Source organism: Cydia strobilella, chromosome 4, assembly GCF_947568885.1.
Source record: "Cydia strobilella chromosome 4, ilCydStro3.1, whole genome shotgun sequence".
Classification (NCBI taxonomy): domain Eukaryota; kingdom Metazoa; phylum Arthropoda; class Insecta; order Lepidoptera; family Tortricidae; genus Cydia; species Cydia strobilella.
Genome location: NC_086044.1, coordinates 17,574,554 through 17,628,668, shown reverse-complemented (window position 1 = coordinate 17,628,668; position 54,115 = coordinate 17,574,554). Strand labels below are relative to the sequence as shown.

General features: G+C 37.3%; 7 protein-coding genes across 7 annotated transcripts; 4 read left to right on the top strand and 3 right to left on the bottom strand.

The window, feature by feature from the left end:
- Positions 1-16,672: 16,672 nt before the first annotated feature.
- LOC134740737 (uncharacterized) lies at positions 16,673-20,071 on the top strand. Its single transcript, XM_063673331.1, has 2 exons — positions 16,673-17,191; positions 17,758-20,071. Exon 2 carries the CDS (start codon positions 17,764-17,766, stop codon positions 19,993-19,995), a length of 2,232 nt encoding a protein of 743 aa, XP_063529401.1. The 5' UTR covers positions 16,673-17,191; positions 17,758-17,763; the 3' UTR covers positions 19,996-20,071.
- Positions 20,072-21,006: 935 nt separating this feature from the next.
- On the bottom strand, positions 21,007-39,680 carry LOC134740739 (protein FAN-like). The gene is made up of 13 exons (XM_063673333.1): positions 39,434-39,680; positions 38,665-39,274; positions 38,056-38,127; positions 35,199-35,401; positions 34,155-34,398; positions 32,282-32,404; positions 31,470-31,731; positions 30,436-30,859; positions 29,835-29,923; positions 28,927-29,059; positions 27,637-27,844; positions 26,546-26,690; positions 21,007-23,011 (listed from the first exon to the last, which is right to left on the bottom strand). The coding sequence occupies exons 1-13, from the start codon at positions 39,445-39,447 to the stop codon at positions 22,911-22,913; spliced, it is 2,628 nt and encodes an 875-aa protein (XP_063529403.1). The 5' UTR covers positions 39,448-39,680; the 3' UTR covers positions 21,007-22,910.
- Positions 32,835-43,162, top strand: LOC134740743 (uncharacterized). Its single transcript, XM_063673340.1, has 7 exons — positions 32,835-32,841; positions 40,262-40,659; positions 40,761-40,905; positions 41,425-41,520; positions 41,755-41,824; positions 42,344-42,623; positions 43,007-43,162. The coding sequence occupies exons 2-7, from the start codon at positions 40,288-40,290 to the stop codon at positions 43,160-43,162; spliced, it is 1,119 nt and encodes a 372-aa protein (XP_063529410.1). The 5' UTR covers positions 32,835-32,841; positions 40,262-40,287.
- Positions 43,131-44,588, bottom strand: LOC134740745 (proteasome subunit alpha type-7-1). Its single transcript, XM_063673342.1, has 3 exons — positions 44,382-44,588; positions 43,752-44,222; positions 43,131-43,416 (listed from the first exon to the last, which is right to left on the bottom strand). The coding sequence occupies exons 1-3, from the start codon at positions 44,481-44,483 to the stop codon at positions 43,240-43,242; spliced, it is 750 nt and encodes a 249-aa protein (XP_063529412.1). The 5' UTR covers positions 44,484-44,588; the 3' UTR covers positions 43,131-43,239.
- Positions 44,589-44,869: 281 nt separating this feature from the next.
- Positions 44,870-46,974, top strand: LOC134740736 (coiled-coil domain-containing protein 43). The gene is made up of 4 exons (XM_063673330.1): positions 44,870-45,053; positions 45,142-45,363; positions 45,460-45,605; positions 45,834-46,974. Exons 1-4 carry the CDS (start codon positions 44,889-44,891, stop codon positions 45,904-45,906), a joined length of 606 nt encoding a protein of 201 aa, XP_063529400.1. The 5' UTR covers positions 44,870-44,888; the 3' UTR covers positions 45,907-46,974.
- Positions 46,975-47,015: 41 nt separating this feature from the next.
- On the bottom strand, positions 47,016-48,709 carry LOC134740735 (secretion-regulating guanine nucleotide exchange factor). Its single transcript, XM_063673329.1, has 3 exons — positions 48,541-48,709; positions 47,609-48,464; positions 47,016-47,530 (listed from the first exon to the last, which is right to left on the bottom strand). Exons 1-3 carry the CDS (start codon positions 48,556-48,558, stop codon positions 47,256-47,258), a joined length of 1,149 nt encoding a protein of 382 aa, XP_063529399.1. The 5' UTR covers positions 48,559-48,709; the 3' UTR covers positions 47,016-47,255.
- A 300-nt stretch (positions 48,710-49,009) lies between these two features.
- Positions 49,010-53,461, top strand: LOC134741174 (uncharacterized). Its single transcript, XM_063673947.1, has 4 exons — positions 49,010-49,458; positions 50,501-50,651; positions 51,063-51,153; positions 51,348-53,461. The coding sequence occupies exons 1-4, from the start codon at positions 49,264-49,266 to the stop codon at positions 51,385-51,387; spliced, it is 477 nt and encodes a 158-aa protein (XP_063530017.1). The 5' UTR covers positions 49,010-49,263; the 3' UTR covers positions 51,388-53,461.
- Positions 53,462-54,115: the final 654 nt, after the last annotated feature.

Below are 54,115 nucleotides of genomic sequence, written 5' to 3'. Positions count from 1 at the left end.
GAATTCTTTTTTGAAATAACCGTTTTACCTTTTCGTACAAAAAATGTTAATAACACAAAAAACTTAAATAACGTATTTATTTGTAACAATTTGGCCTTTAAACCAGTGTGCCAATTTTCACTTTATAAAAAAATTTAAAAGTTAACCCATTTATTCCTTATTCTGAAAAGTGAAAAAATTCATAGGTACATGTTTACTTAAAAAAAATAGATAGTAGCGCGTTGCGGTGACGATTTCCATAGAAATGGAATAATTTCCAAAGTCAAAGATAAAAAAACAATGAATTTGGCTATGGAACAAGCATTAAAATATTATATTTATACTTTTAAAATGCCAAATTCATTGTTTTTTTTTAATCTTTGACTTTGGCCATTATTCTATTTCCATGTTTGCCCTTTTTAGGTCCAAATTGGTTGTTTTCATTTTTCTTTCATACAAAATTTATCGTATTTAATCGTGTATTTAAGAGCCCGTTATCGACTTTAGCCGCAAAAATGTAAAATTGATAGATTTCGTCGCTGAAATTGTACACCTTTTGATACGGTATAAAAATAACAACATACCGCACATTGCCATCTCAGCGAAATTACTTAAATCACGTTCATCATTAGAACCTATCACGCGTGTCCTCATTAGCAATATCATTCATAATATCGCGCTTTAGATGATCAAGACTCGGTGAATTGATTTCACTCATGCATCTATTCTGTCATATTTATGCTAAAAGCTGGATAGTAATCGCGTTTTTCGATTTAAAGTATTTTTTGTAGCAATAAAGTGTTTATTTCCGGCAATATTGTGTTATCATTATGTCAAGCAACCAACAGAATACAATTGGTGTATGTGACACTAGCAGCCCATACAGTTTCTATTAGCACGTCTTTTCATCTTGCCGTTTTACAGATCAATTTTTTGAAAACAGAGTCACTAAATTAGTAATGTTTTTTTTTTTACTGATGGACGTTTAGGTAAACGCGCGTAAAGTTTGTCGCTCTTATTTGTGAATTTCGTAAAGTTTAGACGGCTAAAAATAGTAATTTTGTATTACACATTAACCTGTACTCGACCTTTTACAGACTACATTTTTATTATTATGACTTTGAAGTAGTGTAAATGAAAGTTAGACGAAATCAATTTTCTCCAGAAATGACTTCAAAACAAGTGACAATTTCTCTAAGAATCGACTTAATTTCAACGTAATTTTGATACTTAAACAATCTACAACATGTGCTGAAACTGCTCTTATACATCATTTTGTATAATTAACCACCATAATTTTTTGATGAATATTATTAAAAAACTGCCCCTTCTCTTCATATATTACCGGTGACGCACGCTCGCGACCTCATTATTTTAAGGCAAGATGAGTAGAAGTGCTAATAGAAACCAATTCTTGTTATTTATATATTACGTAACAAAACGTGTACAATTTCAACGACTAAATTTATCAAATTTACATTTTTGCTCCAAAATCGTTTACGGGCTCTTTTTGCTCGTGTTACAGGCAGGTTGTATTGTATGTGTTGAGATTGTCAATGGTTATTGTCTATGGTTGAAAGAACAAACGAATGAGCTGACAGACGTCACTCACTCCATTCTCGAATAAAACTAAGAAAACATGTACTATTTATATTAATACAAATATATTACTTCGGAGTCAACAATCTTTAATTCAAATAGCCCGTAAACTTCAACATGGTAGCAGATCGATAGAAAATAAATACAAAGATGTATTTCGGGTAACGATTCATGGAAATTCATGGAAATGAAATAAGAAAATATAACAAGAAAGAAAAATAAAAGAAGTAAAACAAAAGAAAAATATGACGACCGCTACAACAATTTCGTCAACAAATCATTTCAATCTACCAATTTTAAACGAAAATAGTAATTTCAGTACATGGAAATTCCGTTTAAAACTAATATTAGAAGAAAAACAACTGCCGTACGTGCTTACTACAAAAAAAGAGGCATTGGATACGACCGATAAGAAAAAAGATGACGCGAAAGCAAAATCCGTCATAGCCCAATCAGTATCTGATAAATATATAGAAATAATAAAAAGTGGGGAAACAGCAAATGAAATGATGACATTTCTACAAAATATATTTGAAAGAAAGAGCGTATGTAATAAATTTTATCTAAAAAGAAAACTCATCACATTGAAGTGTAATGAACCTCTACAGGCTCATCTAATCAAATTTAGCTCAATAATTAGCGACCTAAGCGCTATAGATGTTACAGTAGATGAAGAGGATAAAATATGCTACCTATTATCGTCATTACCAAAGGATTACGATCACGTCATTACGTCAATTGAAACAATGGCATCTGAGAAAAAGTTGAATTTTGATTTTGTCAAAGCCAGACTTCTGGATGCTGAAACAAAAATTAAAGAGGAAGGCACAAGTCAAGAGTCGGAAGCAGCATTTAGCTCAAGATTCCATCAATACAAAAACAAAGATAAATATGAAAATTCAAAGAAAGAACAAGAGACTTCAAGAGGAGAATATAGAGGAGCTCAGACTTCAAGAGGAGAATATAGAGGATCTCAGACTTCAAGAGGAGAATATAGAGGAGCTCACTCATCCCGCCCACCAGGACGATTCTTCGGGCAAAGTCGCCGTGGACGAGGACTTTACAGAGGAAATGGAAGATTCCAAAGTCAAGGAGCATTGTTGACTACAGAAGAAGATATGATAGAAGAAGATATAAGCTTCATCGCAAGTGAAATCGCATTAAGTGGTAATAGTGAAAAGGACAAAGACTATGATATAACATTTATTATAGATTCTGGATGTACTCAGCACATTGTAAGTAGCCAATTTGAATATGAAATGACAAACGTCAGAAAATTAGAAAAAACTGTGAGAATACAAGTTGCTAACGGTGAGTACATATTAACTAATAAAGTAGGAAAATTTAAAATAATATATAATGAAAAACGTAAAATAAATATAGAAGCATTGATTGTCGAAAATATTTCATACAATTTACTGTCAGTCAAAAAGATAGCTGAGGCAGGATATAGTATTATGTTTAATAAACATAGAGTAACTATTAAAGGAAATAATGCATTTATTGCAGGCATACTAGAAGGCAAACTTTACAAGTTACGTGCAAACATATGTAAAGAAAGTTGTAATATTAGTAAAGTCAATGATCTTGGTGATGTTCTTTGGCATAAGCGTCTTGGTCATCTGAATAGAAAATCTCTAGGTATTATGAATTTACCAATGTCTAAAAAAATTTGCAGCCCCTGCTTAGAAGGTAAAGCAACCAGAGCACCTTTCAAACAAACTCCAAGACCGAAGTCAACCTATGTCGCTGAGATGCTACACTCAGACATCGCAGGACCAGTCAAGGACTGTGGACTAAACGGTGAAAAATACTTCATGACTATACTTGATGATTATTCTCATTTCTGTGTGGTATACCCACTAGTTTACAAATCAGAAGCATCAGAGAAGCTCATCAACTATATATTGAGAATAGAAAATGAAACAGGTAATAAAGTAAGAAGAATTCGTACTGATAATGGTGGAGAATACACCGCAAACAAAGTAAAAGACTTTTGTAGAAGAAAAGGGATTAACCTTCAATATACTGTACCTTACACACCTCAAGAATCAGGTTGCGCAGAACGTCTAAATCGTACACTGTGTGACAAAACAAGAACTTTATTTGCAGAAACTAAGCTGCCCAAATCTCTATGGTGTGAAGCAATTCAGTGTGCAGCTTATCAACTTAACAGGTCTCCGTCATGGGCAATAAACTATGAGACACCCTGTTACATGAGATATGGTCAAACGGATCTATCAAAACTACGAATTTTTGGCTGTAAAGCATGGGCCACAATTATTCCAAGAAAGGACAAGCTAAGTAAACGAGGTCAAGAAACAAGAATGGTTGGATATAACAGTGTAGGTTATAGATTATGGAATCCAGAAGATAATTCCATCATACTTTCACGAGATGTAACATTCGATGAAACTGATACACTATATAAAGAAGAAAAAGAAGAGAATAATGTAAGAGAATATATAGAAGAACAAGTAAGACAATAAATCAGAGAAGAAGAAACAGAACCGCTCAAAGAAAATGAATCGCAACAAATAGAAGAAACAAGAAGGCATTCATGCGAAATCCAAGTAATGAATGGTGAAAGACAAGAAGAAGCTACCCGATCTGGGAGAGCAGTCAAACGTCCTACGTATTTCAATGGTTTTGAAACGAACATAGTTATCTGTCTAAGTACAAGTGCACCTGACACATATGAAGAAGCAGCAAGACAACCAGAATGGAAAGAAGCTATTAATAAAGAACTACAAGCATTAGAAAAGCTAGAAACATGGGAAGAAAAAGAATTACCAGAAGGAAAGAAAGCAATTGATACTAAATGGATTTTTAAAGAAAAAGATGAAGGAACAAAGAAAGCAAGACTAGTTGCAAGAGGATTTCAACAAAAGAAAGAAAACATATTTGAAAATAATTATTCACCAGTTGCGAGACATTCAACAGTAAGATTGTTTCTATCTAAAGCTATTCAAGAAGACTTAAAAATTGCACAACTTGACATACCAACAGCATTTTTAAATGGTAAACTAAAGTCAGACGTATACATCAAAATACCTCAAGGTTATGAAACTAAGAACAGAAATAGAGCACTTAAATTGAAACGTGCATTATATGGATTAACAGAATCACCACGATGTTGGAATGAAACGATAGACACATTTGTGAAATAAACTATAATATACAGATTCAAGATGAAATGTTAACAGATGTCCCCTACCGAGAACTAGTTGGAAGTCTTATATATTTAACAGTCACCTCAAGACCTGATTTGACATTTGTTGTATCTTATCTTAGTCGATATTTAGACAAGCCGAATGAACAACTCTGGAAAGCTGGCAAGAGAGTTATTCGCTATCTGAAAGAAACCAAGGACCGCGGATTGATCTTTAGAAAGACTGCAGATGCCGAACTATATGGATACTCCGATGCAGACTGGGCAGGAGACAAGAATGACAGAAAGAGTGTGAGCGGAGGCATCATCCTACATGGAGCAAACCCCATATCATGGTTCTCCAAGAAGCAGTCCTATGTTGCCCTGAGCACTGCCGAATCGGAATATATTTCAGCAGCAGCTACAGCACAAGAGATGGTTAACATTAAAGGTTTAAGCGAACACCTAAGACTTAGTAGTGAAGCTACTCTATTCGTTGATAACATTGGAGCAATATCTATGTCAAAAAGTTATGAAAATTCAAAACGAACCAAGCATATTGACATTACGGCTCATTTCCTCAAAGACCTTGTGGAAAAGAACATCATCAACATAGAGTATGTAAACTCAAATGAAAATTTAGCCGATTTAATGACTAAAAGTTTATGTAAAGAAAAATTTAATTACTTTGTTAACCAATTTTTTATGCTAATATAGTCCAATCAACGGATACTTAGTACAGTTGATGGATATTTTCTTTGACAATTAGATTAATTAGTAAATGGTAATATCTTATGTTATTATTACTATTGTTAGATTAATTAATGGTAATGTTTAAGTGTCAATAAACATTGTCATAATATTTTAAAATGCTTTTAGTAAGCAATATAATAAATAATTAATTTTATTTTAATTATCTTGAAGTTAAATTGTAACATTAATTAAAAGCTATTTAGCTTACTAAATAGCAAATTAAGTTTATTAATATAATCTTAAATTATAATTTTAATTTCAGAGGGAAGATTGAGATAATATAAATAATATAATAATAATATAATATATATCTCAATTTAATTTATGTCCGGAAGTCAGGGTTCGAAAAAATAATTATCAATGATAGTTATCTTGATAATTATCGTGATTTTTTGATTGATAATACCCATATCTATAGGTATATAGGTTCGAGTGACCCGTTATTAATATGTTTAATATGTTTTTTTTTTATACTACGTCGGTGGCAAACAAGCATACGGCCCGCCTGATGTTAAGCAGTCTCCGTAGCCTATGTACGCCTGCAACTCCAGAGGAGTTACATGCGCGTTGCCGACCCTAACACTCCTCTCCCTCGAGCTCTGGCAACCTTACTCACCGGCAGGAACACAACACTATTAGTAGGCTCTAGTGTTATTTGGCTGCGGTTTTCTGTAAGGTGGAGGTACCTCCCCAGTTGGGCTCTGCTCTAGATCTGGAATGACATCCGCTGTCCTGTGCCCTACCACACAAAGCGAGATGTCATTCACAGTGCCCATACCTCTGATTTGATAATAACCTAAAATTTACGAAATGTTATTAAATTGTTACATGATGATTATCTTATACTTCAATGGTTAAAAAATAAAAAACGCCCCAATCATTATTTTTTACTATCATAGAATTCAAAGAAAATAAATATAGCATCATTCATACCTGGGATAATTATCAAAAACTATAATTAACTGATAAGTGATAAGCCATTACACGTACCTAAATGGCGTCGTTAATATTATATTTCCTTAGCGGATCTATCCTACGCAATGTCGGTTATCTTATCACAACATGATGAGCAAGTAAAGGTTACGTTGCGGTCGCAACTTTTCTATCGCCGTTATATCACTAATTAACAATAACAAACAATGAAATAAAACTATGAAAACGGATTATATCGCGTATATTGAATTTATAATACATCCCGACGTTTCGAACTGACCACGGACGCTGTAAAGAGTTCGAAACGTCGGGATGTATTATAAATTCAATATACGCGATATAATCCGTTTTCATAGTTTTATTTCATGAGTAACTATCGCGGTAACCGAAGACAATATTAATAACAAACAATGTTACGATAATATCAGGACATTCAATATAGAAATTGCTATTAAAAGCCATGACACGAATTACAACATGGTAGTAAAAGGTCAGGTTGAGCATCTATTTATAGCTATATTACGATTAGAAAGGGTTTTGCGAATTTTGCGATATAATACTATTCATCACATTTGCTCATAGGGTACCGTCATATTTTATGCAGGTTTAGCGGGAGTTATAGCAAAAAAAGTGACCTAAAAAATTTTCAGTTTTGTGACGCATTTTCGTATAGGTAATACACTATGTATGGACCGTCACAAAACTGACACCCAAAATTTGTATAAAAAACTGGGCCCACTTTTTTCTTTGTTTAATTAATAGGTAGTCCTCGTGATTCTGAGCCCAAATAACCTAAGAGTTGTAAATTTTTTTGAAACCTCCATGTACCATATCAAAAGCTGGGAAAGAAGGAGTACATGTCGAGTGTGATATAAAAAGTTGAGAGTAAATGATGTCGTTTAGTAATACGAGGCATGACATTCCTGTTCCGAAAGAGTTTTGTAATTATTGCAAAAAGCAAGACGAGATAAAAATCAGATTCCTTATATAAAAATGCATTTTTCATCGTTCCGATTCACTTCGACCGAAATGGAGTGTTTTACTATGAACATAAGGACTATTTTTCGCAGCCGGGCTACAGCGTATTTTATAGGTATGATCGCAAGCAAGCACATAGAATTACCTATGTACTGAATAGTCTCGCATAGGTACGAGTAAGTAGCAAGTCTACCGGGTAATGGTAGGTGTGGCTGATGATTATTGATTGAACATTTTAGCCATTGCCTTGTTTAGTAGGTATTTAGGTGTTTTACTCGCTGTTGTAAACTTATTATAATATCTATATTTGAGGCTCTTGTGGAAAGTTTTTTTTTATACGACGTCGGTGGCAATCAAGCATACGGCCCGACTTATGGTAAGAAGTTACCGTAGCCTATGGACGCCTGCAACACCGGAGATATTACACGCGCGTTGCCGACCCTTTAAAAACCTGTACACTTGTAGCCATAATAATGAGATTTGTATGGCCGATGGTAAATTTTCAAAAGTAAAGTAAAAAATTCGCCGTAACTGACTTCAAAATTTACAAGGATACTAAATTCGTCGGAATCTTTTTAAGTGTGTTATGCTTGGCGTTTATCAAAGACGGCTCCATGTTATTGGTCAGGACGGAACAGCATAGCATAGGTCAATCCTTATACGTAGTAAGGTACCTATAGCTGTCAAACAACCGTTTGTTAGATAGCCTCATTTACGATAGTATATGGCTGCTTTCGTGCCATGAACCTATTCGTCTGAGATACATAAAGATGTCTGTACCACCTGAATTCAAGATAGAAAGGCTTCAAAGCCAATATAACGAATCAACCTTCTGTGAGAGCTCCGTCTGTGCATGCATCTGCGCTGATGTCACCTCTACACGCACATCGCGACGAGTCACGCTACTGCACGCCCTGCACGGGTCTGCACATTCCGGGTTATTAGCATTTCTTTCAAGAGAAATATGGCCAAGCCATATTTCTCTTGTACATAGCACATAGCGAGTGTCCGTCTTCAGGACGCTTTTTCGAGCGGTCTCAATACCATCATACCACCAGACAACCACGTGATCTATGTATCTATGTATGATGTCGTTAACATGACGCAGGACTGGAGTTGATTATTGAAATGTACAGCTACCTACCTGATGTGTTGTTAGTGTTGTTACAGTTTTCCCATTTTCTTGGAGAATATTCTCACTAGGGACTATATGAATGGGGAAACATTATTGTATGGTAAATTACATCCAGAGGCGATAATATACATAAAAGAGCATGAGTTATGCAAGAGTGCATGAATAAAGTCCGTTTTTAACGAATATTGAATCTTTTAGAGGCGGAACTTTTATATTAGCAATTAGCTATTTATTTTACAGTAAATAATAAACATAGTGCTTGCAGCATCACTATAGTTACGTGCTTGTACCTGTGCCAAATTACAATTAAATCGCCAAATAGATCCAAAACGATCAACCTCTATACCAACATTATTAGTCAAATGCATAGGTAGCTTGTAGAAAAACTAAATTTATAGGCAAACGAACGATTTCATCTATTACTAACTTCGTCGAATTTATACGTATGTATTGCAGGGAAAAGCAATGCGGAAAATTATGAAAGTTATAAAAAATGTACGAAAGTTAGCAGTAAATATCCATGTGTCCACACATGGTTTTATTTTGCGCGAATTGTTCCTTAATGCGAAGTATCATCGCAAATGTTAAGGTACATAATAAATCACAATCAGTGCTTTGCATGGTAGGTATACTTTTTTTTTATACTCGCTCCTCCAACATGAACGGCGACACTTTCATACCAGTTCTCGCGTTCGCTACATCTCGTACTTGCATTCTTCATACTGTTCTTTCTTTTATCCATCCCTATTCTTTCTTATATGGGTGGGACATCCATCTATTTTTATTCTACTATTACTTTCTTATGGGAAGGGGGTTGTACAACGGGTTTTACTTTATTTATTTGTAAACTTGTTTACGTTTCATTTGCTTATTTTACATTTATTTTTACATTTAGTAAGTATTAGGACAAAATAGATTTGAAAAAAATATACCAAAGCTTCAAGGTTCTATGATATCAGTCAGGTTACCTAATGGCTAGGCACAACACATTATTATGATTTTTTCTTTTTTTATATTTTTATCATCACAGCAAAATTCAATGAGGGCTAATGCGTATGAATTCGCCGCTAAGGGCGCTAGTGTAGATGGTGGTCTTTTCCATAGTTCGAAATGTCAAATGTCACTTGTCACTTCAATGACTGATAGCTGTTCTTATATAGTCTCCATGAGCTGTTCTATAGTCTTTTGGACCACCATCAACAGAGGCGCCAACTGGTGAGCAAAAAAACGATAGCCCTCATTAGGGCTGTTGTTTTTTTCTTGACTTAAATAATATCCTTATCAAAACTAACATCTGCACGTCTATCCATAAAAGGTATAATAATATATCTACCTGCTTTACTCATTCTTGTTTTTTTTTTCTAAATGATCTTTACTGGCGCCTTGGAATGGAACAGGTAGTAACTTTATAATCTGACGAAGGCGAGTTTAACGGTAATGAACTTTCGTGCCATAATAATAAGCGTTATTATATGGATCAGTGCTTTCGAGAAATGGAAGAAATTAAGTCACTCTTTTTAAGACAGTGTTCAATATATAGTATCGAATAGCATAATTATTAATTATACTATTTATGAAGCAATGCAAATCTCTACTAGGTATACAACTTAGGTACTCTAGTAATCGAACATGGACTTTATTACTTGAAAATAGAGTCGTGTTTAGAAATTTTGGAACACATCTTATTTGACGTATAGTCGCCACTGTGAGTAAAATAGTCATTCATCTGTTTCATAAGACGCAATCGCAGCGATCGCTTTATGCGATGGCAATGCAGAAAGCTTGACTGCTCGTTAAAGAGATTACTGAAGCCTACGAGGCTTCGAGTCTGACAAACACTCTCGGCGATCATTCTTGTGTTTGGGGCGTATTCAGAAACGATGATGTGAATTTGATTTTCACGTAAGTGCCTCACGCTCGCACACATGTCGGTAAATTAGGCGCTAAATGCATAAGATGCACTGATATATACGAATGGTTTGTACGTTCTTTAAAAGTCCGTCTAAGTATGGCCTGAGTGGACGCTCGAAGCGGAGCGTTCGGCGGAGCGTGCAGCGTGGCGTCGGGCTCACAAGTGATTTGAGAAGCGTGCACTAAGGCCGCTCCTAAGATACGTTTGCCCCGCTCCGCTGCACGCCCAACTCGAGCGTCCACAAGACCGACTTGGCAAAAGCGACACAGTGAAATATGACCATGGACATTTGTGACGATAGGGCTTGTAGAGTTAGGGCGTGTAGAGTTAGAAACTTGGCTCTGATGAGATCTGTCAATTTTTTGACAGTGCGAGCCACCAACAACAACCAAATTATGTCTAACGAAACCGTAACATGGGTACCCAAGCCTTTTGGGTAAAGCCCGAAAAATAAATGAACTATTACACCATTACCCACAGCCAGTGTTGGGTAGACCTAGATGTGTACGGTTAAACGCCGAATACAGATTATTGTTTAAATTTTCGGACTTTACCCAAAAGGCTTGGGTAATACTAATTATACCGGGGTAAACTTGAATTTAATCAACCTTCTAACATTACCCGTAACGTATATACCAACTACAAATTATGTATAATCTGCGTTAGGTGAAACACGTACTCTTCTGGGTCTTCACTGAATTTCGTGCGCACTTTCATACACCAAAAAATAGAACAGCCCCAGTTGGTACGTTAAGTACGCTGACTGTACGTAAGTAAAATGAAATGAGATGTTGATTCCGTAAGCTATCCAGCAACATGTATGTAGATACGTTTACAAAGCCTGCATCGCAGGGGCACCCACGACGTATGTAGGGATAGTATGGATGTATGCGGGGACTATTGTAGCTGGAATATACAGGGAAGCAATTGCAACCCTAACGGTGATGAATATAAGCGAGCTTCAGGCAGCTAGCGGTGTGGTACGAAATTTAATCTACCCCCCTGTCTGCCCCCCACGCGGCCCTGCGCCCGCCCGACGACCTAGCTACTACCTACCTACAGTACCTACCTACACATAATAGATTAGTAATACATACGAGCTCTGTGCACTCTCCTATATTTTATTCATGGTTGTGGCCAGGTCTTGCAGGGTTATTACTTATTACTGTAATAAGGTTACGGTGAGTTTGTTTTCAACGTTTCCATGTGAACGATTACGTTTTCTAGCGCTTGGTGATACGTAACTATAGCGAGCTTAGGGCTAGACGTGACCTCGAGCATGTAGGCTGGGAGATTCTCCTGTATCTAGTCACTGCGCAATTCGAGTTTGGCTACGATGTTGAATCTGGATTGAATTTTGCAACAACAATACTACTTATCATGTAACTGTAAAGTAATATTAACTACACTCTTATTCAAATAAATGCACGTTAGAATTTTTATGACTTAATTTGGCACAAAAATGTCATGGTCATTACGTCGTGAGTTCAAGCCTCCCCGGCGCTCAGTTCTAAGGTTAGTAGTCCTCACAGTCCTAATGATTTTGATTAGGAAACAAATACAAAAAGAGGGTCAAAGGTTATGTATGTCCTGATATACACTGTCAAATTAAGGGTTTCTTCAAGCATGGCCTTGCTTCAACACATTGGATATTACAAATTCCAGAAAGTGGTGGGAAATAACACTCGGCTCCTGGTCTATTACCGAGTAGATATGAAAGCACCACTACATGCGCACGTATAGGTACCTATACACGAGTAGCTACACAAGTAGCGGTGACGTAGCTTACCGTTACGAGCGAGATAAAAAAACTTTGTTATTTTTGATAACTAACGGAGCACACAACCGTTTTAGTCATGCATTTTATGCTATTACGACATCTAAATCAAGTTTACTGTATTGTATATATAATTCATCGAAGTTAAACATTATTATTCTGTGGGTTCTAAGTACCTAACCTACATATAACATAAATAATCAAGAAAGCAATTCCAGTAAATATTTCTTCGAGCTTTTTCGCGTGTCACGTAAATTACGAGAGAGCGAGATGGGTGCCATGCAAGCGTCGCTTTCGCCCTCCGCAAAAGCCTGCTGAAAATATCTATTGATTATCGTATACGTACAAGGCGGTACGTATAGCGGGCTCTTCGCCCTGTGGTACCCTATGGCGGCTAGGTACCGTGGAGTGCCAATTTATTTCAAGTAGGTACGTTCTACGGACTAACTACCCGCTGCAATGGCGATCGCAAACGTCATCGACTCCCACGAGCGCGTTCACGATAAAAATAGTTGCGGTGACGGTGAAAAATAGTAATTTCTGTTTCAGTTTGGCACGGACAAATTTGTATTTATTTACAAAGCTTTTCAGTTCGCGCTCCTTATACATCGACGGGTGTTATTGAACTCTGACCTGAAAAAGTTTTTTTTTGTTCAAACACCTATCCATATCCATTCTATGTAGGAGTCTACTCACTCCTGTTAATAAGGCGGATCGCAGTATTACGGTGGTGCCGTCTCTTTCGGGAAATGCTTTGATTTAAGGAGAGCGAAGGTAACAGAGCAATCAACGATCGAGATTTTGTGCTGCCGAGTGTAGAGTGTAGTAGGTACTTGAACAAAAACATATTAGAAAAAAAAGGCCAATTGCGAGTCGGACTCGCGCACTAAGATTTCCGTACCATTACGCAAAAAACGTCAAAAAAAATCACGTTTGTTGTATGGGAGCCCCACTTAAATACATATTTATTTTATTGTTTTTAATATTTGTTGTTGTGGCGGCAATACAAATACATCATCTGTGAAAATTTCAGCTATCTAGCTATCACGGTTCATGAGATACAGCCTGGTGACAGACGGACAGACAGCGGAGTCTTAGTAATAGGGTCCCGGTTTTACCCTTTGGGTACAGAACCCTAAAAATATCTGACCCAAATCATCAACACCATTATGTGATATCCGAAGTTGAAACTTGTAAAGGTAAGGATGTATTAAATACAAAGCACGTCGGTGGAAAAGAAACACAACATTAAAAGGTTATGAATACTCGGTATAACATGCGCGTTGCCTAACCTACCATAATAGGGTATTTGACTACTATAGTCAATTCAGTTTCTTTTTTCGAACTGTCAAAACGATTACGCTACGATGGAATTTATATGAAACACTAGCACGTGACGTCACAATCAAATTATCTACTCTTTATAGATTTATACGGGTTTTAAAATAGAAATTGTGTCTAAAAATAACTGCTGTCTACGTATCTCTATTAATCTTCTGGTGCTTTATTTTACGCATAGTGTAAAATAATTTATTTTAAATACAGTCAAATACGCTATAATACCCACAATGCACGGATAGCTACTGATACTACCCTGCTCGCTTTGACGAAATAATCATTAGCGTTGAACCAGAGCAGGGTAGTGCCGCGGATATACATATAAGTACGACATTCGCCTGTGGACACCCGCAACATCAGATGGTTTGTAAGTGCGTTGCCGGCATTTAAGATGGGTGTACGCTCTTTTCTTGAAGGTAGTATCTACCCGGAAATACCGCAGGCCACAGTTTTGTTGTGCGTGGCAGGAAGTTCCTAGAGAAACGCACAGTTGAGGACTGCTAACCATATGGTAAAGATGGATTAGTTGTCGCGTAGAGCGATGGCGGAAAGAAGCGGCAGAGATTAATTTAATCCAAACACTTCCTCGGAGCACCCCCTTTTATACATGCGATAGGAAATGCAGAGCGAACATTTCAAAATCCCGCAGTCAGACTGTCAGACCAAGCTAACTCTGCACCGACTTGACAAACGACAGAGCGTGGAAGTGACACGATAAACGTCAACTCGAATGACTTCCACACTCTGTCACTGCAAATTTAAACGGCTTAAACGAACTCTACAAAAAATGTAACAAAATTTGTCATCATCTGTCATTAATTCGTATCGAAAGCGTTCTAATTAAGAATACGATTTTCGAATGATCCACAGAACATGGCGGATCGTGCTCCAGACGTTTTTATTTTATATTTTGCTTTTTGTTGTTTAATGTATAATTTTGATAGCATATTATGCAGTGAATGGTAAACGTGGCAAACGGGTGCAGGTAATGAAGAATTCTTCTGGAAAGCGAATAACCAATTCTTGGATAACATTTGGCGGTTCGTGGTCTCGGCCGCCATTATGCCTTGTACTGCTGCTCCAGCTATCCTCCAGTGCATCGTGAAGGCCTCGACGGTTGGCTGAATATCGACGACTCTGACTAATTACCGTACATCATGCATTAATACTTTGTATTGTCAAATGTTTTACTTGTAATCTACGCTTACTGTGTTTTGGCAATGGTCTATGAGGCTGCCACTTCATCCAATAAATACATAGGCACTTAAGAATAACGTGCAATATCACCCCGTGATAATAGAACCTTAACTTGCAGTTAGCAACACGGATAACGTGTGTTGATGTCGGTATACAATCGCGACTTCTAGTTTCTTGTAAATGGACCAGAACTAATCTGATTGCTGTTAGAGGTTTGCATTCCAATTATTTTGTATGTAAGTTTTTAAGTGATTGTAAATACTGTCGTCCATACTACTAAATTCACACAAACACTGAGAAATTCAAAATCCTTATTACAAAGACATATGGTCCACCGACGGTCCATGACCCATGTAACGGTAGCGAAACGGCCAAGCCACATATTTTAACTAAGGTTTGAGAAGTAAGGGCTTTTAGAGTTAGAGCGTGTAGAATTAGAAGCTTGGCTCTACATGAGATCTGATAACTTTTTGACAGTGCGAGCCATATGGTCTCGTCTTGGTAAAATTTTACATGAACATGTTTTGGTGGGATTTGCATTAATAATATAAGGACAATTTTTATCTTGTAGGAAGTGCAATTAACGACTTCTATGCGGGGAAAGTCGCGGGAAAATACTAGTAAGTATTTATTATACCTACGTTAAGCACGGCGCGGTATGGAGGCCCCTGGAGGGAGTTTCCCATCGACAGTTCGACTGCCAGCCATGCCCGAAAGCTTTTGAAGAGATAACGTAAAAAAAAACACGTATAATTCATTCGTAAGCTATTGGTAATATTGCTTGCAGACCTTTCAGGCAGTGCTCTAAAATATGAAAAAGTTACTATTTAAACAGCCTAAATATTCGACAGGAAACAAAATAATTTTAAAGTAATAGGTATAACATAACTGTTACATAAGTTTGGCGAAAAAAAGAAAACAATGATTGCTCGCGCTTAATGTTTTGACTGGCTACTTATACAATAGGTAAAATATTATTACAAAGATGTAAGTAGGTAGGTACAGCAACATGGATAAAAACTTATGTTTGTTGTGTAAAAGAATCTGAATGCTGAAGTAATTAGGTACTATAATATATTTATTCAGCTCTATATCTATGTTCCATAGCCATAGCTAAGTATAGCAATAGGTATGGAACAACAATGACGTACCTAGCTGATGCTGGCATGGTGCGATGGAGTAAGTATGTTTATGTAGAGCTCGCCCAACCAAGTAACAGCAAAAGGTTGTGTGCGATTGCTGTTAGGGTTGCCATATTGCTATTTCCCGAATTTAAGTTGAAATTTCTGATCGTTAATCAATATGCACTTTTTATCGCTTGTGTAACGAATGCGTATTGCAAACACGTTGCAATCAAAGATTAATAAGGCTGATAAATCTATCCTATGACACAACTATCTGATTGCAACTTACGCAGATATAAGTAACTTACACAAATTACTGCGTAAAGTAGTCATTTAATTTGCAGTATTTATATGGAATATAATCTTAAATGGAATTTCACGGGAATGTATATTTAGGAGATGGTATCACAGCATTCGAAAGACGGAACGCGCTTGCGCGAGCCCAACGGTGAACGCAGGACCGCTATTTTCATCACACATCGAGAACTTTCCTCGGGCAAACCAATACAAGCAGGACCTTGGGATTCGCGGCAAGTATTCGTAGTCAGAGAGCACACTTTTACAGACTCTATTGAAGCGATTGTAAGAACGCGATAATAATAATAGTCCGGAGCGGCGCGGAGGGTCGCAAGGCCGGAGTGAGGCGAGCGGCGGGGCGGGGCTACGTCACTTCGTCGAACAACGCATGAACACGGCTAAATCTAAAACACCCCTCCACCTTGCTTCGGCAACCATCTTGAACGCGCACCGCAATTTAGTCGGCTGCAAACTTGCCTGCGTCGTTCGTCCGAGCCGCCCGCTGGCTGAGTCGTCCAACGCGATTAGGCGAGGTGGGAACAACGAGATCAGTGTAGTAAAAGTAGCTGGCTTAGTGCGACTGTTGATCTTCATACGCGTGTAAATAAATTTCTCTATACCAACGACATCCATATCCTAGTACAATATTATCGTTTGGTGAAGATATGGACAGGCAGCCATAAAAGGAGCAGAGGATTGCCGTCAAAATAAGGCGGAAAATAAATAAATAGGGTTAAAACTCTACATCGCCCAGTGATTTGTGATTAAAAGTGAACCTTATTGTACTGTAACGTTAAAGTAAATCTCGCACAAATGAATTGGAGTTGGTGACCGAATTATGGAAAGAAATAATTATGATTAGTTGGAACAGTGGTGATAGTTTAGGTATGTCGGACGGTGATGAGCTGTGAGCAGTTTTATCGCGAGTTGAATAAGCGTTATCACAATGGACTGGAGAATTCGAAGGCAAGCCCGGCAATACCGGTGAAGTTCGTCGAGGCCGCTGCCTTTTGAACAGGTACCGGTTTTGAATTATCATTTTGTTTGATTTATAATGTTGCCTCGTTCGTCTGAGTGCAAGGTGCCTTGTTGCACTTTATCACTAAACATTGTTGAATTGTTCATGGTTTTTGAAAATAACGTTCCTATTATTTGTTCTAAATTCGACCAATTAAGAAGAGCTTTTCCAAGAATAAGCAGCCTTCGTAATGTCTACGTTTAATTTCAAATTAAGTATTTATTCCAGTTTGGTTAAATTGAGTCTTTCTGAAGCGGAACTACCAAATAAAATTCAAAAAACTAAAAACTGTAATAGATGTCATATATTAAAGAAAAAGTTGGTGGCGGGGTGGCCTAGGGGTTCATGGCGTTAGCTGCGATAGCTAAAGACGCCGGTTCGAATCCGGCCTTCACCACTGGAGGGCTTCGTCACTTTTTCTTTAATATATGACATCTATTACAGTTTTTAATTTATATATAGTAGTGTGACTACTTAAAAAACACAAATCAAAATATTTAATAAAATAATTTGATTTGTTCCCAAACTTGTTCAAAAAACTAATTTAGTTGCTTATGTTGTTACAGATCGCCATGGCAGACACAAAACTACCCGAAAATCAGCTGGATAAAAATCCAGACGCAACAAAGGACATTAGTGATCAAGAAGCGGTTCCAGACACAATGGAACCCAGAACTGTAGAACAAGAATCTTTATTTGTGATAAAGGACGAAAAAAATAGTGATAGTGACGTTAACAGTGACGATCTTAGCTCCAATGATGAACAAAGCCACGTTGATAGCAGCAATAACTCTCAGTTTTATGAGAATACCGATAGCAAAGCAGAGTACGCTATCAAAAGTGATGATAATGATACATTAAGTGATATAGATGATATTAAGACAGATACTGCGTCAGCTGATAGCGAAGACTCTGCGCTCGGTAGCCTACCTCCTGACAGCACCAGCAATGATCGGGACGAAGAGGTCCAGGATCGTTCAGACGGAAGTGACTCTGGTATTGGGTCAGAAACCGCAGAAGAACGAAAGTTTAATCTTGAACTGCCATGCACGAGCGGCCTAAATAATGCTGAAAGTCACAAACAATCAGCCGGTCTAAGTAACAGCTTTAAAAATGAATGCACAGAAGACAATTCTGAAGCACAAAGCCAGAAACCCCTTCGAAGTAGTCTTAAAAGAAAATGTAGCGATGAAAGTCAAGAAGAACCACCGATGAAAAAAAGAAAAGAGGGCATTAAATTTGATAATGTTACTGTTTACTATTTCCCTAGAACCCAAGGATTCACCTGTGTTCCATCTCAAGGCGGTTCTACTTTAGGAATGGAAAGAGAACACACTTACTCGCAAAAGTTTACTCTGGCTGAGCATGCTTTAGAACAAAGAAGACTCCATAGGCAAATTTTGCAACAGTTGAAAAGTGAGCGTCAATCATTGCAAGGAGCGGCGCTATCTTCTAGCGAGGATAGTGACACGGAAGAAGAAGCAAGCGATATCTCTGAATCTGAATTAGATTTAGATAGCTATTACTTTCTACAGCCAGTACCCACACGGCAAAGGCGAGCTCTTTTACGCGCAGCGGGAGTTCGAAAAATTGAAGGCTATGAAAAAGACGAGTGCAGGGACATTCGAACTTCGCGAGAGTTCTGTGGATGTGCTTGCAAAGGAGTCTGCAATCCAGAGAATTGCTCATGTAGTTTGGGTGGCATAAAATGCCAAGTTGATAGATTAAACTTTCCCTGTGGCTGTACTAGAGATGGGTGTGGCAATACCACAGGGCGAATAGAGTTCAACCCTGTAAGAGTTCGGACACACTTTATTCATACTCTCATGCGATTGGGATTAGAGAAGAAAAATGAAGAAAACCAAGCAGCAAAAAGACAATGGGCAGAAGCTCACAGTACCAATACAGCTGCTTGTGTTTCAAACGCATCATACGATAGAGAACGCTGTCTCACGCATGAAGACGGATTACTACGCGACGTCAACTTAACTCCGAGAGTCGAAGTGGAATCGTGTGTAAACGCTGGAAGTTTTAACAATGTGCACTGCGACATGAACAATGTTCCCATTCAAAGCAGTAATATGCAGGATAACAAAAATTACAATTACGCAAACAATGCATTGAACCATATAAATATAAATGAAAATGGTGCTATGCATTTTGAAGAAAATTTGCATAGCAACCGCGCGGATTCTTATACATGCAATATACTTCAGGGTAAAGGACCTCCTTACTCCATGCCTAACAGTATGGGGTTCGACATGTCAAGCAATGTACAAAGGTTTCACAACGATCTCAACTACGCTTATGGACAGCATTCTGATAATAATCATTTCAAGGGATTGCAAACGAGCTTCTCTGCAACAAGTTTCGAAGAGTTCGCCCACAACTCCCATATTTCTATGTTTAGTCACTACGGCCATATGTACGTTCCCGATTACAGCCACAAACCAAGCACAAGCCTGCACGGGCATGACTCAATGCAGTATCCTTTATCTCAGAACCACTACGGCGTATACAATAATACTACGGAGTCTATGAATACTGCGAACAGGCAACATTCTCATTATAACATGATGTTGCCATATCAAACTAGCAATAAATTGCAAACGGAGGAGAATGATGAGAATTGGTTCAGTCACAATACCCTGCTGAACCTGGACCATTCGGACCAGACGACGCAGGACGCGTCGGATTTGCAGCAGCAGGCCGCGGCGCCGCCGGCCGAGACCAATGCTACCGAGACTACTGACAATTTCGGTGAATTAATTAAGAAAACTATGGTAGAATCTGTTACTGTGTAGATGAATAAAATTCTTGTTGTCTTTTAACGTCTTACTGATTATCATGTTATTAAGTTTTAATTATATTGGACTATTATTCAGCAGATTATAATTTGTATCGCTCAATGCTCGCTCATTCCTAGTCGCTATATGAATTACCCTTATCTACCCGCCTTCCCTTACCTTAGATTAAGTGCCAGTTGCACCATCCGCACTTGACAGACTGATCAACGTCACCTGGCTCGCCCCGGCGGTTTACTATGAAACTTTCCATACAATACAATTTAGTGAATTCTTTAACGATGACAAACAGTTTGGTGCAACCCACCCTTAAACTGGCAGGTAGCTCAGGAAATCCTTCTAGGAGTGATAGACGCCCGTCTCTATCACTCCTAAAAGGATTTCAGTAGCTACTTACAATAGCTTCGTCGCGTAACAAACTGCATTTGTTTCTTTCTGACTTGCCTACGCACTTTTAAACGTATAAGATTAATAAAGTCTAAGGAAAAAACGTGCCTCAGAAATCAAGCAATTTTTTTTCGCACAGATGGCGCTACCATCAATACCAACTTTTCGCCTATTCTCGGCTCGGTTTCGTTTGTTATTTAACAATTTTAACATATATCAGTAAAAGAACATGGGTCAAAATCATATAAAAATAATAATTACAAATAAAAAATATATTTATTATTATACATTACTATAGGTACCAATTTTTTTTTATTTTTAGTTTTAATCGTGTGTTGATAGATGGCGGTAAATTTACTGTGACTACAAAATTTACTATGACAGTACCCCTCTATCCTATATATTCTTTTAAGTAATTTTAGTCGCGTAGCGATTTAGTCGATTAAGGGCCACTTGTACCATTCACTAACCCGGGGTTAGCAGATTAAACCTGGAGTTACCATGGTTACCAGTACAATTTGACACTCGGTTAACAGTTTAACCGGTTAACCCAGGGTTAGTGGGATGGTGCAAGTGGGCCTAAAATAGAAACACGAAATAGATTTTGAATGATACATTTTATTGTCATTTAAATGGATCTTATACAGGTACCTTAAGCATATCACAAGAAGATTTAATACAATTTTTTTAAGCAAGCTAGCACACTGTGCAAAATCAATATTTTAAAATAATTTAAAACAACCTTGAAATTTATCACATCTTACAATTTTGAAACTTCTAATCGATTGCTAAAATTAAACGATCGTTATCAATGTTAGTCATTATACCTACTAGGACTGATTTGACGTTTTTAGGGTTCCGTACCTCAAAATGAAAAAACGAAACCGCGGCGTCTGTCTGTCTCTCCGTCTGTCACAGCCTATTTTCTCCGAAACTACTAGACAAATTAAATTGAAATTTGGTATACATATGTAAGTTTGTGACCCAAAGACGAACATGTAACGTAAACAAATGAATTTTAAACATGGGGGCCACTTTTGGGGGTAAATTAAATGAGAAAATATAAAAACCAAGTTTCTCAAACTATATCGTGTTACATATCAAATGAAAGAGCTCATTGTGAGAATCTCAAGTAAATATATTTTTGTAATTTTACGAAAAACAGTTTAGAAGTTATTCAAGAAAATGGGCCAATTACCATTCTCCCATTTTATCTCCGAAACTATTGGGTCTAAATATTGAAAAAATACACAAAATAGATCGTTACCTATATATCACAGGAAAACCTATTAGAAATGTGCAGTCAAGCGTATGTCGAACTTAATAACTAAGTTTATGATCCGACCCCTACGGGTTTTTTTAAAGACATTTCACTAACGTTTCATATAAAAAATACATTGTTTAAATTGTGTAGTGTACGGAACCCTTGGAACGCGAGTTCGACTCGCACTTGGCCGGTTTTATAATAATATTACCTACTAACCGTGCCCGCGTGGGTATGTTTGTGTCGTTTCTCCTCTTTCCCCAAGACAAGGAAAAACAACCTGTCCCACTCGAATTAATCTTGTTAGAAAAAGACAAGAGGGAGAAGGGTAGTCTTACTAGACTAGTCTTATCTTCTCGTGGGCGAAATACTGTCGCGGCGCTCCTGTGCTAAGCCGGCAGGGCTTACTTGCCAGATTTTGTCAGAATCGGTTTCGTAGTTTAGGAGTAAAAGGGTAACAGACCGACAATTACCTATTTTCGCATTCATATTATTCGTATATAGGTAATGTATTTTGTTAGTTCGACTTCAAACTTATTGATATATTCATGAGTACAATTTTGTTCTGTTCATGATCTTCTTAAAACTGATTGGAACACAGTCAATCCTGGTATCCTTGTATGCTCACATAATACTAAACGGCCTATACCTTCGTATTTTGTTGACTCTATTATTTTATTAATTAAAAGGCATAAAAATATTCAATTTAATTAAATGTATTAAACTTAATAATTAATTAATGCCTACTAAGAAATTTATCAAAAATTTGCATGACAGAATAGGGAGTAATAGAAATGTACTGTAACGTTTTACGAAGCACCTTTAACTATTAATTTGATTCTATGTGAGTGTACTTTTTTATATTTGCGAGAAATAAAAGGCTTTTATTTTTATTTTATTTATTTTTATTATACCTTCGTTAAAACTGGTGCCGGTAACAACTGCACATCTTTTTGCGTCGAGGGTTTAAAATCGGAACCCCGACTTTCAGAAACATGGCGAGCTTTGTGTCTAAAAATACAGGAGTAATCGTAAAGTTATTAAAGTGCAGTATGCCTCACGAAGGTTAAAAATGTTCATGTTAAAGAGTTAGAGCTATTTAGTTTACGAAAATCGATTCCTAGTAACGGATCTAGTGTTTCTGAGTATTTTATGTCACCAGGATTGACTGCACCACTTAAGTTATCATTATCACTACTTTAATTTATAGAAAGAATAATAAAGTATAATTAATAGCACTCTTCACTAAATTGAGCCTCTCTTGTCAGGAGCTTGAGATCATTTTCCAAATCTTCACAGTTTTGTCTTTGCTGGCGGTGACTATAGTTTCCGTAGCGGCGTCGTAATACACGCAGTTGATCACATCTGAAACAATGTATGGAGCGTTAATTGTTTGTCGGCATTAATTGGGACACGTGTACAGTCGCCATCAGATATATCGGAGCGACCGGGGTGCTCAAAAATATCTGAACACGCACTTAACGCCCTGACAATAGAGGCGTGTTCAGATATTTGTGAGCACCTTGGCCGCTCCGATATATCTGATGGCGACTGTACCTACATTCACACTGAGCAGATAGCTCCGTCCGATGTATGTTCAAAAATCATGACGACGTATATTTAAAGCAACCCTACGTCTTTGTCGATTAGTATAGATCACAGACAATATATTACGGAGTTATATTGTCTGTGGTATAGATGTACGTGTGATAAAGATAGGTACAGGTGTTAGCTATAATTTGTGTCTAGTTTAGTTTTAGTTTCTCTAGAAATAAAACTTTGAATTCGTGGAGATTTATTTATTTAATTCATTGCATTTTTTTGAGAAATACATACATCGGCGTGAAAAGGTGTTGTCAGCCTCATAACTATCGGTCTCACAACGTTCGGCCGTCTATATGCCTTCGGCCGGCAACCCCTTACTTCCCAGCCTCTGTAGTAATGTACTATTTACACAAATACGTTGTGAAGATTATTACACATAGACCCTTTTGGCATGGCACGCGAAAATCTTTTGCAAGCACTAGAGCGCCATTCAAACTACCAGATCGTCAAAATTTCGACATTAATCGCAGTGCATCTCGCTTGGACTTATTGGTGCGAGCGAGTTGCGCTACGAGAGATATTAAAATGAAATCAATTTGTGAAATTCAAACGCCGCTCCGGGCGAGTCGCAGGCTTAAGCGAATTCGCCTACGCGGTGTTATGAAGCTAAGGGTTATAGGCATGTAGCACAGGTTCGTCCGAAAAAGGTATGAGACTATTCCGGAAACCAATATTTTTATACGCTTTTAACTATTTATTTCTTGGCGACATAAATTTATTTTATTTATAACTTCACTAGCTTCTGCCCGCGACATCGTCTGCGCGGAATGATTATATGATCATGACGATTGATAAAACTATCCTACGTCCTTCCTCTGGACCCAAACTACCTCCATAGGTACCTGTCATCTAAATTGGTTTAGCGGTTTAAGCGTGAAGAGGTAACAGACAGACGGCTACTTTCGCATTTACAGTATTACTAGCTTTTGCCCGCGACTTCGTCTGTGTGGAATTAGTAATTTGGGTAGCTTATTTTTATCAAATCTGTTTTTTATTGATTCCCCATACATACAGTTTCTTATTGGAGAGACTACTATAGTGCCTAGATAAAGTTAAAAGACTGTAAATGCAATCATTTAATTTGAGCATATGCTTACATCAATTATCAATTAATCAGGCGTTGCATCAATTATCTCACTTTCACTCCGATTGTCGCCCTCTCAAGGGATGATTTCCGGGATAAAAACTATTCTATGTCCTTCCCCGCGACTCAAACTATCTCTATTCCAAATTACAATTAAATCAGTTTAGCGGCTTAAAAGTGAAGAAGTAACAGATAGACACAATTTCGCATTAATAATATTATAGTACGGATTGTAACTCTCTACTATCTCAGCTTGGCGACTTCTAAAATAAATTAATCTAATAATACACCTACATTTACTTTAAAAAATGAAATACTGATGAAAATAAAGGGACAATTAATTAATTACACAAAAAATATAGTCACCCAACATTCTTCTCTTAGTTTCACCTAACGAAGCTCGCAGTATGCATAAATAATTTATCCATTAATTTATCTTTTCACAATCTTCATTTTCCTGTTATTCTCCACAAGTCTGTACTTTCCTCTTGAGTCCTCCGTTAGAATTCACGGACGTTATAATACTCATATATTTTATTGCATATCATGATCTTAGGGTTAATTACAGTTTTATAGAATAGAGTATTACACGCGACGATAAAATGTAAAACATAGTATGAAAGAAAAAAACTGTCACAAAAATTATTAAACTGTGTCTTGTTTTAAGTTCTCATTGGATTAAATTGGAACATTGGCACATATTTTATATGTAAAACCCCGTTTAAAGCCCTAAACAGTGGCTACATTATACGACCATATAAAAAACGAGAAAGTAAATCTCACGGCGAGAACGTAAAGTAAACAGAACCAACAGGTAGGTATTACATAGCAACCAGCAGCGGCACACCATCTGGTAACTGAACGTATTATGTGGCCACCTGCGTCACAGTCAAGCGGTACCTATATTCTGTTTACGGATTGATCCGAGAAGCTTGTATACTCCAAAGTTGATTTTTTGTAAATATATTTAATTTATTACGAGTTCGAGTAAATATATTACGAGTTCTGGTTATAATTGACTGTATTTAATAGTACATTATGATACAAGTGTGCTAAGTTGGTCATCACACATGAGGCGATATTGTGCAATAAGAAAGCCGATGTGCGTAATGACCAATGCACACGCGTTTCATACGACGTTTTTCAACACACTTGCGAGAAAAAAAAGAAACTCATATTAATCAAATTTTAATAGTTAAAACAGTTAGTATTGTGTGTTGCATCTGTCATACTGCCGGCCGCCCCTCGCCCCGGCCGCGGGCGGCGCGGCGGGCGGGCCGGCCGGGCCGCGCACCATTCCATGCATATTATTAGCAATCAGTTACCTTCTTTACTCAGTCGGATAATATAATGAAAAAGCACGAGTGGAATAATACACTGAAAGAGCACGCGTGTTTAATATCTAGGAATTTGAGCCAAAAATCGGTGAAATAAAAATGTCGTTTTGAGCAAGTGTGTTGAAAATAAATTATTTCACACCATGCACGAAATAAAGCATCAGATAATTATTAGAAAAACATAGATATTTTTAAACACAAGTTCTATTTAATAAATCGGACAGAAATATAAAAAGTAGGTTAGGTGACCGCGACAAATACATTAATATTTAATTCCATATTAGCAAATCGTTTTGACAGTTCTAAAACAGAAACTGATTTGATTAGTAGGAGAATACCCTATTGTAAGCGCAACTGAAATAAGCAGTCGCGGTTCCACACAAAATTTTTAGAGAAGCGCCTGTGCGTGGTGGTTGTTTTATGTGGTCCGTCTAATAGTTAAGGTTGTCTGTGGCTAGTGGCTACCTATAATCTACTCTACTCGTATGCGGGCGATTTCTAAAATAAATATTGAAAACCTGATTCTCACATATGCTGGTGTTTTTGGGTTCTTTCAACTCAGAATCACTAGCATATTCAATTCTAATGATTAAAAACAGTGTCCCAAAAATTTGTATGAAAATTGTACATTCCACTACGTCACACACGAAAAAAAATTCCCACTAATAAAACGTGACGTAATGGAATGGGCATTTTGGGACAATTTTTTTTTTAATGGCAGGATGGAGAATGCTGTCGATTCTGGGTAGAATGGGCCCAAGAATGTCCAGATTTGAAAGAATCAGGTTTTGAGCGAGACGAGACGAGGAAGGACGAGACGAGGAAGAGCTCTCGAGAAGGGAGCATCATGTACACTCTCGTTCTGTACCGTACCTTGGTGCGCGTCGGTCTCGGCGCGGGGCTGCGCGCGCATCATGTCCCACTGCAGCAGCGCGCCGCGCCGCCCGCCCAGCCACAGCGCGCGCGGGCCCTGCCAGCACAGCGCGGCCGCGCCTTCACCCAGCTGCGCGTGGTATACCTGTGGAAAATACATTTCATTACCTACATAGACATAGTATATACAAGTAATTATAGATGCGCCACCAAGCGACCGGGAGTAAGAGAAAGAATATTTGTTTGCATGTCCAATGCCTTTTCTCTTTCACTCTTATAAATTTCGGTATTTCGCCATAGCCTCCTTGCTATGATGCCCACATCATGACATATAACCCGACCATGAAAAAATGCCCGGTCGGTGATAAAGATAAAGCATGGCACTATTTTCTCTTTCCTCTTATAGGAATCGCAATAAGACTATCTTTCTCTATCAAAGAGTGTCAGGCCCTTGATTAGCTACGTCGAGCGAGATCGAGTTGCCTCTAATGCTTCCAACGAGTTTGCTCGACACCGGCCTTTCAAAAAAACAGGATCTAAATCGGATCTCAACGGAAAAAAGCTCATTAGCTCTTTAGATACCTGTTTCGTTTAATGCAATAAGATCGGCCCTCGTTTAAGTACTTCGTCGCGGTTAAATAGTCAGAAATGATCACACAAGCAAATGTGTAAACGTAGTCGCCTTCTCCAGTTTATGTATAGGTAATTTAAAAAGACCATCACCGAGTAGCAGACGAGCTGATCTGTCACGCTCATGTCCGTGTCGCCCCACTTAAATATTTATTTTATTCTGTTTTTAGTATTTTGTTGTTATAGCGGCAACAGAAATACATCATCTGTGAAAATTTCAACTGTCTAGCTATCACGGTTCATGAGATAGCCTAGTGAAAGACGGACGGACGGACAGCGGCGTTTTAGTAATAGGGTCCCGTTTTTACCCTTAGGAACCCTAAAGTGTGAATGGACATCTTGGCGAGTAATTCGCGCCCCAAGATGTTAATATGCGCTAAGCGATTAGGGTGCGACGCAGTAGTGCTAGTGCCGTCATTGTTAACTACATGTGCTTGCCGCATATAGCGGTTAGTACTCACCGAGTCGCAGACGAGCAGATCTGTCACGCTCATGTCCGTGTCGCGCGCGACTGTGACAATACGGTCGCCAGCGGGTATAAAACAGGCGCCAACGATAGGCGAGGTGTGGATGGACATCTTGGCGAGTAATTCGCGCGCCATTAGGTCCCATACGTAGAGTTCGCCGTCGCTCGTGCCGGCGATTATGTCCACGCTGTGTCGGCGACGTCTGAAACAAAGAAAAGATAATGTATTAAGTATAAGAAGCTGCGGTGATTGTGGGTTACGCGGTCTCTTACCAACTCGTTGCTCATTCAGCCCTACAGATGTGCAAGTTGGGAAAAGTTGTTAAAATGTTGGTCAAATTTTTAAAAAATTGCGAAATATTACCTACACAATGAATAAATAAACAAGGATTCCACTTTGAAATTAGAAAAATCTCGTTCCGCATACAAAAATATGATAAGTTTCCGAAATTATTCATCGCAATATCGCAATTTTGGAAACTTTCCGATGGCACATCAGTATTCAGACCAGTGTAGTACCTATGCATGGTTCTCATGCAGTGTAGAGATAAGTGTCGATCTCGTAAATGTATGAAGAGGCAAATGGTCCATAAGCGTCTGCCCCATGCGGCCGAGCTCACCCGTCGTGCCTGATCTCTGTCTCTGTCTAACAGCACGTACCTGAAGGTGACGGCGCACACCTTCCCGTCGTGGTCGAACTCGGCGCGCAGCCCGCGCAGCGCCTGCCCCGTGCGGCCGAGCTCACCCGTCGTGCCTGATCTCTGTCTCTGTCTAACAGCACGTACCTGAAGGTGACGGCGCACACCTTCCCGTCGTGGTCGAACTCGGCGCGCAGCCCGCGCAGCGCCTGCCCCGTGCGGCCGAGCTCACCCGTCGTGCCTGATCTCTGTCTCTGTCTAACAGCACGTACCTGAAGGTGACGGCGCACACCTTCCCGTCGTGGTCGAACTCGGCGCGCAGCCCGCGCAGCGCCTGCCCCGTGCGGCCGAGCTCACCCGTCGTGCCTGATCTCTGTCTCTGTCTAACAGCACGTACCTGAAGGTGACGGCGCACACCTTCCCGTCGTGGTCGAACTCGGCGCGCAGCCCGCGCAGCGCCTGCCCCGTGCGGCCGAGCTCACCCGTCGTGCCTGATCTCTGTCTCTGTCTAACAGCACGTACCTGAAGGTGACGGCGCACACCTTCCCGTCGTGGTCGAACTCGGCGCGCAGCCCGCGCAGCGCCTGCCCCGTGCGGCCGAGCTCACCCGTCGTGCCTGATCTCTGTCTCTGTCTAACAGCACGTACCTGAAGGTGACGGCGCACACCTTCCCGTCGTGGTCGAACTCGGCGCGCAGCCCGCGCAGCGCCTGCCCCGTGCGGCCGAGCTCGCCCCAAGCACGTACTACGCCGTCATGCCCGCCTGATATCAGGAGTCGCTCTGCCAAACCAATAAAATGGAGTATTTTAATCCGGGTAGTTTCTCTCACCTAAGCCCGTCAAGAAATGTAAACCTGCAAAAATGTGCTTTTGTTTGAACTGTCAGAGCGAGTAGCCAGTGTAGCCACCTAGCCACACACAGGCAATGACCAGAAAATTTAAACAATTGTGTATTTGACTGCATTTAAAATAAATTATTTTACACCATGCATGAAATAAAGCACCAGAAGATTAATACAGAAACGTAGACAGCAGTAATTTTTAGACACAATTTCAATATTAAAACCCGTATAAAACTATAAAGAGTAGGTAATTTGATTGTGACGTCACATGCTAGTGTTTCATATAAATTCCACAGTAGCAAAATCGTTTTTACAGTTCGAAAAAAGAAACTGGTAGTCAAATACCCTATTGTAGCAACCCAGAGATTACATACATTGCCTATGTACATTGTATATATTATTTTTGTTTTTTATTGTGTTTGTAATCTGTCTTATGTACAATAAAGTGTTTACATACACACATACATTAGGTATATTAGAAGTTTGATGTTCATAACCGTGGTAACCACTGGAATACGCTAAAATATATTCACAATAGATTGAGGAGAGTTTCTAGGTCAAAGTACCTAATTTGTTAGAGGTAGGTACATACCATATCTGAACACGTCTCTATTGTCAACGCGTGCGTGTTCAGATATTTTTGAGCACCTCCGCCACTCCGATACATGCGACTGTACAAAGACGCTGAATAGAAAGATAGATGGAGTTATTTACCTTTTTCTAGCCACAACAAGCAGCTGACGCAATCGTCGTGCGCTCGGAAGCTTTCCACCACTCTACCGTAATCCACGTCGTACAGATATCTAAAAACAAATCGAATTATAATTAATACAATTTCAAAAAACATAATTTCTATTTAAGCCTTAACCTCCTAAGGCCCAGTCATACAAATGAAAAATCCAAAATTTGCCACTGAAATTTGAACCTTACACTAGGTTTATTTTGCGTTGTTGGAAAATTAAACGAAACAAGGCAAAACGACTGTACCAATTGTATACAATTCGAACTGAAGAGGTACTAAGGTAGGACCTTGGGCCCTAAGAGGTTAAAGTACGAGTCGGACTCACACACCGAGGGTTCCGTACTTATTAGTATTTGTTGTTATAGCGGCAACATAAATACATCATCTGTAAAAATTTCAACTGTCTAGCTATCACGGTTCATGACATACAGCCTGGTGACAGACAGACGGACAGACAGACAGACGGACAGAGGAGTCTTAGTAATAGGATCCCGTTTTTACGCTTTGGGTACGGAACCCCAAAAACCAATATCAATGTCAAGACAAACTATATTAGAAAGCGAAAACACTCACATTTCATTGTCCCACGAACCAGCTGCGACAATATTTTCATCAACCATGACGCACGAGCTAAGCGGCGTCGCGCTCAGTATGACGCTTCTTATTTGCTTCTTCAATGACGTATCATACACTTTTAGGGTCCCATCTTTACCCACAGAAATCAGTCTTTGTCCTTGTTTTAATGCACACGTGACTTCTTCTTTATGTAGTTGAATACTGTCAATGCATTCCAATGTATAAACAATATCGTTTTCTTCCAAATCTTCCTTTATACTCTTCGGTATTTCGTGCGTGACCCTTCTAACGTGTGGTTTAGTGAAAAGTTGCTTCGGCACTTGACCAAATTCCATTATTTGCACTTCTAGCGCATGCCTGTCGTTCATGTCGTAGATGTCATCTAAGTCAACGGAGCCTTCGTAGCATACGTGATGAAAAACTGAAACGACATAATAAACATTTACGTACAATGTCCAATAAGTTAGCATAAGAATAAGTATGGATAAATGTAGAACAAAAATCCGATAATCTAAACATTATCTTTCCTTATATGATTACTATATGGGCCACACGCTAGTTTGCCACCGTCATGATATTAACCTCTTGTCTGTGTATGATAAAGATCCTCACCGAATTTTTAGTCATCTTTTAGCTTTTTTTTTTGAGAATGATTTTTTCTCTACTCTATATAGCAAAACCGAGGTTTAAAACCACGATTTTTGACCACCACATACATTATAAGGCTAGGTTCGCACAGATTTTATCGAACATCGTAGCGACAGCAATATTTGTATGGCAACTTTCAAAATCGTTCAAACGGCTAGACGGCTTTCCCGCATAGACGCCGCACATAGGGGTATATGACCCTAAAAGCTGGCCAAATTTATTTGTTGACATTTTTAATATTATCTGTATTGAAATGCTATTATCACTGTTGCTATCGCTACGATATTCGATAAAATCTCGTATACGGTATACGGGAAAAATTTACGCCGTGTGAACCTAGCATAAAGGTTAAAAATATGAGACAATGTCGGCGAATCACATACCATTATTAGCTTTAATAGCCTCCTCCCCTCTCTGTTTGTATCCAAAAATGAGATCGATCCACAAATGTAAATGCCTAGAGACATATTCGGACTCCAGCGCCTCCCGAAGCTTCGCCACGAAGTTTGCCGGCGAGTCTGCCCAGGGCGGGAGCGCGACGTTGTTCACTTTGGTCCCATCGTGACGATCTCCGAAGTTTATTTGGTATTTGTTCACTAGAAAGTCGCCTTTAGCGTCTGTGTCATAAAATTCGGGAACTAGCTCCTGTAATTTATAGGTGCTTTTATAAAATAGTCAGTAAAAGAAACTACATGTCTAAATTTCAAACGCTAAAGTCGTTTTTGGCTTGGCAAATTTCATCACTAGTGCCCTATTTCACCATGCTGACAATTGAAACCTGACAATGACAATTCACCGTCCAACAAGTACCTAAACCTCTTACCGACCTAAACAATGAACAACAAAAAATTGTAGGGTGACAATATTGTCAATTTTGTGAAATAACCGCATGAAAGTTGAAGTTAAAGAAATTGATGATTAATGTATCATCAATTTCACATTCATAATATAAACCTATTTAAGTTGTTCTTATGAAATAGGGGCATATAACCTAAAGGGGTCCACTGATTACCAGTCCGCTGGACGATATTGGCCTGTCAGTTGTTCGGAACTGTCATATTTTTGTTCTAACTGACGGGCTGATATCGTCCGGCGGACTGATAATCAGTAGACACCTTCTGCTTACTGCTTACTACTGACTACTGCTTGTTTAATTATTTATTTAGATGTAACACAGGAAAATTAAATAATTTACCTTGAAATCTGACATGTTTCTTAAACAGTTATTATAAACGTCTTTCACTGAATTGAACATTCTATCAGGGTGGTCGAATCTTCCATTCTGAAGACAAAGCATATACTCGGGATATTTCCTGACCTAAAAATCAAAAACGATAATTTTGTATTAAGCAATATGAAGCAGAAATGTTCTCACCCCATTAAAGGATGACTTCTAGGATAAACACTACCCTATGTCCTTCCGTTTAAGCGTGAAGAGGTAACAGACCACAGAACTAAATCAAGATAGAAGGAAAGCGTGTATGTACCTCGCGTGGCGAAACTAAGACACGGAGTCTCAGTTGCTCGCCGCGAACTTCAGTCTGCTCCCGATCGATGTCTGCTTGCGACGTCAGGTTTTAAAAACAAAATTGTTTGTTGCGCAATAATTAACTGTTCAAACACTACCAATAAAGTTGGAGCTGTTAATGGAGGTATTTCCTTTCATTGGTAAGTACAATTTGTCCTTAAATATCTGTTATTGATTAAAAAACTATTTATTTTATTATTTTCATCAAAACAGTAGCGGGCGATTGTGTGCCAACGCTAGCTTTCCATTGCGGCTTAAATTTGACGAGCCAGACTTGGCGTGCGTTCAAAACCAGCGATGTAAAAATAAGCTATTCAAACTGTCGAGCACTGTCGAGTCACGACCAGGTCGATTTCTCATTTTTTCTGTCAAAAGTAAGAATAGTGCTGTACACTGCGATTTTCTTACTCGATTATTAAAATCGATTTTGAAAAGAGACGAAATGATAATTACGTTCTTATATTATTATGCAGCTATATAATGTACGTAGTGCAAGGCAAATATTATTAACAAACAGGTTATGGTTACTTCTATATTGCAATTTTGTTTTAGTTTCCGAATGATCCTAATATTAAAAATAAATGGATTGAAGCAACTGGTCGTAAAAAATGCTTTCCTACGCAAAATGTTACACACTCGGTCTCTCTACAAATTGCTGAACTCTTTCCTTCTATCTTGATATATTTCTGTGATTTTTACTTTAAAATGTAATTCAGGCAACAAAGCCCATATCACATATACCTTATAGACTAACATATATAAATTTCATAAACTTAAATACTAAACACTATTTTGGCAATAGAACGTCGTGGCTCCGTTGAATCGTCAACGTGAATTATCATTTCCTCTGTCGAAAATAATTATAATTTCTTCTGTCGGTTCTTATCGATATTTTAGAATCCATGCCGTGTTCTAATCGATCTGTGAATCGATGCTTTTGAATCGTTTCGCGCGGCTTATGTTTCTCATCACTAAATTACGCTCGTGACGTCAAAGTACCTACGCAAAATGTTACACGCTCGGTCTCCCTACAATTTGCCGAGCTCTTTACTTCTATCTTGATTTAGTTCTGTGTAACAGACAGACAGACACACTTTTAATCATTATGGATTATTTGTTGTTTTTTTTTTTCAAAATGCATGAGTTTTGGGGGTTCCGGAGGTCTACAGCTCACCGAGCCACTAGGGGTTCCAGAGGTCTACAGCTCACAGAGCCACTAGTACCTATATTATATACATAATATAACAGTGGTACTGTATTTTCTAAGGATCAGATGGAATGTCTACCTAAACACATTAAAAGTTGAAAATACAATACTGTATTCAACATTTAATGATTAGAATAGAGGTACTTCGATCGTAGCGCACTTTTCCCACCCAAAAGAATAAATGCGTCTACCTATTTTATCTACTCTGTTCGGATGCGCTTTTCACTACATACAGGTTTTCCCGTGTTATCGGCTATGCTCGTACGTAGCGCGTAGCTCCTGCTGACACTGTTAACTTATGTTAATAAGATAAGTATTGCATCTTGTACTTACTAGATAAAATAGCACCAATCCTGGTGCGGAATAATGTGACCCGTACATAAATTTGGGATGGGACATCTCTTGATATCTTTCTTTTAATTTCTCTAACCTATCTGGGTTTAACGCCCCCATGGGCTTTGACAGATCTCTGTACACATCAACATTGTCTAAGTCCAATTCTGTAGATGTATAGTCTGATATTACCCATGGAAATACTGGGTATTGAGTGAGATCATTTTTACTTCTGTCTGCGAGGCTGAAAAATAAATGCATAATAATATAGATAATAGAATAATTGAAGTAAAAAGCAAAGTCTAACTCAAGTGTAAATATCCCTTTTATCTGCTTCTTTAATTAAACTTTATGACAACATAAACGGGGAAATTGTAATGATACTAACGATAAAACTAGAAAGTAAGAGTTAATGAACTTTATCGTTAACTTATGTTAATTGTCGCCTGACCCTATAATAATTCCCTCTATAAAATGAGTTGTTTTATGACTCGTTGTACTAAGTATACACGATGAAGTTTAATCGGTGATCAGGAACCAATTTTTCTAATTCAGTCATCGATGGTGATCACATTTAACTATGGGACCAACCCTGAAATCACAAAAAAAATGGCTGTTTCATACATTTCGGCTGGTCCGATGTTGATATTTTCTATGGGAGTCAATTTTTTTTATGCGATTTCGGGGTTGGTCCCATAGTTAAATGTGTATATACTACCAGATATTGGCTTCCTTCCACTTCCACCAAAGCCTACTTTGCTCCCCATTGGGTACCTATTTGACTATTTTTTAAGCTGAAATTTTCACAGATGATTTATTTCTGTTGCCGCTATAACAACAAATACTAAAAAGTACGGGACCCTCGGTGGGAGAGTACGACTCGCACTTGTCCGGTTTTTTATATATGAAATCATCTGTCATCAGAGTAGGCACATTTTACGGTAGTCTCCCTGAAAGTGGCTAAAGAAAATCAAAGGTCTATCCATAGTTCAAACTTCGGCGGTACTCAACAAATGAATACAAAACAGATGAAATTATAGTTACCAATTTAAATGCATTAAGTAGTCATAGTTAGAAACTACTCCATTTTGCCATTGCAGCGTAGTTTCTTCAGCGTGAACTCTTTCTAGGCGAACACTGGAAGACTGCTCCAGAATGTCATAGGTTCTGTCTCTGTCGTCCTGGGACTGAAACGTTAGGTAGATGTGGGCTACTGAACTCTCTTCTGCGCTGTAGATTTCCAAGCCCTGTAATAGATACAAATATTATGCTTAGTAGTATGCTTTTTTAATAAATTTGTTGGTTTGAGATCATAGACATATATATTACTTCGTAAAGACCGGCCTTACGAGCACTACGAATGGGGCCGATACATTGGAGTCAAAATCGCATTTAGTTACACCAGCGCGCTCAGTCGTGTGGCAAATTGCGCAGTGGAAAGCTGGAAAGGCGTCGGTGTTCGGTCGGAATTGTATGCATACGCTTATACTTTGTTTACACAAATGGTGACGCCTTTCTACTGCGCAATTCGCCACACGACTGAGCGCGCTGGTGTAACTAAATGCGATTTTGACTCCAATGTATCGGCCCATTCGTAGTGCTCGTAACACCAGTCTTTACGAAGTAATATATATTTATATGTCTGAGTGTATAATTTTATTATGTTGTAGGTACTTGGTATCTTATAAAGATTGATTTCATGTATTATTTTAAGCCAGTGCCATTTCAAACAAAAAGAACTTAAAGTCAGTAGGCAGTTAATAATAATAAGGTTCTTCTGCCATAAAGATTTAATAAGAAACCAACCATAAGCGAGGTTTAGAATAGCGCAATTTTCGTTACATTGCAGTATCTGATCAAACTTTAGAATACAGTTTACTTTAGTACTCGGCAATGTAGCTTAAATTGCATGCAAGTTCTTGCTAGTCTAAACCTCGCTTTGTCAACAACCCACAATGTGGTACCTTATGTATAAAATCGTCAAATATATAGTAGGTATTACATATCAGAATAACATATAAAATATCTTTAAACCACATTTAGCAAGTCTTTATTCTTGTTATAAAAAAAATTGTGCATTGTGATAATGGCGCATTGTTCGAAATAGGTATCCTATTGTCGTGCTACGTGCTACTGTCCGTGTTTTTTTTATGGATTCCTAAATCAGTGCCATCATGCAATGGGACCGTGCACGACGACAGCGCCACAGCGGTTGCAACTATAGGCCCGTATTTTGTCAAAAGTATTAAGCGAGAAGTAAGTAAATCGTAATTATTTCAGTGAAAACTACTGAACGGATTTTAATGCGGTTTTCACCTATAAATAGAGTGATTCTTGAGGAAGGTTAAGGCGTATAATTTGTTGTGTAAATTGGTTGAAATATATTATGACGATATTTGCTAATAAAGTCAGAAAAAAATCACGCTGGCTAAGAGCTTTAATTAAAAACGCTGCCCAATCCGTTTGAGATATAACAACACAATGTATGGTGGAAAGGTCTCTTTCATTGGTCTACAAAAAAGTCCGCGATGGTGTATGTCTATCTTTTAAGGATAAAACTTACTATAAACATTATTATTTTCTACAAAAAAGATTTCATAGTATGTGGTATTTGCAAAGCTGTTTACACGGATAGAGTATTAATAATTATATTTTTTGTTATATTAAGCATTTCATACAGATTGCAATGGTCCTTTACACCATACAATTTAAATATCTCATTCAAATTATTTACACCAAATTAAGTAAGTATATTATGAACTCAATCAAATACAATCCAAATAGAACCTCATCTGCAGTGAGTGTTAAGAATACCTAATTATAAGGAAGTTGTGCAATGAAGTACAATGGCAGCCTCTGTTTGTAAACAGCGATAATTGCAAGTTACAGTGAGTGACCACGAAGGTCACACTCCATAAAAGAAAAGGTACAGTGAGCATTTATGGCGATTTAGTATAAAATATACCTTAGAGGAGGAAACGGGGTAGCCGTTAAAAGGCGTTTCCCTCTGTCGAAAATAGTCGGCCAATGGTCATACACAATGTATGGACGGACGTTTCCCTCCCCCGCAATAATCGGCTTTTTTGTACAGAAAATTACAGACAAGGCGGCTCCGTTTGGTTATATCCTATAAGAAATATACCTATACTTAAATAAAACGGAAATGAAATATTTTTTTTGTGATGTAGACAAATTTTTTTACCAAGAATATGTATCGCCAAAATGAAAAGGATAAAAATGTGTGGAAGATGCATTGAAATGTTTACTTAACGTTCATACCTTATTGTGTTCATAAGTTAAAGTGAAACTTAAAAATAAACTATGTGATTTACAATGACAATCATCTTCATTGCATTGTCCTGGCTTTTCACTATGTCTCATGGGAGCCTAGGGTCCACTTGGCAACTAATCCTAAGTATTACCATAGGTACTATATAGTTTTTACGAAAGTGAATGCCATCATAGTGATTTATAATGACCAATAATATAAATTTTTGTCCAAATTTGACTACCAAAACTTAACATTTTTCCTGGTATGGACTATGGTTTTCTTAGTAATAACTAAAAAAAATCACAAAAATTTTATGAAATTATTGCAAAATCGAATTTAAACTGTTGTGAGACATACTGACATTAAAAAATTTCACGGCTTAGACTCACTTGTACGCAATACACGGTCGTCGTGACCTAGGCTCTCCGAAACATGTCGCGCGAGTGACTAAAACAAGTGAGTCTAAGCCGTGAAATTATTTAAAATTATTGCATCTTTTCCAACTAGACAGGATGTAAAGCTGATAAAGTGAATGAGGCAATACCTACATTATGTCAATAAAGCATTATATATTTTGCAAATATAGCTTAGCAGATAAGGAATAACAGAACAACATTGAGTGATACATACAACTTGCCTTAGTAAAAATCTGCGCTTGTACAACCGCTTCAGATGGCTTAGCTTTAGTTTCAAAATTGGACTCTGAAAATAAACCAAACAAATTAATAATTTTCCCAACACAAAAAAAAAACAACTAAAACAGCCAAATTTAAAGATGTGCAGGACATTTTCTCAAAGAGTAAATTCAAATAAACATTCAGATGGGGCCAACATTCATTTCAGCCACTAACGGTTATTGATTAGTCACAGTTATCTTATCTGGCAAAAAACTAAATTTCATAATATTTGCACTAGCTTTGATAGTATCAAATATGAATCATTTAAATATACTCACGACCTGCGGGCAGAGGCGTTTTTTGCCCAAAGACTAAGCCTAGCCCTGCAAAGAGGGAATGCGGCCAGTGTCTTGGGAATGATGCCTCGGGCAACAATAGGGTTAGTTAACGATAAGTGTTTTTTTTTTGTATGTATTGTGTTTTTGTGTTAGGGTTTAGTTTGTAGTATGTAAGGATTTAATGGAGTTAATGTAATATGTAATTGAAAATGACTTGTAATGACAATAATGAAAATAAAGACATTAATTATATGAAGTAGCGAAAAGACAAAAAATATACTTACACTTTCAACATTACTGAAGGGTTGAAAATATAATGTGGTTGGTGTTAAAGCCAGCTTGCCTTGATGTCTAACTAGGGGTGATATTTTCTCCGCCTGCAGCTCACAAACTATCTCCTCAGTAAAGTCATCCATCATCACTGGGTCAAATACCATCCGCATATATCTAGAGTGCAGAATAGTAGCCACCATGCTGTTGTGTTCCGGTGCATTCAAGGTGGATGCTCTTTGCAACTGATGCATTTGATATAATGTCTCTTCTGCCGAAGCAAAATCGAAAAATATATAAAATGTTTTCTTTTCATATTGAAATTTATATGGGGCCAATATATTCTCCTCTAGCATTTCTGCAAACTGCTTTATTTCTACTTTAATTACATTCTGCGGACTCTCAGAAGTCTGGGGTTTTATTACATCTATGCTCGTGCAGTCTCTAAAGTGTAACTTAATCAATGGATATGTCCAGTCTGTGGGCTCAAACACAAGGGACTTTGAGCAAAGTTTCAGTCTACCTTGCCTGGAATTACCTCTATGTAATGAGTCGAAATCATTGAAAATACATGAATAATCTTCAAAGTAAATTTCGCCAGGCTCTAAAAGGAGCATCGAAAATCTGCAAAAGAGTTTACACTTGGTAATGACAAAAACAAACAATATTTAATTTAATAACAGATTTACTAAAGTAGACTATATCGTAAATCGTGCAGCATGAGTTCAGTAATAAATCTTATGAGTATATAGCAACAAAGAAAAGTATACGTGACAAAAATACCTTGATTTGTCCATAACTTATAAAGTAGTAGTAGATCACGATGTTCTCCTTAATCTTTCCTTGACAGTACAATTTCAAATAACACCTTTTAGTCATTGCAACTTAAACATTTGTAAATATATTTTCACAATAACAAACTGGTATTTACTTTTTCTTTGTACTTCGATTTCCTTTCGTTTCCGTCTGAACAAAATGAAAGGCTTGTTGCAGCTGGCTCGGAAGGCGCTATAGCAGAGTAAAGTAAGTAGGTACCTATCGCTATATTTTGACTTGACAAATTGACAGTAACAGTATACAGAACAGTTATGGATGGTATAGAAACTTGGTACTGACTGACAGCGATGAAGAAAGGTTCAAGCAACAAAAATATGGTTTGTTTTTTTTTTCACTCTAATGTGGCGCACAGTTTCATGCGAAAAAGAGATGGAAGATTCAAATTGTCTTTTAGGCTAGTTACATGATGCTGGTGTATGGAAAGTCAAACTAAACTAAACTGTATTGTACACAAATGGACTGTCTCATTTCCAACATAGCAGAGAGAATCATACTATCTTTGTTTTACACTAGTACTAGCACCCAGAAGAAAAGAATGAGTATAGTTTTTTTTGTTCCTATTTATTGACAAGATTTGCCTCTTTGCTTGACCAGCTATAGACACAAAATTTACAATGTACTAAGCAGGACTGAATGTGAAAACCTTTGTTTAATATAGGTAAAAAAAACATTTCCAAAGTCTATATGCAATATGGCGGCAATAATTAAAAATAATTTATAGGATTTAGATTTCATTTAGATTTTATGCGCGTAGCGTAGGCCGTGGACGTAGAGTAATACGAATAATAATTAATAGGAAAATGCAAGATGATAAAAGCGCAATTTTTCAAATGCGATTTCCACAAAAGTTATGGTATTTACTTAATTTACATACAGATGCAATTCTATGGGGAGGAACAGGTCGGACGATTTTATTAAATTATCGAGTTTTGCATAATTATTTACAATGCGACCACTCGGTATTCAAAACCACGAATATCTCAAGTTTTGTCAGGCAGTTAAATTTGTATGGGTTTAGAAAGGTAACTTCTCATCTCCAAGATCCGCTGTGCAACTCGAGTAATCCTTACATGCATGAATATGTACATGATTATTTTCAACTTGGGATGCCTGAGTTATTAAATAAAATAACACGAAAAGCATTGACTATGAAGAAAGGTTTCAAGCCTAAGGTAAATTTCATTCACTCATCCCATTATTACATCACAGTTTATTCTTTGGAATTACCCGCATGCACCTTGCATTAATTAACAAGAACTGCAAATATTTTCAGAGCCCTAACAATTACACAGACCAAACCATACTGACTCCATTGCAAAAAGCTCGCCGCGCCTTACGCCTAGCTCTTAAAAAAGCAGCCCAGGACTTGTTCATACAGCATTCTCCAAACTTATGTAATTTCCATTTGGGCTCTAGCGGTAAGACTCATTTCAATGTTATCTATCATCATCAAATCAGTGCTACCTATGCCCCTGCCTTGCCTACCTGAGGTAGGCTACCTCTTATATTCAAGAAGGCCAAGATCGAGTTGGCGTAGGTATTATTATTACACTACTGCACGCTACTTTGCGCGTAAAACTTAGGAACGGAGTCTTTTCTGCAAATGATTAGACAGCATGATTCCTATCGTGAAGTATTTTACAGTACATATGGCGCTACTTTACCGCACTAGTGCGATAATTAGCACATTATGTACTACGACGAAAATTTAAAGGGCCATATGTACTGTAAAACGTTGTACAATATATGTGCGAATAGGTAATTCGCAACTCGTCTCGTGTTTAATTTATCGCCACTCGTTTCGAATTTCCTATAATAATCCACGTGCCCGCGCCGCAGTGGGCTTCCATTCATGACGAGTCATGATATGTCTCGCTCCCGAGAGTCCCGACTAAGGACCATTGTAATTTTTTTTAACATACTAAAACATCTTACAGATGACTGCGCAGAAGGATACCCTGAAGTCGAGGAAAACATCGAATTCGACTGGCTCACCACAGAAAACGCAATGGTTGAAGAACCCTCTACACCAGGTCTCTCCATCCACTTTTCCTTTGTCACGATTACCTTGACCGTCCTTTCCATTTTGTTCCTAACCCTTTTAAGGCCACACCTATCATGTGCGGCGCGTCAACGTGAACCTTATCGGAACGCACGAAGGTTGATATTGGCTGTAGCCGCGCGCGTCAGTTGACGTCTTTGTCGGTCAATGGGTTAATAACCTTAATTTCCTTCTCTGTATCTAACCCGTCCTTTTCATGACTTAGCTAATGAAGAGCCAGAACCGGAGGATGTGAAAGCAAGTTCCATTGAGACGGGAAGTAATGATAATTATGAGTAAGTCCTTTTTTTTGCTTTTAAAGTTTTTTCAGGCTATTCTACCTATTCTAAACGTATGTTATATCGCGCGTTGTAAATGCAACAATCGAAGAGCTAAAATGGAATAGCGCATTCGCCAAATATCTTCTTGCATCGCTGCACTATTGCCAAGTCACCATAGGATATTCCTCTAGCGAACACTCGGTCTATTAAACCGGACAAGTGCGTGTCGGACTCACCCATAGAGAGTTCCGTACTTTTTAGTATTTATTGTTAGAGCTGCAACAAAAATACATCTTCTGTGAAAATTTCAACTCCCTAGCTATCACGGTTCCTGAGATACAACCTGGTGACAGACAGACAGAGGTCTTAGTAATAGGGTCCCATTTTTACCCTTTGAGTTTTACAGGATAAAGGTTCATGAAATAAAGTGTCGATAGCGCGCATGTGACATAACTGGAGTTGCGTAAAGTAACAGCTGTTTTCCCTAAGTCCTTATTTCTAAGAAAAACAATGAAATAATATTTATAATTTCAGAGATGTAAGTGAAGAGAGTTTGATAGTGTTTCATGGTAATCACGATGCACCTTCTCAACGCGACAATGACAACTTCCCGAACCAATTCTTATCCATGCCAGATCTCGACGATCAAGGACAATGTAAAGACTCTGGTATGGAGTTACTTGCGGAATTTAATATTAACAATGATAATGATGAAGGCATAGCCACTAAAAGAGAGGTGGGAAACGAGAATGACTTAAATTCCTTAAACTGCGTACTGCCTTCAATTGGCAATGACCCAATTGATGATGTGGAGGTAAGTGCTACAATATTCCTAATTTTTTGCTTCCATTCGAAAATGTATACATCTCATTCTATATTAATCTGGTCAATTTATTTTGGCCTGTTTAATTCTATGTGATATTCAATTTTCGAAAAGTCACAAATACAGAATAAAGGTACCGTACCTACCATACATTTCCTTGTATGGCTGTTAATATCAGTAGATATTACAACGGTTCCCATTCTCCTATTATTAAGTATCAGATGTAGAAAGGTGTTTGATAGATGCCAGGCAATGTTTGCTATGGTAGGCAATGTTGAGCAAGTTTATGGTACAGAAAACACAGAAATGAACAAAAAGCCAATGAAATAACCAAATGTGGTAGTCCTTATACTTAAGTAGTTTTTCAATTTCAGAAAGATAGTGATGACCCAAACCACCATTACCACGGAGAGTGGGATCAAATGTTTAATGACATAATTAGCAACAAGAGCTCTGGTCCTGAATGCGGATCTGATATGAAGGAATTCTACTCCCAGATCTCAAGAACTATAGATTTACTTAACTCTTAATTGAGACAATTTATTATTTTCAAATATATTTACTTAGAAACCAATAAAATATAGTAAGAAAAAAATGCTTTTTCCCATTACTTCTTCTGCTTCTTCTTTTCAGCTTCCTCCTCCTTTTCTTTTTCAATGACTGATACGTAAGAGTTGATTGTGTCCGCATCCAGCATCTGAATAGGTTGGCCACGTCTCATTACAGCAATCTCTAGGTTCTTCTGGCCAGACTGGACCACTTCCAAAAGAGCCCGGATAGCAAGCTAAAAGAGTACAATACAATTATGAGTATGCTACTTAGCACCTTAATATCAGAACCAAATTTTAAACAACATAATAATATCTGCAGTTCTGGTTAGCCTGGAACCTCGCGCTTGCACTCGTGCAGCAGATGTATCTGCAATTATAATGTGCTCGCATACTTGTGTAAGTCGCTGCGGGCAAAATAAATAAAAATGTCTACCTACCTACACATACATATTTTTTGTCTCTTGCAAAAACTTAATAAATTCTTTAAACCTAATATAACTTTATTAAGCAGTGTCAAGTGGTTAAGCTAAAATTTAGAACTATAACATAAGTAAAAGAAGATTATTACCTTTACTGCACCTTTCTCATTGGCAACATCATCAGTGTTGTAATTCTTCTCTAAGAACTCCCGTACAGTCTTTGCCGATCGTCCTGTTGCATTCGCCTTCCACTCATAGAAAATACCAGATGGCTCTGTTTGGAATAAGTGTGGTTTTCCATCATAATCAAAACCACCAATCAGACAAGAAATTCCAAAAGGTCTACGACCATTACTCTGAGTGTACTTTTGTTTAAGGCCAGCAATGTATCTTGTGATGTACTCTAATGTCACAGGATCTTCAACAGTCAGTTTGTGAGACTGGCATTCTATTTGGGCCCGATTGATCAGGATACGAGCATCAGCAGTCAATCCAGCAAAAGCCATGACAACATGATCATCAAGTAGGCATATTTTTCTTACAGTCCTTTCTTCTTGCAGTTTCGCAACAGATTTCTTTTCAACACCCAGGACTACTACATCGGTACCTCGAACACCAACCTAAAAATTATGAAAACAAATATTCATTTACATTTTAAAGTACTTTAAGTTGATAACGATTAAGAAAGAAGACTACTATAATATTATAAATACGTAAAACAATAAGATTATAAGAATATTAAAGACGTATCAGGCAACCAATATACAGGCTATACGTACTGCAGTAGATCCCTTGCGAACAGCTTCCTGTGCATATTCTACTTGTAATAGATGGCCGTCCGGCGAAAATACAGTAATAGCCCGGTCGTATCTAGCCGACATTTTAAGTAATAACAAAAATAGTAATGTTTTAATGAGAAAACCTTCAACACCGTAATGCGATTGCGAACAAAGATGACAACGAGAAATTCGAAGATTTCGAAGCAAGCTTTTTTGACAAGTAATGATAGGCGTTCAGAATTATTAATTTACTTAATAAAAGGTTTTTTTTTTTTCGTTAAAAAATCAATACATTAAGGATTAATAGAATAATGTCTTGTACACAATTTTAAGAAATAAATTATTTTTTTATTTAAAAAACCTGCCGTATATTACAATTTCAAATGGTTTTTGATCTCTAGCTGTTTAAGACATTGTTAAGCACGTTGAAATAATTGTGATATCTAGTTTTTTTTAAGTCGAAATTTGTCAACATTGACATTATGACATTATTGACATTTGGTCAATATGGCGGCAGCGGTAACCGACTTTGAGCCGTGGTTAAATGATAAATTAAAATCATTAAAAACCGATGAAGGTGTGTTTGGATCTTATATATCAGGAATTTTGGAAGGTGAAGATACCATTGACGAAAAAAGAGATGCTTTAGAGGGTCTTCTGTCTGAAATTGTGGTAAGTCGTGGACTTTCAACTTCGTGAGGGTTATTTCAGCTATTTTAATGAAATAATTGTCTCAATTATATTTTGATGTAATCTACAGGAGCATGATATATCAATCCATGTCACTGAAATATTAGAAAAATGGGAATCAAGTCGCCCTTTGGAAGAAGCTCCCAAACCAGCGACAGATGTAGACATTCAGTTAACAAAGATGTTGGAATCTCAGTCCCTCGCCACTACCACGCGACGAGAATACACAGATGAAGAGAAAAAGATCCGGGAAGCCATATTATCTCAGTATAGCCAGCTATCAGATAATGAGGTAGGGGGGCAATGCATATCATAAATCATTATTAATTAAAATTGCACTTATAAATACTTAAATGAGAAACATTATTAATTGGCATTTATCTTTCAGGCTGATGTAGAAAATGTGGAAGAAACTGAGAGTCCTGACCTAGTTAAGAACACCAATGCTTTGGATGTAGCAGCTGCTGCCAGGGAGCGCCGGGAACAAGCCCGGCTTGATGCACAGCGTAAAAAAGAAAAGGATAAAGAGGATAGGTGAATTTTATAGTTTTCGGAATTATTGTGCAAAGCCTCTTAACATATTCACCACTGCAATTAGTATAACTCGTAAATTAACCATACTTAGTATCAGGTCTTTCAGCTAAATTAAAGTTGCTGTTTAGCATGTGACAACTTTTAGTAACTTTCTCCAAGAACTTGTAGTAACCCTTTTAGTATGGATTTAAGAACATCAATATTGAATTTATCACATATTGTTTCCAGAGAAAAGCAAAAACAACTAAAGGAAGAAAAGAAGGAAAAACGCAAAACACAAAAGGGAGAGAGGAAGAGGTAGCAACTTCTTAGTCTACAGGGTGTTGTTAGGGTGCTCCAAATTACATAATAATAGAAAAAGCTACTAGATATTGAAATGTTTTGGAATTATCATTTAGCTGCCATCATGAATCTGTCAAAGTATTTGTAACTAAATTATTATTTGTCTAACCAACAAGCACTCAACAAATAGTGTTGTATGTTAACAGTAGTATCTCCTACATGTTCACTGTATTTTACAACAATATAATTCCAAGACATTTTACTCTTGTATAAAGATTGATTTGTATTGCATAGTCTTACCAAATTGCATTTATAAACGCTCTCGAGAATGTCTGTAAAAAGTTGATTAATGATTATGATTAACATCTACTGACATTGAAAAACCGGCCAAGTGCGAGTCGGACTCGCGCATGAAGGGTTCCGTACCATTACGAAAAAAAAAACAGCAAAAAAAATCATTTTTGTTGTATGGGAGCCCCATTTAAATATTTATATTAGTAATAGTAATAGCCTTTATTTCATGCTTCTTTTTTACAATTACATAAAATTTCATATTGGTTTATTATTTGCATGTCGCTTGTGCGGAAAAGGCCTATTTATATTATTCTGGTTTTAGTATTTGTTGTTATAGCGGCAACAGAAATACATCATCTGTGAAAATTTCAACTGTCTAGCTATCACGGTTCATGCGATACAGCCTGGTGACAGACAGACGGACAGCGGAGTCTTAGTAATAGGGTCCCGTTTTTACCCTTTGGGTACGGAACCCTAAAAATGCATCAACTTACATGCAAAGATTATCATTTCAGTAAATGATTTATTTTCTGTCAAGAGTTTGTATTAAGCCATTCATTTTATGTTAATTGTATTAAGAGACCTATTAATCTAAATGCTTCATAATTATGTTGATAGGTTAACCAGTTCTTTTGTAACTTACAGTATTTTGCCTTTGTATTGAAATAGTGAAAAATAATAAAATATATGGATTGTAGTGCTTTCACTATTCTTAATAGTTGTTATTTATTATATATATACAATAATGAAACATGTGTAATATTTTGTAATAAAAATTGCATTTTGTAGATAATGTTTTATTTATTGTCATACCTATAATAAAAATAATAGAAATTTTTATTTCAAGGCAAAAAGGGCCCATAGAAAAGTTTTTACAAGTAACATTTCATTTTCATCTTAATAATTATGCTATTTATTTATGATACCTATAATTGTCTGTATGTGGTTTTACTCAAGTGACAATTATTATAACACTTATATTCAATTAAAACTGGTTTAGCACCATAAACATGAAGATAAGTAATACTAGTTAAGTATGACTAGAAAGTTTGCGTAAGTTCTTACACATAGACCTTAATCACAATCTACTGATTTTTCAGTTACTTGATCCACTTCTTGATTAGTATCTTCAATGTATATGAAATTGTGAGCTCCACCAGCATAAATCTGTGTGATTTTTTCACTAGGTTTCATATTTAAAAGGACCTGTGTCGGCTTAAACACATGTTCCCCTGAGTCAGTGCCCGTGTTGGCATGTTCGTTCCAACCCCAAGCCCACAGGGTGTTGTCTGTAGCCAAACAGATTGTATGTTCTGATCCTAGCGCTATATCTTGGACCAATCTGTTATCTGAAACAAGAAGTAAACAATGAAAATCTTAACTTAGGTATGCTTTTGGATAATAGGCAATGTTCTCTGAAAACTGACCTGGTAAGTTGACTTTAATGATTTTTCCCACAAAAGGCTCCTCAGTTCCTAGTTGTCCATAACTGTTCCGTCCCCAGCAAAGTAATGTTCCATTCTCAAGCCACAGTAACATGTTAGTCCAGCCACTTAGAAGCTTCCTAATTCCTTGTTTCACATCAATATCAATTTTTTGTGGAGTGTATATTTTTTTATACTTCTCAGGACTGAGTAGCAGCTGTCCATGCTTATTGTCCCCCCAAACATATAAAGCTTTTTCTTCTGTACACCATGCAGCTGTATGGTTTTGCCCGCATGCAATGTGAGTTATCTTTCCAACTTTTTGAACATTTTGAAATCTATCAGATTGCAAAGTTTTTTCACCTAAGCCAAGTTGTCCATGTTTCCCACATCCTGTGATCCACACTTCACCCTTGGAGTTGACAATAGCTGTATGCCTTAATCCCATGGACACGGAACATGCATTAACTTGTAACCTGATGGGTTTCACTACATCTGTAAAGTGTTCTTTTGGTAATCCAAGTTGCCCATTACTGTTTGCGCCCCATACAAACAGGAAATTGTCATCAGTTACAGCACAACTGAAGTCCCAACCGCATACAATGTTTGTGAATTTAATGCCACTTAATTTCCATACCCTCTCAAACATTTCAGTTTCATTTTCCTTTCCAAGTTGCAGTTTTATATTCCAGCCACAAGAAAACAGTTTACCGTCTTTGTCTAGCAGAAGACTATGACCACCTCCACACGCGACTTGTTGCACTCCATGACTGTTACAACATTCATATACTACATTGGTAGGAGTTTGAACTTGTTCGTTAGTCTCACCGATGCTTAATTGACCGTGGGAGTTGGCACCCTTTAAAATAAAATGTATTTATTAATTGGAATCCGATAAAAATATAATCAGACAATAAAAAAAGGTTTCTTCTTACCCATGACCAAAGTGACATGTTCAATGACTGAAAACTAAAAGATGAATAAATAAATTTTGGATTTAGTCACCAGTTGCACTTCTCAGGTTCATACATTTATTAATATTTTATTTTATTTTATTTTAGTCGTCATTTTGCAATTTGATAACGTTGAAAACATTTATGATTTGACATTGACAAAAGGCAGATGTATTTTTCTCACATTTTCATTGACTATCAATTTCTTTTGCTGTCGTCGAACAAAGTCGTAACATACCATCGCACCGCACCAAGGTCATTGTGTGATGTACCCATAAGTAAGAGCGAGAAAGAGATATCGCGTGGTGCGATGGTTTGTTACGGCTTTAATGTTGGCTAACGTGATTTCGTCTGTTTATCCGTCAACTTCATAGTATCTCGTCTCGTCTTTAGCATTTAATTTGACATGTCTGTGGAAGTGTGTTGTGGACGAAAAAAAAACAATTTTTGTTTGATTGACAAGGAAATGAGTGTTTTGCCGTAAATTTTTTACAAATATTAGATAATAAATACAATAACACGTCATGTAGACTAAACGACGTACGTCCCATAATAACCTGGTAGATACAGTGGATGGTCTACTAAAACCAAAGACTAGTTGGACCATATCAACAATCGTCGACCGACAACTTTACTGTCCTTTTAAATACAGGACTAATAGATGATTTACACATTTATTTACATGATAAGCCGTTATTAAGAGAAATGGATACTACAAAGAGGCATGCCACCGCTGCCCAAGTGTCAGCACTGATGGACTACATGCAAGAACATTCAGAAGTGGCCAAGGGCATGAGTTCAGGGCTTGAGCGAGAAGACATAGAGGCTCAGTGGCGAGACCTCACTTCAATGCTTAACTCTATGGGCGGCGCTGTTAAATCTACGGAAAAATGGAAACAGGTAAAACTGATAGTTTGTTATTTTCCTCCTTGTTATAATACTGCAGCTGCCAGATAGGGAATGCAACTAGTAAATATTTAGATTAATAATCTATACATTTTTTTACTGGTTTGCATTCCCTACTACCAGACAGATTGGTTTTAGAGATAATGTACTTTGTACATGTACTTTGTGTGTTAGGGTCTGCCTGAAAACCAGCGTTGTAGTAAATACACTGCAACATTATGCTGAGGCAAGCTCCTATTTAACACGCATGAATATTTCTCTCTGATATGTGCAACTCAATTTCTTAGTTTTGTAAGTCTAAATTTAAGGTTTATCTGTAAAAAATGTACTACGCTATCTGTTAACTCTGCCATTTCATGTGATGTTGAATAAAAATGTTCTATTCTATTCTATTCTATCCTATTCTATAAAAACACCAAATTATTTGACACAAAAAAGGTAGAAGACCTATAAGAAAATAGAACCATCTTCCCGTTTTATCCTTGTTTTATTTAAACCGGCAGTGTTCAATATTTGGGTCAAAATTATTTCCATTGTCTTGTTTTTTGCCCAAAAAATGTCACAGTGTAGCTTTTTGTATGAGATGAAATTCGTTTTTTATTTTTTCTCATGTGGGGCATTTTCTATGAAAAGGGACCTTATTGTTGATGGCGCTTACGCCGCACAGCGTGGCGCGGCATTGTATTTATACCGGAGCATTGTTTATAATGGCATAAGCGCCATCGACAATAAGGTCCCTTTTTATAGAAAATACCACATGTAAGTTATAATCTACAGCTAGAAAGACATGCAATAGCACTCGACTTTTTTAAATTATTTGATAGAATACACAAATACAAGTGTGAAAGAGTGGTAAAAAACAAGAACTAAAATAGTTTTGACCCATATTAACCTAAAACATGTGTCACCAACTTCTATTTTGGCTTATTCTGTATTTTTTTTGTTTAATTTCTTGGTGTATTCTTCACCCTATACATTAATGCTAAATCATACTTGTGAATCTCCCTTGCCTGTATCGGAACCTTAACATTTTTAGACCTGGAGAGACCTGAAATCGAACACAAAGAAGCGGGCCCTCAAACAGCAGCATTCTTTGTGTGATACTAGTGTAGGACCTAGTTCAGATAACTTGCATGCTGATGGTCAGAACAGTGATGGTGATTACATGCCTCCAAAGAAAAGATTTGGTAATTGTTTTCTTTTTTAATAATTTTAACATGCCTAATTTAATATGGAAAACAAAACATAAGCTCTTACACGTGATTACAAAATTTTTGGATTTCAGTTATTTAGATAATGTCAAGTCAAAATATTGTCTAAAAAGGGGTACTCAAACTATATCCTCTAGCCACCTGGACATCAAAATTTTCTACGATAAATACAATTTTGATTTGTCAAAAAAAGATACAAATTAGAATGGAATGGGATACCTTTTTGTAGGCCTATGGGTGGCTAGCGTATATATTATAAAAACATACGAAATTAAAAACGTTATCTAAAAATATAGTTCTGTGCCATAGTGCTCTTCAGAGGTTGCTTGATTTTGCTGACTAAAAATATACGTTATTGTAAAAAAAAAAAAAATTAACCGTTTTCAGCTTCATTTGATGAAGAAATTCTGAGGATAGAAAGAGATAAGTTGGAAGTGGAAAGGGAATATAAGGTACAGAAGATAGAAGTCCTTTCAAGGTGAGATATATGTATTTCAATTTTATTGATCAGTAGCAAGGCTAAATAAACTCATGATAGACATAATGGTTTAAAATTTATAAGTATCTACATAAAAAAAGGCATTGATATTTGATGGATGAATCATACTATTTCAAAATAGTGCATGATTTGTTATTTTATAACTAAATTGTATGTATATCATTTGCTTTCAGGATAGCCAGCGCGTTAGAAGAATTAGCTAGAAAGAAATGAGTTCAACCAGCTGCAGCATGATTTGGAAAATGTTAGTATTGTTGTACACAATATTAGTTATGAAGGCCTTTTTATTAGGTCTACGATTTTAAAGTGCTAAAGGAAAATGGACGCATAAATATTCTTGTAAAAAGGCTTGATGTGTTAAAAGGTGTAAGGCTGTTTACAATTTGATTAGTGTTTATTGAAACTTCATACATTGTCTACTTGCATTTAGTGGCAAATGTATGAACCCGCAATAAACACTAATTAATGTGTAAATTGGCCCCAATGTGAAGGCCAGCTACACTTAACCTGCAGCCACACTTACTGTCCGCGCGCCAATTCCGTGCATTCGGAGGTCGAGGAAGTGGGAGGGTGCATGTGCGCCGCGCCCGTACGTCAAAATGACACCACTCTGTCATGACGCCCAACATTCCTAACATTCCTCATCCGTGCACCAAATTCGCGCGCGGACAGTACCTGTTTTGACCTTATGTAGATGTGACATTCAGGCTACTGTCTAAGTTTAATTGAGGTTTTTTGTGAGTGAAAATGAAATGAGTGTATGTTATGTCTGTTATGGTTGACTATGGTGTGGTTGAAGGCTTACCTATCAGTGTATAATTATTTTTTGTTATATGTGAAATAAGTATATTTTTAAACAAGACTTTGTTTTGAACTAAGCTATATCTTACTAGAAAACCACCACGCATAAGATTGATTCATAAGAGCTGGCACGAAATTTGTACTGAACTCTTAAAATTCTCATAAATCCGCGCTAACTTTCAGGAACTTGCAACACCTTTAATTTCAGTTTCTGAAAAATTACTTCTTCTAGATGATACATATCTGTTCACTGAATGTTAAAGAAAATAGTGGTCAAATTTATTTTAGAAATCTCTGGGACTACTAAGATTAAGTACCCACCCTCTTTTTTTTAATTTTAAAACTAAGCGTCCTACCTCTTCGGACGATTTCATATAAAATTATGTATAATATCATTTTATTATTTATCAAAACATATTTAAGATTAATGCGTTTGTACATGTAGGTACTTTTGTTTGTCCTATGTTATAGTAGGGTTTGTCTGAAAACCAAAATAAATAATTAAGAATTGAAAACTAATAATGTTTTAATGCGTGTGGGTCTCGTGCAAACACAATCCTCAGGTATCATCGCAGGTTAAACCAAAGAGTTAACTAGTTAGATAGTGGGAGATGTGTAAAGGTTATAGCTTAAATGTCCACAAACATATTCACACAAATCGTGAATGAGTCTTCTTTGGATTTTTTCTTTATACCTATTTAAAAGCGTTCTGGTAAGATTGCAAATCTTCAACTCAAAACAGACTAAGTATAACGTGAAACCAAATCGTACAAAGAACAAGTATAAGCCAATATTACTCCCAATAGAGTTATTTTTTTATCATGTCAATAAGCGAACCAAGGAGGTTATGTAAAGACGAACATTTCTGTTCTTAAATGACTCTTCTTCTTTCATCCTCACGTCAAAAATTGACAAGAGCACAAGAATAATAAAAAAACGGATGTTGTTAAAATTATAGTCATAACATAAATTATAAGCATTTAAGATTATACAATGGTTTTATTACCTGAATAAAGAAACATTCAATTCATTAAAAACTCCAGCGTTATATAACCCATACATCAGTTTTGTTATCAAAGCGACTTATTTTCGTAATCGACATGATCGACATCTAGCGTTAAGTAGCGGAATTATCAGTACTGCTACTCGACAATAGATGTCGCGACGAATACATTAATATTGCGGTATGTGGTTGATCGACTGAATTCATTGTACTCTGTTCTGTAGTTAGCAATGTATCGAATATTGCATGCAAGTTCTTGAAACGCTTAATCTGATTTTAATGGCAATTGCTTCAGTAAAATCTAGTTACATAAAGGGCTTCTATCACATTCTAAAGAAGCCGGTAGACGGGCATATATGGTTGGTAAAACCAAATTGTCAGTAAATAAGAACAAAAATAAAACTATCATCCTTTTCTTTTGGGTGCTAGTAGGTACTAGTGTAAGACAAAAATAGTATGATTCTCTCTGTCTATGTTTGAAATGAGACAGTCCTTTGACAAACTATAGCTAATTTACTGCAATATGTGGCCACAACATTGTCGCCAATATCCCGGCCAGATGCTGCCATACAATTGGCTGGAAAATATATATAGTTTGTCAAAGGACTGTCTCATTTCGAACATAGACGGAGAGAATCATACTATATTTGTCTTAGACTAGTACTGCACCCAAAAGAAAGGGATGAGTATAATTTTCCTGGTTGTTAGTGTTGTTACTGACTGACAAATTGGTTTGACCAACTATATCTCGTCAATATATTTGCAACACTATAGCTCTGTGCTTTTTTTGTCTTTACACTGATCTATGCAACAATAGACTTGAATTGACACGCGTCACTCTCAGCAAACTTCAAGTTGTGCAAAAAGGGACGCACTTATGTCGCATAGCGAGATACCAATAGAGCTAGCCGGGAAACATTTCAGTATTTTCGATTGCTTTGCGATCATACTGGAAACCTGTACACGCCATAAAAATACATCGGCCATATCAAAAATGCGTGGCCATAATAGCCGAGTCATACTTAAAATATTATCGTATGTTGCCTAGTCTGGCTGCAAATGCCGGCAGTGTTGTCAGCCACACTGTTGCAGTTATACATTTCAAAAGTATAGCCCGTCTAGAAGCACCTTAAGGCT

Coding starts and splice junctions, on each gene's coding strand:
- LOC134740745 (XM_063673342.1), bottom strand. CDS start 44,483: ATGTCGGCTAGATACGACCGGGCTATTACTGTATTTTCGCCGGACGGC. Junction 44,223..44,381: donor TTCGCAAGGGATCTACTGCA/GTACGTATAGCC, acceptor CATAATTTTTAG/GTTGGTGTTCGAGGTACCGA. Junction 43,417..43,751: donor ATGAGAAAGGTGCAGTAAAG/GTAATAATCTTC, acceptor GTACTCTTTTAG/CTTGCTATCCGGGCTCTTTT.
- LOC134740736 (XM_063673330.1), top strand. CDS start 44,889: ATGGCGGCAGCGGTAACCGACTTTGAGCCGTGGTTAAATGATAAATTA. Junction 45,054..45,141: donor GTCTTCTGTCTGAAATTGTG/GTAAGTCGTGGA, acceptor TGTAATCTACAG/GAGCATGATATATCAATCCA. Junction 45,606..45,833: donor GAAAAGGATAAAGAGGATAG/GTGAATTTTATA, acceptor TATTGTTTCCAG/AGAAAAGCAAAAACAACTAA.
- LOC134740743 (XM_063673340.1), top strand. CDS start 40,288: ATGCAAGATGATAAAAGCGCAATTTTTCAAATGCGATTTCCACAAAAG. Junction 41,521..41,754: donor TGAAGAACCCTCTACACCAG/GTCTCTCCATCC, acceptor TTCATGACTTAG/CTAATGAAGAGCCAGAACCG. Junction 41,825..42,343: donor GGAAGTAATGATAATTATGA/GTAAGTCCTTTT, acceptor TTATAATTTCAG/AGATGTAAGTGAAGAGAGTT.
- LOC134740739 (XM_063673333.1), bottom strand. Junction 31,732..32,281: donor GAAACATGTCAGATTTCAAG/GTAAATTATTTA, acceptor TATAAATTACAG/GAGCTAGTTCCCGAATTTTA. Junction 27,845..28,926: donor GTGTGCGCCGTCACCTTCAG/GTACGTGCTGTT, acceptor TCTTTGTTTCAG/ACGTCGCCGACACAGCGTGG.
- LOC134741174 (XM_063673947.1), top strand. CDS start 49,264: ATGGATACTACAAAGAGGCATGCCACCGCTGCCCAAGTGTCAGCACTG. Junction 49,459..50,500: donor CTACGGAAAAATGGAAACAG/GTAAAACTGATA, acceptor TAACATTTTTAG/ACCTGGAGAGACCTGAAATC. Junction 50,652..51,062: donor GCCTCCAAAGAAAAGATTTG/GTAATTGTTTTC, acceptor AACCGTTTTCAG/CTTCATTTGATGAAGAAATT.
- LOC134740737 (XM_063673331.1), top strand. CDS start 17,764: ATGGCAGACACAAAACTACCCGAAAATCAGCTGGATAAAAATCCAGAC.
- LOC134740735 (XM_063673329.1), bottom strand. Junction 47,531..47,608: donor CATTAAAGTCAACTTACCAG/GTCAGTTTTCAG, acceptor TTCTTGTTTCAG/ATAACAGATTGGTCCAAGAT.